Source organism: Narcine bancroftii, chromosome 2, assembly GCF_036971445.1.
Source record: "Narcine bancroftii isolate sNarBan1 chromosome 2, sNarBan1.hap1, whole genome shotgun sequence".
NCBI lineage: Eukaryota > Metazoa > Chordata > Chondrichthyes > Torpediniformes > Narcinidae > Narcine > Narcine bancroftii.
Window position 1 is genome coordinate 163,539,241 of NC_091470.1, and position 60,948 is coordinate 163,600,188.

The 60,948-nt window shown below is 41.3% G+C and overlaps 1 protein-coding gene and 1 long non-coding RNA gene across 2 annotated transcripts; both read right to left on the minus strand.

Moving 5' to 3' along the window:
* Positions 1 to 3,297: 3,297 nt before the first annotated feature.
* Positions 3,298 to 38,084, minus strand: LOC138752975 (mucin-5AC; the record flags this gene model as incomplete). The annotated part of the gene is made up of 19 exons (XM_069915575.1): positions 3,298 to 3,748; positions 10,121 to 10,218; positions 10,309 to 10,483; positions 13,168 to 13,265; positions 14,962 to 15,136; positions 18,486 to 18,583; positions 18,676 to 18,850; positions 23,088 to 23,185; positions 23,293 to 23,467; positions 26,210 to 26,307; positions 26,595 to 26,769; positions 28,727 to 28,824; positions 29,081 to 29,255; positions 31,046 to 31,143; positions 32,374 to 32,548; positions 35,702 to 35,799; positions 35,904 to 36,081; positions 37,588 to 37,608; positions 37,973 to 38,084. Coding segments are annotated over 18 exons (2,313 nt in total), but the record flags the coding sequence as incomplete, so codon positions are not given.
* A 117-nt stretch (positions 38,085 to 38,201) lies between these two features.
* LOC138752504 (uncharacterized) lies at positions 38,202 to 40,338 on the minus strand. The gene is made up of 3 exons (XR_011350707.1): positions 40,261 to 40,338; positions 39,876 to 39,896; positions 38,202 to 38,352 (listed from the first exon to the last, which is right to left on the minus strand). It is a non-coding gene; the product is annotated as an uncharacterized lncRNA (long non-coding RNA).
* Positions 40,339 to 60,948: the final 20,610 nt, after the last annotated feature.

Genomic DNA, 60,948 nt, shown 5'->3' on the forward strand with positions numbered 1-60,948 from the left:
TAACCTTATTTATTTTAACTTTAAAAATGTATTTCCTCGAATTTTTTTGCAGGTTTACTAAGAGTTATTGAGAGACTAGTCTATGAATGCCTTTACTCCGAGGCCCGTGCAAAGCTGGTAATAGGCCAAATGGGAAATGTAGGCCCCATTTCAAACTGCTCATTAAGTATTTTATTTAATCAGTGCTAAATACATGATTTATGTCTAAGTATCTACATGTACATGTAGTGCACATGATGTACTTACAAGTAAGAGAACTGAATAAAAGAACTAGAACAATTTATGTAAAGGTAATGGCAAGCAATTTTATTCAAAATGTATATAAGACAATAGAGTACAGTAGTGTAATAAGAAGCAGTAAATACAATCGTACATTCATATTTAATCTATATTGGGAATTTCAGATTGGAAATGGTCGTCACTACACATTCAGAAATGCTTTATGTGCTTTTCTTTGGGCAAATTCATCAATTACCACCAGAAAATACAATCAACTTTGCCTTGTCACTGTTGATATTCAAAATTGCTAATCCATTCAACTGCTCTTGGACCATTGTGGACCGAAAGTATGACTTAATTCGTTTTAGGGCACTGAAGTGCCTCTCATTAGAGTCCACTGTTGCTGGAAATGACATAAAAATGCGCAACGTGATGAGGACTTCTGGGACATTCACTCTGAATATCACTTGAAATATGACTTGGGTATCGCAGCTGAAGCTGATTAGCTTTTTGTTATCAACTCATTCTCATCTAACTGCTTAAAGAAAAAAATCAGGAAGACCACAAATGTCCCTGACTGTAGAAAATCGACGTGAAAGGCCATCGATAACAAAGTTAATTATGTTGAAGAACAGATTCACCCTGAAGTGATTTTTGGCATCCTTTTGAGTTGGGTAGCAAAAGTATCTGACACATTGTGGTGATACACCACTAGCCGACTGCAGGGGGCGATCTCTGTACCTGCAGGAAGATCACCGGAAGACACATCACACTTGGCTGGCTGTCAATCAGCTGACCTGAATAGACCAAGCCCTATCTGGCCGGCTGCCAATCAACCGCCCGGGATATAAGCCTGAGCCAGACCCTCCTGAGGTAGTCACTCAGAGCCACCATCACAGCTACCACTGTAGCAGAGACTTTGAGTTGATTAAAGCCTATTGTACAGTGTTGGTGAGTTTGTGTCTGCTTTCTCCTGTAACACAGAGTTTCAATTTTGATCGGCACATGCCATGCTTATTTAAGTACCCAGTATATCATTCCATTTCTCTCAGTTTCAGGATATCTGACCGTAGTTGATTAATGTTGTCCCTTTCCACATTTCACGTGGCATCACTGAGATTTTATTACCAAGTTGACCTCATTGTGAGAACTTTAGTCTAAATGGCTGACATCAGTACACATTCAAAGGTATCCAAGAAGGTTTCAGTTATCTGCATTTATTTATCTATATTTTATCTGTATTAATATTTTATGAATCACCTTTAAAATTTTGTGATAAAGGATCCCCTCTTTGACATTATCAGGGATGGGGTGTAAGAGTAGGCCCACTCAAAATCATAGGCCCATGCCTACTGGCCCACCTGTTTCCCAGCCCCCACCTCTGATCTGGCCTGCCTATACTTTGGGGAACACAGATGGCCTGGGAAATATGTTTTGCGCAGCCCTGTCATTCATGAAATGTTACTGTTATGTCACCGTTATTCAATTGTCATTGAAAGCCATCTTCGGTTGCAACAAAGCGTTTGAAGGTGGTAAAACGGCTCTGTTTTCAGTGTGTAGGATGAGTGTGGGAGACAGTAATGTGCAGACCTTGTCAATGAACCAAATGTGTAATCCGTCCTTAAAGCTTTTGAGAAGCTAGTTCTGAGAGGCAACATAATTGTCATTTTAAGACCAATGTTTATAAAATCTAATTGGTGGAAAATTTTGGATCTCGACATCATTTAGGTAACTTTTTTTTTCCTATGGAGAAAAACAGTAATCGTCAACAGGAAAATCTTGCCCCGAGATGAGTAATGAAAGTGACTGGAACCAAGTCACCACTGTTTCAACTTGCTGCACTTTTTTTTAACCACAGACATCAAAATTTCTAAGCCACTGATTCATAGAAATTGGAACATGAAATGAGCCCTTCCAAGAGAATATGTCAGTCCAAAATGTGGACGATTATAAATTCTCCAGCTAGTAATCGAAGTAATTGGTTGCAAGACCAAATGTCTGTAAGAGCATGATGCTGGTATTTGATACATGTAAAACTACATGGAATTAGGTGAGCAAATTTAGAATTGAAAAAGAATGCTGAAAAATATTTTCAATACATAAAAATTTAAGGAAATGCATGGTCAGATTTGTATAACTTCAGAGGTTATATCGACCACTAAGGGTATACAACAATAGATACCTCAGTGTGCAGAGGTGGACAAACCTTGGTTCCATAAAAATGGTTATCAGTTTGAGGTATTTTTAGTCTACACCATTGTATATGCTAATATATTTGTTAACTTCAGTTTTTACATCAAAGACAGATCCAGTCTTTTCTTCTTTTTGGATCTAGTTGCCTGAATTCAGAAGACAGAAACTCTGTATGACTAGAATTCCAATGATGCTATTTATACCCGGAACCTGTCGTGTATGCCAGCATATAACGAGTGGTGCAAAAGACGATCCCAGAATTTCCACTTAAAATATAGGTTTTGAACCACATTCGCTGCATAAGGACTATCCCAATTCTGGCACTTACCACTAAAAGATTGTTGAGGTTTATGAAGGAGTGAAAACATGAGTCTTTCTAAGAAACCCTGTTTTTTAAGTTTAAAAGCTGTGGTGACTGGCCTCTGCGAGATTTATTGCAATGGTCCTGATGAGGGAGTGGAAACGTAATGCACCCTGATTGTTTCCTGTTTGTCAGCTGTTGCAAATGGCGACTAGTGTATGTTGTTAGCTTTGCTTTCTGGGCTGTTATTTTAAGGTATGTTAGACAGATTTATAATACTTAAATCATTATAATTGCTTTAATATAAACTTTACTATTGATCCAGGTTCCCAAATGTAAATTTCAGTAGAAAAATATTTAGTGGTAGGACCTTAGGAGTTATGTGAGTGTTTTATGCTGTTCTCCATCACAATGGGGACATTAAACCACAGGATATTAAAGTTTAGATTTAATACTTGATATATAAGATAACCCCTGGTTTTGGTGTGACATTTTTAAGGTTCAAACACCATTCTGACATATACAGTATTTATCCTTGATACTAAAACTTTTCTATATTTAGCAAATTATTCCATTAAAATTCATTCTCATACTTCAAAGCTTTAATGTTATGCATTTGGATACTAAAATGATCGTACGTTCCATTCTCATAGCAATTAGACAACAGAAGGTTCTAAGTTCATATCATTATCTCGGATTATTTTTCATTATGTATGCAACTTGATTAACATTTAATTGCAAAATACACATTCCCTAAGTACAGTTTTCTAATAATCAAATACTCCAAATTTTATGTGGTTGAAATATATTTTAGTGAAAAATGTTCAATTTTTATTCAATTAATTTTGATTGGTCTGGATGTTTAACTCTCTGATTTATTTTCCTCTGAGCAGTTGTGTAATATTTTAACGCAAATCGAAATAAACAAATGTAAATAAGTGTCTTCATAAACCTAACAGCCATTTGCAAAATTGGATGTGCTGAGTTCCCAGTACTGGTCCCATGATTCCTCTTCTATTTGCAATTTGCTCATTGCTGGAAAAAATACAATTGACAATTGATTAGTATCCTTCTATATATTTCTTTTCCTTGGTAGCAGCTATAATCTAACCCAATGGTTCTCAACCTTTTTCTTTCCACTCACATACCATTTAAAGTAATGTGATTAGTAAGGGATTGCTTAAGGGTGGAAAAAAAAGTTTGAAAACCACTGTTTTAATCGTCCCTAATTGACGTGTTATGTGCATGGTTTCATAACTCCAAAGGGAATGGACCAATGACAAGCAAAATATTTCAGTAATAATTGCATCTTGAGCAGTGGTTCTCAACCTTCCCTTCCCACCCTCCTACCACCTTAAGCAATCCCTTACTAATGACAGAGCACTGATGGCCTAGGGATTACGTGAGTGGAAAGAGAAAGGTTGAGAACAACTGCAACAAATATTGAAATGTCAGGGATTGTAACCCTAGTCCTATATATCATGCGTAAGAAATACGAATATTGACAGCAGCAAAAACACATCAAGGGAGGGTGCCAGTCATTCATAATCTTTGCTACCAAGAATAGGCAGCACGGTTAGGTGCCAGCGACCGAGACTGGGGTTTGAACCCGGTGCTGGCTGCAAGTAGTTTGTACGTTCTCCCTGTGTCCATCTGGGAGGGAGGGGTGAAGGTCATTTGGGTGTAATTAGACATCACAGACTTGTGGGCTGAAATGGCCTGTACCTGAGCTGTATGTCTAAATTTTTTCTAAATTAAATTTAAAAATGCCTGTTTATAGATTCTGAATGATCAAATCATTGATCTTTAACATAGAAATAAACGTTTAGGCTTGGAGTTTTTAAAATAATGAATGATTTACATTTGGAAGGTACCAGGACTGTGATGTAAAAATCAGCTTCACACTCCATTGACATTGAAGTGAGTTTGTGTTTATATAAAAAGAGAATGATTGTGAGATGGGGAGGTTGAGATTAGAGAGTGGAAGGCAAGGTGCTCCGAGGGGGTGAGATTGGAATGGGTGAGGGGAAAAGTGTAGTTGATAGCGAGGTTGGGGTTAATGCAGAGAAAATGGAGGGCAAGATGTTCAGAGGGGATAAAATGATGGTGAGGTTGGGATTGGTGGAGGACAAGGGATTCCGAAGGGGAACTTAGAAGTGAGAAATACGTTGTATCAGTTTGAATATTTTCCACTTTATGTTAATTTTCATGGGATACTAAAAATATTTTGCTTCATGGATGAGTTTTTTGGGCTGATTTTGCAGAAAAATTCCTGATAATTCTGTGTGGAACCAAAGTACAGTCTTGGATTTCAACACACAATATGTAGAAATGTCAATCATGAACAACCCAGCACTGAATTTCCAATATGCTGAATTATTAAAAAAGTATAAAATTCCAACAGACAGATGTGTGAAGGATTAAATTGTGTTGCTATTCTTAGATTTTTTGAGATTTTCATCTTTTAACTTTTTTTGATTGTTTATTACATTTTGCATATTTTACTGGTGTGGTCAACATTAACTTTAGTCGAGTAGTTCTCAACCTTTTTCTTTCCACTCACATCCCACTTTAAGTAATCCCATTGCCATAGGTGCTCTGTGATTAGTAAGGGATTGCTTAAGGTGGGATGTGGGTGAGAAGAAAAAGTATGAAAACCACTGTTTTAATTGTACCTAATTGACTCGTTATGTGTAGGGTTTCATAACTTCAAAGAAAATTTTTTCTCAAGCAAAAATGTCAGTAACAATTGGGTCTAGAGCAGTAATTCTCAACCTTCCTTTCCCACTTACATACGACCATTAGCAATCCTTTACTAATCACAGAACTCCTATGGCATAAGGATTATTTAAAATGGGATGTGAGTGGAGAAAGGTTGAGAACCACTGCTCGAGACCACACAAAATCACATTATATAAGATCGAACATGGACAAGGAAGGCCACTGCCAGCGATCCTTTCTGAGTTAATGAGTCATCACTTCTCCATGTTAAACAGAACTTGGTAAAAGAAGTAAGAGGTTCAAGAGACATAAAATAAATGCTGGGTTGGATGTTTCAATGCCCATTACTGGAAGGAACTAAGTGGGTCCTGAAGTTCAAACTAGTTCAGTAGTAAATGAAATAGTATGAATGTTGAACCCATTTGATCCAATCGTCACAGATCTACATGCTGCACCTGGCCATAGGTAAGGACGATCATCTCATAGTCCTTGTTAAGATGAAGTTCCATCTTCATACAAAATAATGTTTTCATTGTGGAGCCAATCCAGCAGTTCATATGTCAGCAATCAAGCATCGGGCAACCCAACCAATCGGCAAAAAAAATTGAGGAAATAAATAAGACAAATAAATGATAAAAAAAATAAAAGTTTAAAATTGTAAAAGTAAATGCTCTCCCAAGTAACACATAACCCCTTGGTGAAGAAGGGAGCAAACATTTAGCCAGCGGAGCACCCTGCTCGTGCCCTGCCCGCTACAGCTGTTTGAATAAAGTTTTCAAACTTTTTCTTCTCACCCACATTTATTTTTAATATTAGTAAGATTTATCTTTAAACTTGGGGACGGGGGTTAATTATGAGGGTGGCATGGTCAGCGCAGCAGTTAGCGCAATGCTATTACTGAGCCGGCAATCGGGATTTGAATTTAAATTTTGTATGTTACACAAATTACCTGATTAAAGTGAACTTTACGTAATTATGTACTACAATACTGATTTTTTTTCAAATTACATTGCATTTTGAACTGTGCATTCTTAATGCTGGAGTATTAATTAGGCATCTAATTTGCATATCCGCTATTTGCGATCCCTGTAGGTGCTGGATATTGGAATTTTTACTGTATTGTGGTCCATCTACACCAGCAGATCCCACCACCATCTGCAACCTCATGGCCAACAATTAACTCACTGCATGGATGTCAATTGCAAGAGTTTCTCAGGACAGTGGCCTGGGGTCTAACATCATCTACAGCTTCGACAGTCGCATTTCTTCTATTATGAGAGCAGAAGTAGGAGATGTTTGATGATTATCACCTGCCTACACATGTGCAAAGCAGTGACTAACTCCAGGTGGGGAGAATCTGACCACTCACCTTCGACATTCAATGGCATTACATTCACCAAGTTTCCATAGGCCAACATCAGCCCAAGAGCATAGGGAAGGTAGAATTTGGAGCATAGATCACTTCATAATTATCAAACACATACATGTGTTCATGATGTAAATTCCATTTAAAGTTTCACTTCAAAACATTCAACCTTAGATCCTCATGCAAACTCCTGGACTTCCCTACAAGACCATGGCAGTGGACCAGTGAGGAGCTCAGCTGCTGAAGCATGTGGGGTGTTGGAGAGTGGGAACCAGATATCGGGACTGGGTTTTGAGGGCAAGAAATGTTCCTGCGTGGGTTTCAGACAGTGAAAGCTTCCTGAGTATATAATTTCGGATCTGGGAGCTCGGGTTTGCCAATACATGATAATAAAGGAACCTTAAATCTTAAATGCACCCCAAACTAGCACAAACTAGCACAAATTGGTGGTAGTGTATACCATCTATAAATGCACTGTAATTTCTTGTTGGGCCAGGCTAATAGCCATTCCTAAACCTAGCGCTTCACTCATTGAGGAAGACAAGGAAAGCAGGTGCATTTGTACAACACCACTCCATAACCCCATAATCAAAAATTAAAAGACAAGACCTCTAGGGTGTAATCTCCATGGGTGCAAGGTGAGGAATATTGAGATAGAACTATGTGGCTAAGGAAATGGATATGAGGGCTCCCGTTCCATGGATCATTGGTTTCTCTTGCAGGGAAGATGGGGCACTTACAAGAGGGATGAATTGTACCGGTACTTGACGGACATGTATATACTGGTGGGGAAATTTAGCCTGTGTTTCTTAGGAGAGTTTAAACTAACCCAGCAAGGGAGTGTGGCCAAAGTAGTAGTGTGGCCTAAAGTAGTAGTGTGGCAAAACAGTGGACAGGACAGGCAGCAGTAAGTCAGAGACCAAAATGCATTTACTTTAATTCAAGAACCCTAACAGGTAAGACACCCTCCACATAGCACCTTTCAGGTGCTCTCACTGGGGAGGAGATACATGATTAATTAACAACAACTTAACAAGTGGCAGGCTTGCCAGCACCACCAGAGTGATAAAAAACTTCTCCTGGGCAGCGAGAATGTGACCAACCAAATGAACTGCTCACACTCAACCATCTGAGACTCGCACAATTTAATTTTTTTTATTTGTAATTATGAATAATATCTATTGTTTGTATATACGTGCTAGGTCTGGTTGTGTGTATGCGTGTTGTGCACTGAGGACTGTTTTATTGGGTGGTACTCAGATGGCAATAAATTAGACTTGATGGGACTGTGACATTATAGCAATAACAGAAACATGAGGGAGTGAGGGGAAAGTTTGACAGCTCAATATTTCAGGTAACAGACGCTACAGGTGTGATCGAGGTAGGAGAGGAAAATGTGTTTTTGATTAGGGAGAATATCGCAGGTGTTTCTTGGGGGATTATCCAACGAGGCTCTATCCCCTTATTTCATCCTTCTACCCATAGAGACTCGTTGGATTGTGATTGTAGAATAAACCCCCACAATAGTTAGGAGCTAAAAGAGCAAATACATACGGAGATTGCAGACAGCTGTAATAATAAGAGGTCAGATAAAAGGAAATTTCAACTTCCCTCACGTTGGGAGGAACTGCCATAATGCAAACGGGTTGGGTGGGAAGGAACTTGTTAAATGTTTCCTGGAAAGTTTTCTCAAACGTTATGCGAAGATACTCAAGAAGGGGACAATACTCAAACTCTCATTGGGAAATGAGAAAAGGAGTGTCTGAAGTTGCAGTGGGGGAGTATTTTTGGACCAGTGGCCATAATTCTATTAGTTTTTAAATAATTTATGAGAAAAGATTAAACTTGAAGTCCTAAATTGGGGCTCATTTTGAAGGCAACAGATGGGCAAAGATTAATTGGAGAGACTGATGGCAATTAAGGGACGTCTGATGAGTGGGAGGCCATGTTCCTGTCAGAGTGAAAGATGAAGCTGACAGGATTTGGAAACCCTAGATCATGAGGGACATAGAGACTCCAGATCGGGAAAAGGCAGCACATCAGTGAAGGCAGCTGGAATCAAGCAAATCCCTGGAGTATAAGAGATGAAGGAATATACTTTAGAGAGAATCAAGAAGTCAAAAAGAGGACATGAGATGGCTTTGGCAGATAAGGTAAAGGTAAATCCTAAATATTGTACAAGAACAGAACAGCAACTATGGAGAGAATAGATCAAATTCAGAATCAATGTGGTGTTTTGTGTGTGGAGCCACTGGGGATGGATGAGGTCTTAAATAAATATTTCTTATCCATATTTACTGCAGAGAACAACATAGAAACAAGGGAATTTAAGGAAAAGAATCTTAGACCATATGCATTTTGCAAACTCGTGAAACTAGGTACATTTCTAGTGTATCCTAGGACATTGTGGGAAGGTAGAGAAAAATTGTTGGGGCTTGGTAGTGACGTTTGTATCATCTTTAATCACAGGTGAAGTTCCAGAAGACTCGTGTGGATATAACCAGCAGTGGTGGGTGGAGGTCTTGAGTTATACAGACACTGGATCAGTTGGGACATTGTCCCATGAAGCAAAGCAGGCTGAATGGAGACACAAAATTATAAAGGTCATAGATAGGGTAAATAGTCATGATCTTTTTCCCCAGGGTAGGGGAGCCTAAAGCTAGAGGGCATAGTTTTAAGGTGAGAGGGGCAAGATTTAAAAAGCTGAGAGACAACTTTTTCCAGAGTGTATTGGATTTATGGAATGAAAATTGGTGGAGACAGGTACAACTGCAACTTTTGAAAAGCAAGTATATGGATGTGAAAGGAGAATGTGGGCAAAGGCAAGCAAATGGGACAAGTTCAAGTAGACAATTTGGTCAGCATGGATAAGTTGAGTTGAATGGCAGGTTTCTGAGCTACAATATTGACTGTACAATAGTTCCTTTCCAACCTTATCTCTTTTAAAACATTCATCCGTGCCTCTCTCATCTCCTATAAGCCATGCATAGTTTTTAATCTCTTTTGTCTTAGTGCTACACTATTACAGAACCAGCAACCTGGATTCAAATCTGCCACTGTCTGTAAGAGATTGTATGTTCTCAGAGTGTCTGTGTGGGTTTCCTCCCAGGTTCTCCAGTTTCTTTCCACATTCCGAAGATGCGCAGGGTTAGGATTGGTCATATGGGTATAATTGGGCAGTGCAGGTTTGAGGACCGGAAGGGCCTGTTAGCATACTGCATCTCAAAAACAATTCCCTTTTTACTCCCATTTTCACCATGTCGTCATTGGTTCCAAAGTGGAATGTCCACATTTGACTTTCATGAATATCTAATACTTACAAGAAGATTAAGGGCAGGTAAATCGTATTTTGTAATCTTCACAGCTTCCATTTATTTGATCATTATTTAAACAAACAAATCCAGTTAAAATGTTGCACCTATAAATGCAAGATGAAAGGGTGTGAACATATGGCTGACAATACTTATTGAAGCGAGTTACAATATTATATAATGATAGAATGATTTACTCAGGAATGATGTCATCAGTGCTTGAAGCTGGCTTCCCAGATATTGTCTGTACTTCACAAGCAGTTGGTTTGCTGCAGATTTGATTGGGATACGCTTTCCGAAGATTTTGGAGGTCTTCAAAATCTCCTTGTCCTGATGGGTCATCATGATCAAACCATTGAGTATTCTTGTCACCTAGTTAAAAAAAATGAACAGGAAGTTGATGACAGCAATGTTTTCAAAGATAAAATTGAAGACTCTGGGTTTAAAATTGAAAGGGAAACCGATAATAAATAGTCCCTTCTGATGGATATTGGATGGGTAGGTGATCTAATAAAAAAGACTGCAGATAATCTATAAGGGAAAGCACTTGTGGAGTCACCACCCTGTCTGTTTGTGTTCGTTAAACTAACTTAACAGCAGTGCTGCCGCTCTTGTGAACCCAGGAACAGCGAGGAGCGGAGATACAGTGCTCCTCCGTAGGGTCCTACTGCCTAGTCCAACTGCTGATGGCACCATGCAGGCTTTAAGCTGCATGTTAAAGGGGCCAATGGTATTTTATTTAAAATCCTGAGACCGCGTTGGGCCTAAGATGACAACAAGGGGCTGAAGACTCTGGGAGAGCAGCAGACTGGTTCAGGACACAAGTAATGGGGAGACCATGTTACTGGGAAAGAGAAGCAGAGGAGACAACCTCAACAATGGTGACCACAGTTGCAGGCCTGGAAGGAGCTCTATAGCTGAAGGATGCACCTTATCAGACTCTGGGGATTTGTCCACTGAGGTCAAAGGACTTGCTCCTAGCTGTGAGCAACTGGAGACTTGCTCATGAGAATAAGGTATCGACACTGGGATTACAGAGGATGCTGAGGGCAAGGAGGGCTCCCAAAGGGCTTTGGAGTTGAAGCCTTCCTCATCGTGTTGAAGGTTTGGATTTGGGCTCGGGCTGCCGATTAATTGAACTGAAGTGGAGTCTTGCGTGACTGGAGAGGCTGCAGGAGAGCTGGACGTGAATCCATGACTCTCGTTTGCTTCTCTTTCTCTGACTGTAAGGGGCACCAAGCAAGGCTAATGACAAATACTTGTCTGCCTTATGGCCCTAGTCAGTCCCCATCTATCCAAATTCTTGTATAACCGATCCCTCAGACACCTTCTAATAACTTGCTTACTACTGACATCATGATCACTGGCCTATAATTTCCTGAAATACTTTTAGAGCCTTTCTTAAACAAATGAACAACATGAGCTACCCTTGTAGAGCTCGTCGAAAGAATCAAAGACTTGTTGATCCAAACCAAGGCTTTTATTAGCAAAAGACAGGAGCTCTTCACAGGTGGCCGACCAGTCCGGAATGATCCGACCTGGCTAGGGACACAACCCTTTAAGGCCCAGACAATAGGCGTGGCTTAGCTCTCAGCCAATCGCTGTAAGCACAGTCTAGATACAGTAACTATTTACACTATGTACATTGGTGATAGATCTGTACTATCACAACCCTCCAATCCTCCAGCCCCTCACCTGTGGCTAAGGACACGTTAAATATATCTGCCAGGGCTTTTACGATTTTTATACTTGCCTCCCTCCTGGTCTGGAGAATTCTTTGTCAGGCCCTGGGGAATTAGCCACACATATTTGCTTTAAGCCAACAAGCATCTCCTCCTCTTTAATCTTTTAGGCCCTGGAGAGTGTGGTCGAATAGAGAGACCTTGAGGTACAGGGTGCATAGTGTGATGGATACCTATCATTTCGTCACTTGGTCACAGGGTGTCACCTGTGGCCACTCACTATGTAAAGGTGAGACAATTGTCAATTGAACACTTCTGACCTTCTCGGCTAGAAAGGCTGTATTAGGTTTCTTGGTTGATTAAAGTTGCACTTCAATCTCACGAGCTACTTGGTTGATGTGTCGCTACACATAGTTCTTTGGGTGGGGCATTGAACACAAAAGTTGGGACCTAATATTTCAGCTGGATAAGGCATTAGTGAGATGACATTTATTACTCTGTGTAGTTCCATTTTCCTAGTTTTAGGAATGACATCAATAAGTTGGTAGGCTGCAGAGGAAATTCATCAGGACTGTTGGGACTGGAGGGGCCAGGTTGGGACTGGAGGGTGGACAAATTGGGTCTAGAACAAACAAGGCTGAGAGGTAATCTCACAGAGATTTACAAAATCATAAGGGGCATGGATAAAGTGAATGTGTTTTCCCTCAGAGGATGGCTTGCATGAGCTGATGAACAATCTAGAAGTGGGTATAATTATAACTTTCAAAAGAATTTAGATATATTTGTGGATAGGAGGAGCCGAGAAAGATATAGACAAATGAGATTAGCTAGAATCTCAACTTGGTCAGTACTGAGCTGTTGGGCTGAAGGGCCTATTCCATGCAGTATAACTCTGACTCTATTTCAGATGTCCTGAATGGAAGGCCTTGTCTTGAGATAAGCTGTGACAGAGTGAAAGGGATAGCATCCTTACAGGAGACAGTGAATTTGTAGTAAATCTTTATCTGAGATGGAATCAGAGATCAAGAAAGGGGGGAGAAGTGTCAGAATATGTCCAAGTAAATTTGATAGCATTAATGGAGGTGAGCCTCAAAGTTTATAAACCTGGTGAGTTCTGCATTGCTGTCGGAAGCAGCCTCTATGCAGTCATCAGTGACATGGAGTAAAAGTTGGGGAGTGTTACCAGAGTAGGTTTGTTCCACGTTGCCAACAAAATGGCAGGCATAGCTAAGGTATTCAGGGTGAGATCGAGTTCTGCTGGGTTGGATGAAAGTGCGGGCAGAGGGAAACTGATTGAATAGTTGTTCTGGAAAAAAAGTGGAGGGCTCTCCTGATGGGGGAAGAGAAGACGATAAATAAAGTGCTCATACTTACAAAACGTTCGGGGGCAGGTAAATCGTATTCTATAATCGCGGCAACTATTATTGCCCTGCTCTGCATTCACACAGATAAATCCATTTGAAAGGTCACATCTGTTTTAAATAAAGTATCATAATGTAATGAAATAAAGTCAATCAGAGAAAAAAATTGAGGGTTTCTACTCAGCCACCATTCAGTAAAACAGTAAAACCTACTTTGCTAGGTTCCATATCATTTAATTTTCTAACCTAAGAGAAACTTGTCAAACTAATACTTAAATTACTGCCTCTCATCTTTTTGGAGATAGGATTCCAGATTTACACTATATACATAACTGTTTCTAGATGACACCCCAGAATCGACTAGCTTTAAATTTATAGCCCCTTATTCTGGGTTCTCCACCAGAGGAAACAGTTGCTCTCCATTTCTCCAATTATCCTTTTAAGTGTCTCACATTTTTCAGAACACAGCTTTCAACGCAAGACCAATCCATGAAAGTGCCTTTGTAATTAACCTAAACTCCTCCCAGGTCAGCATGTCCTTTTCAAACTAACAGCAGCATCTGAGGCATGTTCCATCCCACTCCTATGCATTAGTTATTATTGGTCTGCTCATCGAGTAATATTCAGTCAAGCTCTTGCTGTATACCTAGGTTCAGTTTATGGCAGAATTTGCATCTCAAGTTGGATAAAGTTGCATCTCAATATTGGAAAACCAGGCAAATTTCTACAGATGTGTGGTGGAGGGTGTGCTGACCAGCTGCATTATGGGCTGGTGTGGGGGGAGTCGGCAAAACTTCTGAGTCAAAAACCCTGCAAAATGTAGTGGATACAGCCCATGGCATCACAGGCAAAACCTCCCCACTACTGAGAATGTCTTCAGGGAACGCTACCACCAGAAAGCAGCAGCAATCATCAAGGATCCACATCTGCCAACACACGCTCTGATCTCGCTGATACCATCATAGGCTCACACCACCAGGTTCGGGAACAATTGCTCCACCGTCAGACTCCTCGACAATAAACTCAATCGGGGAATCACTTAAGGACTCTTACTTTTGCACTTGATTGTTTTTTTTTCCATCTCTGTAAACAGTTCGTTTACATTTATTTATTTGTTTACATGTGTATGTTGTGTATAGTTTTTTTGCACTACCAATAAGTGCCCGCAGGAAAAAGAATCTCAGGGTTGTATGTGATCTCATGTATGTACTCTGACAATAAAACTGAAGTGTATTCTAGATCTCATCCATGCTCATCCATCAGAACCTTTGAATATGTAAAGGCATGCACACAATCAAATAACTGATTCCTTATACATTTTATAAAGTTATTAAATTTATAAATCTAAATTTGCACATACAGTAACAGGCCCTTCTCAGCCATGAGCTCATGCCACCCAATTAACCTACAATCCCCAGTACGTTTTGAACGGGAGGAGGAAACTGGAGCCCTGGGGAAAACCTATGCAGGCACAGGGAGAACGTACAAACTCTTTACAGACAGGATGGGATTCGAACATAGTTTAACAGTGTTGCGTTAACCTGTAACAATTTTCTATGATTTTATGATCCCTAAAGCTCTCTGCTACAGATTACCCTCTTCAATCATAACTTATTATCAGATGAAGTCAGTACTCCTGCACATTATTACCAATTACATCCTGCAAATTGGAGACCATACTATCTGTCTCCTATCTTCTTCTCAGTTTCCTACCTCAAATTGCACAGATCATTATACAGTCTATCATGGGGCACCTTATAAAATGTCTTCTGAAGATACATAATCGCTAGCAGTAAGTATTACTTACTCAGGAATGACATCTCCAGTGCTTGAGGCTGGTAATCCATCTGTTGTCTCCACTTCACAGGCAGTGGGATGACTGCAGATTTTATTAGGATTTTCTTTTCTGAGATTCACAAGGATCTCATAATCCCCATTTCCAGATGGACCATCACGATCAAACCATTGGGTTTTACAGTCGCCTGATTAAAGGAAAGCCAAAAAATGCACTGCTAGCAATATTTTGAAATGCTTCCAAAATAAAAGTGCAACTTATTGAATTCAAAACAAGTTTTGTTTTACAAACTTAGCACCCAGAATCAGTCTTGTTAGCCATGGGTAGGATTGGTTAGAACCAGGTGTTACTGGCCTGTGATGGAATATTCTGCAGAATCAGTGACTATTATTTCCCCCACTCTTGATACCTTTCAAGACATTTATGTCATCATTTTGAAAACAAAAGCATGGATTGCATTTAAAAAAATGATCCTAAAATGCTGTGTGCATTGAACTTCTTGTAGCAGCTTTACATCAAGAAAAACTTCAGCTGGGGGGGGGGGTGATGGTGGAGACAGGCACGTCCATGTAACGTAAATAGAGGGTTATGGGTATGTGGTTGGGAAGGGTTAGATTGTTGTGGAAGGGTTTACATAGGTTGTCTCCACATGATGGACTGAATAGCCTGGGCTGTGCTGTAACATCCTATGTTCCATACAAACAGTGGGCCCAATAGTTTCTCAGCAATATCCTCTCTCATGTTATTGCAGTCGATGCGATCACCTTGCCCTAATCTACCCTCACCCCACACTACACAAATAATACACCGTAACAGCAAAACAAAACAATGAACAGGATAAATATTTTGAATTACATATATGGTTAAGATATTGGATTAGAATCACTTCATAGAACTCACATACAAAGTTGTATTTAAAATTTGAGAAATACCCAGTGCTTTTGGACAGATTAGATTACAAGGCGACTAAATGTAAACAGTTCTTCTTCTTTCTCCATTGTTTTCTGTTTATTCCCTTTTGCTATTGACAAAGGGTGTTCAGATCATGTAACTTCACACAAGAAGGTTCTCAAACAATTGTAATTCAAGGAATCAAATCATCTTTAAGCAGACATTTCCACATTGTTTTCCTAGTCAGCTTCTGTTAGTTAAGAAGCTCTTTGAAAATATGCAATTATTGATTAAACTGGGAAATGTCTGGCACACTAATAAACATTAAGGCTATTTTTCTCAGTCCTCCATCGCAATGGTTTCCAGTTTTATAGAATCATACAATATCAACGCAGGCCCATTGGTCAAGCAAGTCTGCACTCTTCATCTCTTAATACCCATTCACATTAATGCAATTTACTCCTGTCACGCACCCCTCAACTCTTTAGCTGCTTTCAGGTGGCCAGAATACCCCGATGTAAAGCCGCCTATTCCACATGTCGGGTGGCCACCTGAAAGCGCAAAACCCGGCCCCAAGGAGTACTGACCCATCCCTCCTTGGGGAGGTGTAATCTCTGCATCCGAGCAGTCCCCCGAGGCACCTGAAAGCAGCAGCGGCTGCTAGGGGCGGGGCGGGCTGATGACGTTGTGGTGAGTCGTCAGCTTGAGACGCTTTGGCGCTATTTTTGAAAACCTGAGTGTGTGCAGGCTCGGCATTACCGGTACAGTCACATTTTTCGGTACATTAGACGCTTATTTCGACCCTGTGGCTTCAAACGCCATGATCCTGTGTTCCATTTTGCTTCAGCATCGACACCCTGCAAATGACGTCACGACAGTGGGTGGGACTATGGCCACAGTCGACAGGAGCCGGCGTTCGCTCCGAGGCCCTTCTCCTGCAGCCAGTCCTTTCAGGTGCCAGAACAGCACCTTCAGCACTGCCACCTGAACGATGATTCCCACACACCCACAGCCGCTTCTGCAGGCACATTCTCGGAGTGATTGCACCTGAAAGCATCTTTTCTCACGCACATCCCCATCCTTTTCTGCCTTTCATTCACATACGAGCAATTTACAGTAGTCAATGAATTTGCTAATCTGCTCTCCTTGGAATGTGGGAGGAACCCAGAGCAAATGCATTGGGTCATCAAGAATATGCAAAATCTACACAGACAACACCAGAGATCGGTGCCTTGCTGCACCATTGTGCCACTCAAGGCAACTTAAACACTGAGTTGGGGAAATTAAACTGGACAATCAGTCTTTCCTGGATACCTGTCCATCTTTAGATCCAACTGACATTTTCTCTGAGAAATGAGTCAGGAGATTGGGAACAATCACTTCTGGAATAAACATCATTTAAGGCACAATTAAAAATCACTAGAAAGATGATGTGCTGTTCATTGCAAATGAATAGCAAATTGGTTCTCTATTCAGCAAGTTAAAACTATGCAAATCTTAGAACCAAATTTAGACTGTAGTTCAATGGTTCTCAACCTTTTTCTTTCCACTCACATCCCACTTTAAGTAATCCCAATGCCATCGGTGCTCTGTGGGATGTGAGTGGGAAGGGAAGGTTGAGAATCACTTCTCGAGATCCGATTGTTACTGAAATATTTTGCCTGAGAAAAATTTCCTTCGGAGCTATGAAACCGTGCACATAACGAGTCAATGAGGTATGATTAAAACAGTGGTTTTCAAACTTTTTCTTTCCACCCACCTACCACCTTAAGCAATCCGTTACTAATCACAGAGCACCTATGGCATACTTAAAGTGGTATGTCAGTGGAAAGAAAAAGGTTGAGAATGACTGATTTAGTTTGAAAGCCTACAGGTAGCAGAATCACCCATCTCCCTGCTGTAATGTAGCCTTCTTACGCAGAGTTTGGTAGAACCATCCAGACAATGAAAGGGTCTTTCTCTCTTCCTGTGTTGTTAGATGCATCTTAATTTTTGGTATGGTACAATAATGACCAATCAGGAGAAACAATTCATAGGGTGTCAATCTTTTGGAACATCCTGAGAGGTTATAATATGAAAGCAGTTCTTTTAATTTCCTTCAGTTTTCCCCAAAAAACTGGCCAAACTGGAGATTCCTATCGGGGATCATGCCGTGCTTCTCATTTCAACAAAGAATAAAAACCATGAGCCCCTTGATTAATGCCAATTTGCTCCCCTCTGGGAAAGTAATTACAAATTAATTCACAAGGGGGAACTACTCAGTTAAATGCTTCAGCAAGGGGGCAGCACTTTTAAATAGCATTCTCATCTTGATGAGCTGACCCTTTCAATCAAGAACACCTTCCATACTCGTTGGTGAACATCATCCTGAAGGAATATGATACTGAAGTCGTGGTGTTTCGTCCATATGGTGTGATTACACCCATATGCGTTCCTTGAGGTTGCAAATACTTTTAAGGAACACCCTAAAATAAATCGAATAAAGCATGCCAGGTCATAGATGCATTTCATGTTCAGACAAACCTGTGCATGAGGCTTTCTGACTGAAAAAATGTTTTGCTTTGTTCAGCAGCTGAAGTACTTAACCCAGAACTTGTATTTGAAAACAGTAATATTCAATATAAGAGATTTTACAGAAGTCTTACAAAAAGATTCAGGGCAGGTAAACCTTATTCTGTAATCTTCACATTTCCCATTTGCTTGCTCAGCATTGATACAAGAAAATCCAGTGGAAACACTGCATCTGTTGAAAACAGGAAAGAATAATGGAGATTGTAAAATTATCTGTAAGATTCAGAACAAAACCACAAAATCAAAGTAAATATATATATTTACGGTGGAATATTATTGCCAGTGTTTGAGGCTGGAATCCCAGATATAGTCTGCACTTCACATGCACTAGGGTTACTGCAAATCTGAGCAGGATATGCTTTCCTTAAATTCACAAGGTCTTCAAAGTCCCCTTTTCCTGTTGGATCGTCACGATCAAACCAACGGGTAAAGCAACTGCCTGATTAAAGGAAACAAATAAAACAACATTTTAAATTTAGAGTGGCGGACAGCAAAAAACACTATTACAGCGCCAGCAATCCTGGTTTGAATCTGGTGCTGTGTGTAAGGATTTTGTACCTTGTCTTGTGGGTTTCCTTCGGTTGCATCAATTTCCTCACACACTCCAAAAACCGTTAGGGCGGCATGGTTAACATAGCTGCTAGCGCAACACGGCCAGCGATCGGGACCGGGGTTTGAATCCCACACTGGAGTTTGTACGCTCTCCCCGTGTCTGCGGGCATTTTTCCCAGGGGACCCCCACTGGGGCTTGTAGATCAATTGGGTGGCACAGGCTTGTGGGCAGAAAGGGGCCATGACTGTGCAAAATTAAAGAATTCATTTAAAAAATAATTAAATTAAAATTACATTTAAATAAATAAATTATACACGAGGTTTGTCGGTTAATTGCTGTATTTGGGCTAGAAGGGCCTGTTATCATGCTCTATGCTGAAATATAAAGAGCTTTAAAAGTTGATGCAATGAGATGGGGTGATTAAAATATGAATATGCAGCTGGTAACAGATAAATGATGGCTTTTACTACGTTTTAATGGAATTGAATACAAATTAATTTCCAGAAACGCTAAGGAACTAAAAGTCTAATGAAAAATAAATTAATAAAATAATAGGTACTGCTAAAATGATGGCAGGAATATCTGCACCAGAAAGGGGTAGCTATGGAGTGAGTCAGTCTTCTAAATTTTGCTTACTAATATCCAATTGTACAAGTATAACCCAACGAATCAGTGTTTTCCAGTCTTTGGTTCAAAAACATTTTTTCGGCTTGGCTTCGCGGACGAAGATTTATGGAGGGGGTAAAAAGTCCACGTCAGCTGCAGGCTCGTTTGTGGCTGACAAGTCCAATGCGGGACAGGCAGACACGGTTGCAGGGGAAAATTGGTTGGTTGGGGTTGGGTGTTGGGTTTTTCCTCCTTTGCCTTTTGTCAGTGAGGTGGGCTCTGCGGTCTTCTTCAAAGGAGGTTGCTGCCCGCATAGTTATAAAACATATACAGACAAACGATAAACATGTAGTACACATATAAATAAATATTGCTAAATAAATAGTAGAGTCTCAGAGGGTTTGCATGAGAAATTCATCAGTCGTTCAGCATTGCCCATGGGAAGCAGGAGTTCCTCAGCCTGGTGGTTCTGGCTCTGATCCTTCCAACAGGAATAGCTGGATGATGCCATGTGCAGGGTAATAGGGATGCTTAACAATTTTGCCCAGCCCTCTTCAGACAATAATCCTGGTAGCTCATGTTGATGGAGGGAAGGGAGACCCCAGTGATCCGCTCTGTTGCTCTTATGGTCCTTTGGATTGACCTCCGATCCAATGCTCCATGGTCACCGTACCACACTGTGATGCAGCCAGCCAGGATGCTCTTAATAGAGCTCCTGTAGAAAGTTGACAGGATGGTGGGTGGTAGTCTTCTCAGGAAGTGTAGTCAGTATTATGCCTTCCTGGCAAGTGAGGAGATATTGGGTGACCAGGATATATCATATTTTAAGAGGATTCCAAGGAACTCGGTGCCCTCTTCTCTCTCCACTAACCCAACAATTAATGTGTTGTGGAAGTTGGGTCTATTGCTGATTAGAGTAGGTGAGGATGAAGAGTCTGAATACTGTTGGAAAGAAACTGTTTTAGTACCTTGAGTTGCTGCTTTTCAGGCTTCTGTCCGATGGTCGCAGTGACGAGGGTGGTGAGGGTCGTTTACGATGTTGGCTGCCTTGTTGTCTAAGTGTCTGCAGAGGATGGGAAGTTGAAGCCTATGATGGATCTGGCCACATTTCTGCAGCCCTCTGCATTCTTGGGTACTTGACATTCACACCAGGCTGAGAGGCAACCAGTCAGTATACCTTCCACAGTGCACCTGTGGAAATTTGATAGAGTATCCAATGACATGCCATATAGAGGTGTTGGTGTGCTTTCTTCAGGATTATCTCTGTTCTTGGTCAGGAAAGGTCTTCTGAAATAAGGACTCCCACCAACTTGGAAGTTACGACTCTCTTCACCTAAGAATAAGCGTGTGGTTCCTCAGCCTCTCCTTCTCAAAATCAGATCATTGGTCTTGGTGACAGTAAGAGCAAGATTGTGGTTCTAGCTCATTATTTCCAGTTATTCAGCCAACAATGGTGGTATCATCAGCGAATTTGTTGCAGAGGAACTTAGCTGTGCAGTCAGAAAGGAGCATGTTATTGCCAAGCTGTGCTGATTGGGGTCTACTGATGAGAAAGTCAAAGATCTCTTTCAAGTCAAGCAAGAATTTAGAAATATGGGAATGTGGTTTATCTGCTGGCATGGATTGAAATTTAGTTGACACAGGATTTAAAGACAAAGAATAAATCAATTAGGTATAGTAGTGCGTAATTAATATGGACCAGTACTTGAGACCCAGTTATCCACAATAATTTGGAACTAATGTAATATTTTTGTAAATTTGCTTGGTGGGATTTTGGATTGTGTACTTGATGCTACATAATTCAAGGTGATTTTGAAGCAGTTGAATGGATGGACGGATATACTGCAGATGCATTGTAATGTGAAGCTATTCACTTTGATACGAAAAATACAAAATCAGGCACTGATTGATGTACAAGTGCATCTGGCTGTCCTTATAGAGCAGTCTCTGAAAGCAAACCTGCAGGTCCTCACACAGTTAAGAAGGAAAATGGTTTGTTGGCCTTTATTGCAAGGTTTTGAGTAAGGAAGGAAGGGGATGTCACACCACAATTGTACAGGGCTTTGGTGAGATCACACCTGGAGCAGTCTGTTTGATTTTGTTTCTCGCTATAGAGCCAGTACAATAATGCTCGTTGGAGAAACACAAGAACTGTAGATGCTGGAATCAAGAACAAGTAAAGAGGAGCTAGATATTCAGCAAGCCATTCAGCATCCAAGGAGAGAAATGGACTGTCAGGATAGTCAGAACCCGAAACATTGTCTCCTGTTTGCCAGGCATCACTTTATCTGCAAGCAGCCTCTCCCAATAAACCTTTGCAAGTTCCTATCTAATACTATCAAAATTAGTCTTGCCCCAAATGTGAACTTTGACTTGTGGACCAGTTCTAGCGATCTCCATAACTATTTTAAAGCTTTGATGATCATTCATCTTCCCCACTGACATTTCAGCCACTCGTGCTGCCTCACTTCCTATGGGAAGGTTGTGGAGAAGGAGGAGAATCGATATCTCCAGATGGGCCATTGACAAGTTCCTTGAGATAATATTTCTCAACACTTCTTCACCATCCAAGCCCTTTGCACGATGGCAGTTCGGATCGATGCATGGAAAATTTAAATCCCAGACTCTTAACAACCCTATTATTCTTTCCACGCTTCGACCCGAACTGCCATCGTGCGAAGGGCTCAGATGGCGAAGAATTGACGAAGAGTTGAGGAATGTTATCTCCAGCAACATGTCTGTGATTTTCCAGACTAATTCCAACTGACTATTGTAATGTGATCACTCCCTTCTGATTCCTCAGTTTCTTTCACTTACTGGATGATCCACCTGGAATATTCTAAGTACTGTGCGATTTATGCCCTAAATCCTAATTAATAAAGAATCTTGAACCTCTCTTCAATTTAATCCTGCTGCAAATAATATAAAATATATAGTTTATTTTAAGTTAGAAATAAATTAGGATCTGATAAGACATCCAGAACTTTGGGAGCAACAGATCATCAAATGGTAAATTATTTGTAAAAATTGGGTGTAAAAGATTCTAACTGCATATGCCATATCCAAAATAATATTTATTCTCAAGAAATAACTCCAAAACAGATTATTTGGCAGTTTGCTATATTGCTTTTGTTGACCTTGTTCATGTCACATTTCTTACATTGCAAAAGGCGATTTCATTCCAAAATTAATTTTCCATTTGTTGAGGTGACATGAGAATACAAAAAAAAATACTATCTATTGGTAAACCCTTTGTTAAGAGACAATAGAAATAGGAGCAAAGAACAATTTGGTTGATTTTCGTCCTTACCATCTAGACAGCAATCTGGAGTAGACTAAACTATTGAATGATTTTCTTTTCAGTGGTTTGAAGTTCACTAACAAATAATCTGCACTACATGTGTAGGATAAATTTTATAACAGTTGAATAATCTGTGAATGGGTTAAGTCAACAAATTTTCCATGGTTTATCCCAGGGAACAATAAGCATGTTTTTTTATGAATATGAAATACTTACAAAAAGATTCAGGACAGGTAAATCGTATTCGATAATCTTCACAGACCCCATCAATTTGTTCTTCATTCACACAAGTAAACCCAGTGGTAATGCTGCACCTATTTTAATACAGAATAAAATAGTGTGAGCTATGTTCTTGTACAAAATTGATGTCTTTCGAATAATTTCTCAAACTCAAATAATGTGTCAGTAATTGTTCTTTTACGGAGCAATGTTCTCTCCTGTATCTGAAGCTGGAATTCCTGATAATGTCTCCACTTCACAGGCAGTTGGATTACTGCAAATCTGATCTGGATATTCCTTTTGGAGATTTACAAGAGTTTCAAAGTCCCCTTTTCCTGATACATCATCTCTGTCAAACCACTGAGTTTTGCAATTACCTGGTGGAAGGAACAAACAGAAGGCAGATTAGTGGAATTAAGATGAGTGGCTTTGTTGAAGGATAGAAGGGATAGAAAGAATGTGATGCCATGAGGAATGACATGCAACGGCACGACTTCATGGGATTAGTTAAAAAGTACCTATTTAGAAAAGATCTTTTAAAAGAAAACTATTTTAAAGACAGTATAAAATATCTAACTAAATTTTTAGGATGTCGCCTAAAAAAGAAAAAAAATGCCTAAACTAACTCCTACTAAGAAGTTGGAAGAGAAGAAGAAAAAAGAAACTGGGCCTACCTTAGCGTCGAAGCATTTTCTGGATCTGCCGGTGAGACCTGGGAGAGGGACCTTCCTCTGGAGCCTTCTTCACGTCGACTCGTAAAGGTGGCGCCGGAGGAAAAATTAAACTGCATCAAGAAGGCGCAAGAAGTCGGGCATGCGCAGTGTAGTAGAAAAGAAGGTTGATGAAAAAAAACTCAAGGTCTCTTAAAGGGGCAGCCCAGCGTGTCAACTTCAGAACATGGAGACACAAGCCCAGTGGAAGAAGCTTCAGAAGAGTTTGATACGTCAAGTTCAGAAGATGAACGAGTAAGATTAAATCAATTATTGATGAACTTCGAATTAAAATTAATTAGTCTCTGGAAAATAATTTTAAATTGTCAGAAGAATTGAAGCAAGCTAAAACAGATTTGACCGTTAAACTGGATCAAACATTGAAGGTGATGAATAATGTTTCAGAAAGAATGGATAAGTTGGAAAATAAGGTTCAAGATATTCGAGAGGAAGTGCAACGTATTGAAGATAGATCTAATATGTCTGAAGATTCAATGATTAGTTTAATTTCGATGAATGAAACACTGTTGGAGAAAGTTGATATTTTGGAAAATTATAGCAGAAGAAATAATGTTAAATAGTGGAATTATCCGAAGGTAAAGAAGGAGAAGATGTGATTCATTTTTTTCAAGAATGGATACCGAAGATATTTGGAAAAGAACATTTTGAAGACAAGATTTTAATCTAAAGAGCCCATAAAGCTTTAAGAACAAAGCCAGAGATCCCAATCTATTCTGGTTAGATTTTTGAATTACCAGGATAGAGAGGGGCTCCTCGGTTTGGCGATGAAAAGGGCTAAGGAATATGAACCTTTGAACTATGAAGGGGATAAGATTTTTTTAAAATCCAGATTTGAGCCAAGAAAAGGAAAGAATTTAATCCAGTTAAGAACGTTTTGTATGATAAAGCTTACAGATTTGTGTTGCGTTATCCTGCTACTTTGAAAAATTTTGAACCAGATCCACAGAGTATTTTTTTCACAAATTTTGTTCAAGCTAATGAATATGCTCAGAGTTTGCCTAAAGTTCAAGTTAGAGAAGGCACTGGTTTGTTGCATTGAATTTAATATTCAGGGAGGGTTTTCCCCCTCACCCCTTTTTTGATGGATAAAGAACTGATATGATATTATCTATTCTTGTGTGAGATGGAATTGGTTGACTAAATGAACATTTTTTTCGTGGGGGTCGGGGAATTTGGTTTCTGACAGTTGCGTGTATTTTTGGGGCTGAGCCATGACCCGTAAAATGGAGGGAGGTAGCGCTGGTTCTTCCTGTGCTTATTGGGTGGAGATTTTTGTTTCTTTTTTTTCTTTTTAATAATTAAACATGTTGTATTTAATCTGGACTATTTTAATGTTTTTGATTGCAGATAGTGACGCTCAGGACCAAATTATTTTATGGGAATTCTTCCTGGATGGGGGTGATGAAAAGGGATTTTAAAAATAGGAAAAATGAATACAAAATTAAGATTATAAATTTTAATATTAATGAGATTAACAGGACAATAAAAAGAAAAAAAAAAAATTGCCTTATCTTATGAAATTAAGATTTGATATTGATTTTTCACAAGAAACTCATTTAACCGAAAAAGAACACCTAAAATTGAAAAGAGATTGGGTAGATCAAGTAGTCCTTTCTTCATTTAATTCTAAAGCCAGGGCAATGGTGATTTTATTTAAGAAAAATTTACCAATTAAAGTTCAGAGTATGACTACAGATCTTTGCAAATAAATATATAATTGTCAATTATTTTCTGAGGAATGGACTTTATTAGATATATATGCACTGAAAATTTTATACAAGACAATTTGTTAAATTTGGTGGATGTCTATGGAACTATTTTAGTAGGATTTCAATTTTTGTTTGGATCCATTCTTAGATAGATCATCAAGAACAATCAAATTAAATCTAAAGCAGGTAAAGCTATGTTATATTTAATGAAGGATTTAAATTTAGCTGATATATGGAGAAAGAAACATCCCAGGGATAGAGATTATTCATTTTATACTAACTGATTTGATTCATACTCTAGAATTGAATTATTTTTACTTTCAGCTCAAAATCAATCAAGAGTTTTGAATACTGATTATAAAACAAGAATAATATCTGATCATTCTCTATAATTTCTCTATTATGGATGAAATTGGAATTTACTGAAAAACAGCAGATGGAGATTAAAGTCTTTGTTATTAAAAAGGGAAGATTTTTGTGCTTTTATATTGAATTATTTTGTGATACCAGCATACTCAAGTTAATTTCTAAATTACAGAAAATGTAACCCCGGAAATCCTCGGTATGTCAAAGTGGACAGGCGACTGGAATCATCTTCGTTAAAGAGAACAACCCTAGAGCTCCAGCAAATGAGGGAGCACAGATAAGAAACTAATTTATGTAGATACATCATACTTACAGAATGAATCTGGGCAGGTAAATCGTATTCTATAATCTTCACATTTTCCATCACTTTGCTCTGCATTGACACAAACAAATCCTGACATAACGTTGCAGCTGTTGAATAGAAAAGAGGAGATTGTTTAAAAAGAAGTCATCATTAAAACAAAGCCATGGATAAAATAATATACGAATAAAGAAGCAGAGATGGAAGTTCGTCTTTGGTCACCAGTGTTAAACAGCTGTTGAAATGTGGGGAGCTGTGGTATTCCCTCTTCATATGTGGTTGTAAAAGCTCACATGCACAGCAAGGGCATCCAGTCCTCCAGCATCCATTTACCAGTGATTAAAGATGAACTTCTATCCCATAGCTTGAAAATATAATGGAAGGAATTATCTGATACCTTGAAACAGCATCACCAGTGCTTGAGACTGGAATTCCAGATAATGTTTCAACTTCACAGGCAACTGGATTCGAGCAGATACGACCTGGATATTCATTTCGGAGATGTGTAAGATGTTCATAATCACCAAATCCTGTTGGGTCATCACGATCGAACCACTGAGTTTTGCAATTGCCTGATGTGTGGAAAATGTGAACAAGATATTCAGGTAGAATTATCAAATGAGCACTAAGTTAATGACAGTGGGGGGAGGGGGGGGGGGTGGGGGCGGGGGGGGGGTGGGAAACTATATTTTGTGAATGAGTAGATCATCTCAGATGTCCAGGAGTGGAACTCCTCATTTTGGAAGCAGATGTGGCAGAAACTGAGAAATTTAAAGAAAGGAATAAAATCATTACAGAAGAAGTTAGTGGAGACCCCACACTTCACTTGGGAATCCGTTGATGAAATTTACTACATCTGATGCTCACTATGAGGCCTCTTCTACATTGGGGGGATGGGACGCAGACTGAGAGATCACCTCATCGAGTGCCTTCACTCTCAACGCAATAACAGTAATTGCAAACCCCATTGCCATTGATATTTTTGACCATGGCCTCATGTACTGCCAAGTTGAGGCCACCCGCAAATTGAAGACACAACACCTTATATTCCATCTCAACAATCTCCAACCTGACAGCATTGATAATGAATTTTCCAATTACTGTTAACATCCTCTCTTGCCATAACCCTCTGTCTCTCTTTCTCTTGAGCCCCACACTTTACCTTCCTTCATCATATAGTTGTTATCTTAGCCCTCGGCCCACTCTCCCTTCACAGCTTTCGATTCTATCTCCCACCAGTAGCCTCCTATCTGTAGCCTGTACTACTCTCCCTTCCATCCACCTTTTTATTCATGCATCTGCTTGATTTTCAAAACTCCTTAGGATTGGGCTAATTTAAGTTCTCAGGAGTCACTATCTTGGAGGATCTTTCCAGGACTTAACACACTAATGGCATCGTGAAAAAAGCATGTCAGCACTTCTATTTCCTCAGGAGTTTGTGGAGTTTTGGTAAGACATTGGAAACCCTGGCGAATTTCTAAGTTGTGGGGTGGAAGGTGTGCTGATTGGCTACATCACAGTCTGGAATAAGGACAACAATATCCATGCAAAAGGTAGTGGACACAGCCCAAGATAAATCCCTCCCCATCATCATTTACAGGGAACGGTGCCATTGAAGAGCAGCAGGAGAGATCAAGGATCCACATCACCCAACACACGCTCTGTTCTCGCTGCTCCCATCAGGAAAAAAGTTTTGATGCCACAAGACTTAAATCACCAGGTTCAGTTACAGCTGCTACCCTCCACCATCAGACTCCTCCACAACAAACTCAATCAGGGACTCATTTAAGTATCCTTACGTTTGTACTTTTTTGATTTTATATCTCTCTATATTGCAGTCAGTTTTATTAAATTTCTTCATATCTTTACATGTATAAATTGAGTCCATTTTTTTTGCACCGCCAATAAGTGGTAATTTCCCATGCCCAATGGAAAAAGAATCTCAGGCTTATATGTGATGTCATGTATGTGCTATGACAATAAATCTGAAATCTGATCTGAATGGTACAGGCCAGAAATGTTGATTGCTTTTTACTTCCTATGGATGCTAGGTTTCTCCAGCAATTTTGTGTAAAGTGGTGGGCTGGTGGAAAGAGTTGGATGAGGGCTAGAGTAAAGAGATGGTGCTAATTTCAGATAACAATGCATAGAATCCCTAAGGATGCTTAACTTTCATCCTTGACCTGTGACATTTCACATCCACCACTACCCATACCTGTGCCTGTTCTGTGGTGTATGTACAAACTGAACTGCAACAGTTTATTAAGCTTTTTAGATAGAAAGTCACAGCCCCCACCACAAGTAAGTGGAACAATTATATCATCTATGTGGGATCACCAGCATACTCAAGTTAATTTACAAGTTACGCAAAATGTAACCCAGGAGGACCTCAGTGTGCAGCAGTGGACAGGCAGCTTGGACCATCTTCATCAACAAGAACAGCCAGGAGTTCCAATTGGAGGTTTTGCCAACCTCGCAAATGGAGGAACGCAGACGAGAAATTAATTTGAGCAGATGAGTGATACTTACAGAATGAGTCTGGGCAGATAAATCGTATTCTATAATCTTCACATTTTCCATCACTTTGCTCTGCATTGACGCAAGCAAATCCTGAATTAACGTTGCACCTGTTGAAGACAAAAGAGGAGATTGTAGAAAAAAGGTAATCGTTAAAGCGATGCAATGGATAAAACAATAAATCTGTTGGATAAGAGGACAAAAGAGATGGAAGTACGTCTTTGGTCACCACTGTTGAGCAGATGCTGAGATACAGGGAGCTGGGATACAGCGGACACATCCAGTCCTCCAGCATCCGTTCACCAATGATCAATGTTGAACTTCTATCCCACAGTTTCAAATATGATGGAAAGAATCATCTGGTACCTTGAAACAACATCTCCAGTGCTTGCGACTGGAATTCCGGATAATGTCTCCACTTCACATGCAATTGGATTCAAGCAGATGTGACCTGGATATTCATTTTGGAGATTTGTAAGATCTTCATAATCACCAAATCCTGTTGGATCATCACGATCGAACCATTGAGTTTTGCAATTGCCTGATGTGTGGAAGAAAGAGACTGTGAACAATATATTAATAAAGAATTGGTAATACTGTACTCTAAACATGGAATTGAGAGGTTTACTTTATTTAGATAAAACAATAATCTATATTGATAACTTGATGAAGTATTATTCTCATCCCTTCTTTCCTTTATGGTGACATAGAGCTACAGAGAGGTACTTCAATAAAACAAGGTCTTTTGCTCCCTGAATCTGCACTGACCACTTGCACTGATCCAATAATAATCCCATGTATTGCTCTCCTGTCACTTCACTTATGATTGATCAGTTCAATATTAATACCATTGGATTCGCATCTGCCAAGCTGCAGGAGCGCTGGAGGTCAATTCATGGACACTTGGAGACTCTGGGGGAACTCTCTTTTGCTTCTCTTTTTCGGACTCTAAGAGATGCTTCAGCCAATTTCTGCCGTTAGCAAATCTGTCTGCTTTATGGCAGACAAAAGGAAATTTTGTGTGATGTTACACTACTTTTATTGAACAATAAAGGAATCTTGCAACTTGATTTGTATATCTGGGTAGTGTGATATTGGTGAGGAAGGAAAGATGTGATTGTTGGTGGCATCATGTGGTAGCTGAAGCACATAGGAGGTAGTGAGTGAAAGGTGAGGACCAAGGGGCCTATCTCTGCACTGATGTATAGTGTGCACATTCCTATCAAGGAGCTAAAGGGCGATACAATTGGATAGAACGGAGAAGGCAATGTTGTCATTCGTTGATGAAGGGGTCTTGCCCGAAGCACTGGTTATGTATTTTTATCTTTATATAAAATGCATTGCTGAGTTTCTCTATTTTTACTGGGATAGCATTTGCAGATTTTGATTGATATTAATAATGGAAACTGGTTTGCATCAATAATCTCTGGATCAAATATCCAGCTTAATCTGTTCAATGGAGAACCTGCTGAAACCTGAAGATTAGATTTAGATTTCAGATTGACTGTCAGAGTAAAAAAAAATGTACATCATGTACACGTAAACAAACTGACTGCAATCCAGAGAAAAAAATCAATGAAGTGAAAAAGAATCCTTAAATGAGTCTCTGATTGAGTTTATTGTTGAGAAGTGTTATGATAGAGGGATAGCAGCTATTTCTGAACCTGGTGGTGCGAGAACAGAATATGTGCTGGATGACGTGGACTCTTGATGATTGCTGCTGCTCTCCAACGGCATCGTTCCTCATAGATGTTCTTGATGGTGGGGATGGATTTGCCTCTGATGTCCTGGGCTGTGTCCACTTCCTTTTGCAGGGCTTTATGCTCAGGGGTATTGGTGTCCCCGTACCAGACAGTGATGTAGCTAGTCAGCACACCTTCCACTGCACATCTGTAGTAATTTGTCAAGGATCCCGATGTCATACTAAACCTCCGCAAACTCCTGAGGAAGTAGAGGCACTGACGTGCTTTTTCATGATAACATTAGTGTATTGAGCTGCCATTTCAGATCCTGATCTGTTATGATATTCACCAGTACAGTATTTCACTGGTACCTGAGGATAAGATATAATTACTAAATACAAATATTTGCCTTCTATTTTCCCTCTTCTGAAATGGCCTGACTGGTATGCCCTGTATTGTAATCACTTAGTGAGGCTGTTAGAATTTAATTCTTCAGTTGTAACCCAAGAGGTCCTGTGTGTGTCACAGTGGACAGGCAGCTGACACTATCTTCCTCAAACAGAGAGCACACCTGGAGCTCCGATTGAAGATTCCAGCAAATGGAAGAACACAGACCATAAATCAATTAGCACAGATGCTTAATACTTACAGAATGATTCTGGGCAGATAAATCGTATTCTATAATCTTCACATGTTCCATCATTTTGCTCTGCATTGACGCAAGTAAATCCTGAAATAACGTTGCAGCTATTGAACGCAAGAAATTTTAACAAGTTAAAAAGAAGTGTGCCATGGATAAAGTAATTAATCTTCTGTGCAATAAAAGGGCAGAGTTGGGAATGGGCCTTTCTTTGCCAGTGTTGAGCAGATGTTGGAGCACAAGGACACCTTTGTACACATGTACAGTTTTGTGCGCCTTATTCAAGGAAAGATTTGCTGGAAATAGGAGGGGGTTCAGAGAAGATTTATTAGGATGATACCAGGAAATGAAATGATTAGCATATGAATAATGATTATTGGCTCTTGGATTGTATTCGTTAGAGTTCAAAGGGAAGAGGGAACCTCATAGAGGCACTTTGAATATTGAAAGGCCTGGACAGAGTAGATGTGGCAAGGATGTTTCTCATGGAATTCTATGATAATAGGGCATACTTCAGGATAAAAGCCCATCAATTTAAAACAGATGCGGAGAAATGTCTTTAGTCAGAGGGTTGTGAGTCTGTGGAACTCGTTTCCACTGGTGACTATGGAAGCAAGATCAATGGGTATATTTAAGGTAGAAATTGACAGGTTTTTGATTGGGCTTATGGGGAGAAAGCCGGGGAGTGGGGCTGAATGGGTAGATGGATCAGCTCATGACTAGAATAGAAGAGCAGACTTAATGAGTCACTGGACCCAGTTCTGCTTCTAAATTTTGTGATCTCATTGAAACATTTTGTGAACAAGAGTAGATTTAGAAAGGTACTTTTCCCATGGTGGGAGAGTCTTGGATAAGACGAAACAACTTCAGATTTGAAGGGTTTTGGCTTAGAACAGAGATGTGGAGGAATTTCTTCAGAAGAGGCTGGTAAATCTGCGGAATTTGTTGCCACAGACAGTTGTAGGTATATTTAAGACAGAGATTGACAGTTTCTTAATTTGCCAGGGCATCAAAATCTTTGGGCAGAAGGCTCGGCTGTGTAGCTGAGTGGGGAAATGGATCAGTTCATGATTAAATGGTTGGGCAGACTCGATGAGCCGAGTAGCCTATTTCTGCTGCTATGTCTTAAGGATGCGTAGTACCTCCTCGCGGTTGCAATGGCCTCATACATCAGTGCAGGCATCCAGTCCTCCAGCATCCATTTACCAGTGTTCAATGATGAACTTTTACCCACGCATCAGTGCAGGCATCCAGTCCTCCAGCATCCATTTACCAGTGATCAATGTTGAACTTCTACCCCACAGTTTTAAAATATAATGGAAGGAATCATCTGTTACCTTGAAACAGCATCTCCAGTGCTTGAGACTGGAATTCCAGATAATGTTTCCACTTCACAGGCAATTGGATTTGAGCAGATGAGACCTGGATATTCATTTCGGAGATTTGTAAGATCTTCATAATCACCATGTCCTGTTGGGTCATCACGATCGAACCACTGAGTTTTGCAATTGCCTGATGTGTGGAAGTAAAAGATTGTGAGCAACACATTAAGAAAGAATTAGAGTATTCCAAGCAGTGGTTTATTTTATTTTGATAAAAAACTGTTATCTGTATCTGTAAGATGATGAAATATCATTCCCATGCTGACCTGCACTTGAGGAGACCTAGCACTACAGAGAAGTGCAAAATGGAAACATTTCAGCTCACCAAGTCTCTACTGACCAAGTGACCTCTTCCACGGATGTTTATTAATCTCATTTTTATTCTCCTGACTTTCCTATGAACTCCCCCTATCACTCAACCTTTGCAGTGAAGTAACTATTTCTTACAGTCACAGAAAAATGAGACAATGAAAAAAAGGAAACAACATCCTGCATACAGGGTGGAGTCCACTCACAGTGTGGGAGTGATGGATGAATGGGTGTCCTGCATGCCAAATGAGCTGTGGATGAGTACCTTGTAGCACATGAAGGAGGCTGTCCAACAAAACTCCTGACGTGTGCCTTGGCAGCGGTAAATTTATAGGAGAGTATAACATAACATAACATAACAATTACAGCACGGAAACAGGCCATTAGGCCCTTCTAATCCGCACCGAACCAAACACCCCTTTCTAGTCCCACCTCCCTGCACAATGCCCATAACCCTCCAGCTTCTTCTCATCCATAAACCTGTCCAACCTTTTCTTAAATAATACAATTGACTCCGCCGCCACTATTTCTCCCGGAAGATCATTCCACACGGCTACCACTCTCTGAGTAAAGAAGTTCCCCCTCATGTTACCTCTAAACCTCTGCCCCTTAATTCTTAACTCATGTCCTCTTGTTTTAATCTTTCCTCCTCTTAACGGAAATAGTCTCTCCACATCCACTCTGTCTATCCCTTTCATAATCTTAAATACTTCTATCAAATCCCCTCTCAACTTTCTACGCTCCAAAGAATAAAGACCTAATCTGTCCAATCTCTCCCTATACTCTAGATGCTTAAACCCAGGTAACATTCTGGTAAACCTTCTCTGCACTCTCTCCACTCTGTTTATATCCTTCCTATAATTAGGCGACCAGAACTGCACACAGAACTCCAAATTAGGCCGCACCAACGTCTTATACAATCTCAACATCACCTCCCAACTCCTATATTCCATGCAATGATTGATAAAGGCCAGCATACTAAAAGCCTTCTTCACCACCCTATTCACGTGAGTTTCTACCTTCAGGGAACGATGTACCGTCACTCCTAAATCTTTCTGCTCTTCTGTATTCCTCAATGCTCTCCCATTTACCACGTATGTCCTATTCTGATTCTTCTTACCAAAATGAAGCACCTCACACTTATCAGCATTAAATTCCATCTGCCATTTTTCAGCCCACTTTTCTAAGCAGCCCAAATCCCTCTGCAATCCTTGAAAACCTTCTTCATTATCCCTAACCCTAACCCTAACCTTCATTATCCACTATTCCACCTATCTTAGTATCGTCTGCATATTTACTAATCCAATTCACCTCCTCATGTTATTTTTAATGCTTTATTACCATCCTTTCTGAAATTTTACTGGCTCCTTTTATTCTGTGGCTACACCATTCTACACCTAAAAGTTGAACTAGGTTAGTTCAACTCTTCCTAAAATGAGTTTCTTAACGTATGACTTCCACACTGAGATGTGAAGAGGTGCAAGTTCTTCACCTGAAAGACTGCATGAATCTTTGGGTGGTGGGCAAGTGTTGCATTGCCTGAGGTTAAAAAGCATGTATTATAGGAAAGGGGGAATAGCTTTTGAGAACCAAAAGTGGACCAGAAAAATTGAAAAGGCTCTGTCCCTACAAAACGCTGAAAGGTGGGAATGGAGTTGGTGTGCCTGGAAGTGCAAATTTCTTTCAAAAAGACAGAATTGTGTTGAATGATCTCTTGCATTAGTTGGGTTGGAAGGTGAAGACCAAGGCAAACCTTTTCTTGTTGGTTTGTCATGGCAATTGTCTGCTGACTCAGTTGAGCAAAACTTACGCGTGGAAAAATTTTGTGGCAGAATCAAACACATAAAAGTGCACGAGACCTGCCTTCAGCTCCCTCCACCTTATTAAATGTCCACCGGAGGCTTTACTTTTTTCTTTCTCCACATGAATCATTGATGCTGATTTTCATTTCCTCTAACCTCTGGGACGAGCCCCAATGCTTCACAATTCAATTACTGTCTTCCCTTCTCTCCTTAACAACTTTCTCTTTTGAATTTTGCCAGCTCATTGAAGGCCCCACAACATACGCCTGGAAGCTCATTGGACAGTGTGAAATTTTGGACATGACAGATCCAAGACGAGTTAATGACCAGAATTCTTGGGAAGTGCTTCAGAAGGAAAATAATATGGATTGTGCTGTTACTCCATTTTAAAATGATTAGCATAATGTATATTTCAGATACATTTTTAGTGTACCTGTAAAGAGTTTTAATAGTGCAGTAAAAGTTCAGAGAATTTTGAAAGAGTGGGATATAGTCTGATTATGACATCTTGTCACAGAATCTAAATGCAAAATATTAAGGTAACTTTAATTTGAAAAGATGCCATCACCATCAAATACACTGTTTTCTGGCTAAATTTAGTTTTCCAGGAATGCTGACGGTGGTTTCTGTTCTGACCTCCACAGCTGGACCTGTCTCAGACACATCAGCTATAACAGGTTCTCTCCTCCAGCTTTGAAAAATATCAGCTCATGCCAATCAGTGAATTTGGTTCCTATCTCCCAAATCCAATTTCCTGAAACCTGAGCAGGGTCCTGGAAACTGCAGTCAGTGTGGTATATTTATAAAGGAGATAGGGGAAGTGAGCAGTCTAGGATCCAAGATTGACCCAGAAAATGAAACACCAGGAAATTATATAAACATTTTACATTTCTTTAGAAGGAAAGTACTGTTAAACATATTATTATTCAAATAGAGATACGCAGAGTGGAAGCATCATGTTGGTCCTGAGGGATTTAAAAGAATGAGACGTGTTCAAGGAGGGGAAGAGGAGATTATTGGAGAGGGAAGGAATCAGTAAAAGCATGGATAGAATGAGGATGGCAGTGAAGGATCACCTCTGATCGGCAAAAATGTCGGCAGGGAAAGATTACCTGGCTCGACTTATAGAGCTCAGGGAGATAAGATAACTTATACAAATGGCTAACACTTACAGAATGATACAGGGCAGACAAATCGTATTCTATAATCTTCACAACGTCTATCAGATTGATCAGCATTGACGCAAAAGAATCCAGTCGAAACGTTACACCTGTTGAGAACAATTAGCCAGATGTAATGAAGAGCTAAAAATATTCTTGAAGCTCTTTCCAATGAATTGGCTGCAGTGAAATAAATGAATGGCTTCCGATGTACCTGCGAATGTTTTCTCCGGTCTGTAAGGCTGGAATCCCTGAAGTTGTCTCCACCTCACAGGCGATTGGTTCAGCGCAGATGCTACCAGGAAATTCTTTTCGCAGATGGGAAATAGTTTCATAATCTCCCTTTCCTGATGGGTTATCACGGTCAAACCACTCGGTCAAGCAGCTGGACACTGAAGAGAAGCAAAATCTCCAATACTGAACATGGATTCCGAGAGATGTGCACGGATTGTCCTTGAAAGCATCTACAGACTTGATTCAGAATCAATAGGTGCGGAAATATTTCCTGAAGTAAATCTGTACACAAGAACTGCCTCCTGCTGCCTCCACCTTATTCAAAGCCCACCAATGGCTTTACGCTTCTCACCCTATTCCTAAATCACTTATACCAGTTCAACATCATACCCATCCTCGATATTAAAACCATACAACGATTCGTGACTCTTCAAAGCAAACACACTTGAACCTCATGTAGGAGGGGTGCATTGGTTGTCAGAAAAAGACCTATTCTTACTGAGGACTCAAAATGAAATCTGTCCTTGTAGCAAGTGCTAATTTAGCTGTTCTGGATGTACTGAATGACAGCCATGTGATTTGATGCCAGTTGAAGATGCTTGCATTAATTTTCATGAAATACAGTTAGTAACTAACAAAGATATAGTGCAAGATTAAACTGACATGAGCCAAATTATTTTTAATGTTTCCTTGTTTTGCTCCTTGGCTTCATGCTTGCAGGAATTTGTGAGAAAGACTCAACCACGTCAGTGCGGATTTCATAATTGAGAGAGAGCCATGAATGAACAAGAGGACAGGTGAAGAACCATTGCAGAGTGAATCCCACAGAGACCTGAGGCCACAATGGCAGGGCCCATGCTCAGTAGTGTGGACTCCATACGCAGGATATTCGAGCAGAATAGCACCACACCAAGGAATGGAAAAGAAGCTGAGAAACGAACCATAGATCGAGAAACCACAGATACGGACTGGAGTGGTGCTCAGTATTCAAATGACCCACACAAGTTGGAGACAGATGAAACCAGGATCTGAGACCCCAGATTTGGGACGGGGTTTTGTGAGGATTCATATTGTTGGGTGAACCTCAGTAAGGTCATAGGCAATGACAGATTCTGCATCACATCATGTGTTTGGGACCAGAGGCCAAGGTGGGTGACTTGGTTGCCTCAATTCTGTAGATATAGAGGTCACCAGAGTGCCGGTGATAAAGGCATCAGAAGAGGTGGTGGGAGTCGGACTCCCAAAATTCCCAACCACTCTTTTGCTTCTCACTCCGATCTTGACTCTGCGGCTGGACCACTGACACCTCTACGCATTTCTTCACAAGACAAACAAAGGAAAACAGGTTTTGTGTTTTTATGTGTACATGATAACAAAGGAATTAGGAACCTTGAAACTGCAATCAATCTAGGTTGCCCACTTGCAATGGTAACAGGGGAAGTGAGCAGCATGTACAAGTTCAATTCCTGCCAAAGATGGATCAAAAGTTGAAAGATCAGTAAAGGATATGAATGGAGAAAAATTACTTCAGAATGAAAGGACTGGCAACAATAATTTTACGTGATTTACTGCTAACCGTTGAAAAATACTGAATGAAGGTTTAACGAGTATTGATGTTGCATTCATCAAAGTTTACAAGATTTACACTGGGAAGATCTACTCACCAAGGGGTACAGTCCCGCCACCTAGATGCAGAAACAAACAAATCAGTTAATTTTCATTTCAAATCTATTCAGAATTAATAATTGTCAGCTGTCACCAATCCCCTCTATGAACGAGTATCTACTTCTCGACTCAGACCCACAGGTCTGGAGTGGAGGGTTCATCCTCTTTTCTGAGGGTTGTTAAAGACCGCGATGTGTTCAAGGTGGGGAAGAGGAGATTATTGGAGAGGGAAGGAATCAGAAAAAGCATGGATAGAATGATGATGGCAGTGAAAGATCACCTCTGATCACGAGGGTGGCAGAAATGTCGGCAGGGAAAGATTACCTGGCTCCACTTCTAGAGCTCAGGAAGATAACATAACTTATACAATTGGTTCACACTTACAGAATGATTCAGGGCATACAAATCGTATTCTGTAATCTTGACAGCTACTATCAGTTTGCTCAGCATTGACGCAAAAGAATCCAGTCGTAACGTTGCACCTGTTGAGAACAATTAGCCAGATGTGATGAATAGCTAATAAGATTCTTGAAGTTCTTTACAATGTAACGGCTGCAGTGAAATAAATGACCGGCTTACTATGTACCTGCGAAGGCTTTCTCCGGTCTGTGAGGCTGGAGTACCCGATGTTGTCTCCACCTCACAGGCGATTGGTTCAGCGCAGATGGCACCGGGAAATTCTTTTCGCAGATTGGAAATTGTTTCATAATCTCCCTGTCCTGATGGGTTATCACGATCAAACCACCCGGTCAAGCAGCTGGACACTGAAGAGAAGCAAAATCTCCAATATTGTACATGCATTCAGAGAGATGTGCACGGATTGTCCTTGAAAGCATCTACAGACTTGATTCAGTATCAATAGGTGCGGAAATATTTCCTGACGTAAATATGTACACAAGGGCTGCCTCCTGCTGCTTCCACCTTATTCAACGACCACCACTGGCTTTATGCTTCTCACCCTATTACTTAATCACTTATACCAGTTCAACTTTATAACCATCCTCGATATTGAAACCATACAATGATTCGTGACTCTTTACACCAAACTGGCTTCAACCTCATGTAGGAGGGTTGCATTGGTTGTCAGAAGAAGACCTGTTCTAACTGAGGACTCAACCTGAATTATGTCTTTGTAGCAAGTGCTACTTTAGCTGTTCTGGATGTACTGAATGACAGCCGTGTGATTTGATGCCAGTTGAAGATGCTTGCATTAATTTTCATTAAATACAGTCAGTAACTAACAAAGATATAGTGCAAGATTAAACTGACATGAGCCAAATTATTTTTAATGTTTCCTTGTTTTGCTCCTTGGCTTCATGCTTGCAGGAATTAGTGAGAAAGACTCAACCACGTCAGTGCTGATTTCATAATTGAGAGAGAGCCATGAATGAACAAGAGGACAGGTGAAGAACCATTGGAGAGTGAATCCCACAGAGACCTGAGGCCACAATGGCAGGGCCAATGCTCAGTAGTGTGGACACCATACGCAGGATATTCGAGCAGAATAGCACCACACCATGGAATGGAATAGAACCTGAGAGACGAACCATAGATCGAGAAACCACAGATACAGACTGGAGTGGTGCTAAGTATTCAAACGACCCACACGAGTTGCAGATAGATGAAACCAGGTTCTGAGACCCCAGATTTGGGACAGAGTTTTGTGAGAATTCATATTGTTAGGTGAACCTCAGTAAGGTCATAGGCAATGACATTTTCTGCATCACATCATGTGTTAGGGACCAGGGGCCAATGAGGGTGACTTAGTTGCCTCAATCTGAGTCTGAGATAGAGCACACCAGATTGCAGGTGATAAAGGTATCAGAAGAGGTGGTGGGAGTCGGACTCCCAAAATTCCCACATCCTCTTTTGCATCTCACAACAATCTTGAATATGCAGCTCGACCACTGGCACTTCCATGCATTCATTTTAAAGGCAAACAAAGGAAAACAGCTTCTGTCTTTTATGTGTACATGATAGCAAAGGAATTAGGATCCGTGAAACTGTAATCAATCTAGGTTGTCCACTTGCAATGGTGTCAGGGGAAGTGAGCAGCATGTAATCCCAATGGACAAGTTCAATCCCTGCCAAAGATGGATACAGAATTGAAAGATCAGTAAATGATATGAAAGCATAAAAATTTCTTCAGAAGGAAAGGACTGGCAATAATAATTTTACATGATTTGCTGCTAAAATGAAGCATCCTGAATGAAGTTGTAACATTCATAAGGCGAACATGTTGCATACATCAAAGTTTACAAGATTTACACTGGAAAGATCTACTCACCAGGGAGTACAGTCCCCCCACCTAGATGCAGAAACAAACAAATCAGTTAATTTTCATTTCAAATCTATTCAGAATTAATAATTGTCAGCTGTCACCAATCCCCTCTATGAATGAGTATCTACTTCTCGACTCAGGCACACAGATCTGGAGTGGAGGGTTCATCCTCTTTTCTGAGGGTTGTTAAAGACCGCGATGTGTTCAAGGTGGGGAAGAGGAAATTATTGGAGAGAGGAGGAATCAGAAAAAGCATGGATAGAATGTGGATGGCAGTGAAGGATCACCTCTGATCCCGAGAGTGGCAGAAAAGTCGGTAGGGAAAGATTACCTGGCTCCAATTCTAGTGCTCAGGGAGATAACATAACTTATACAATTGGCTCATACTTACAGAATGATTCAGGGCAGACAAATCGTATTCTGTAATCTTGACAGCAACTATCAGTTTGCTCAGCATTGACACAAAAGAATCCAGTCGTAACGTTGCACCTGTTGAGTACAATTAGCCAGATGTGATGAATAGCTAATAAGATTCTTGAAGTTCTTTACAATGAAACGGCTGCAGTGAAATAAATGACCGGCTTACTATGTACCTGCGAAGGATTTCTCCGGTCTGTGAGGCTGGAGTCCCCGATGTTGTCTCCACCTCACAGGCGATTGGTTCAGCGCAGATGGCACCGGGAAATTCTTTTCGCAGATTGGAAATTGTTTCATAATCTCCCTTTCCTGATGGGTTATCACGGTCAAACCACTCGGTCAAGCAGCTGGACACTGAAGAGAAGCAAAATCTCCAATATTGTACATGAATTCAGAGAGATGTGCACGGATTGTCCTTGAAAGCATCTACAGACTTGATTCAGTATCAATAGGTGTGGAAATATTTCCTGACGTAAATCTGTACACAAGGGCTGCCTCCTGCTGCCTCCACCTTATTCAACGCCCACCACTGGCTTTATGCTTCTCACCCTATTCCTTAATCACTTATACCAGTTCAACTTTATAACCATCCTCGATATTGAAACCATACAATGATTCGTGACTCTTTACACCAAACTGGCTTCAACCTCCTGTACGAGGGTTGCATTGGTTGTCTGAAGACCTGTTCTAACTGAGGACTCAACCTGAATTTTGTCTTTGTAGCAAGTGCTACTTTAACTGTTCTGGATGAACTGAATGACAGCCGTGTGATTTGATTCCAGTTGAAGATGCTTGCATTAATTTTCATTAAATACAGTCAGTAACTAACAAAGATTTTTTTGGCTTGGCTTCGCGGACGAAGATTTATGGAGGGGGTAAAAAGTCCACGTCAGCTGCAGGCTCGTTTGTGGCTGACAAGTCCGATGCGGGACAGGCAGACACGATTGCAGCGGTTGCAAGGGAAAATTGGTTGGTTGGGGTTGGGTGTTGGGTTTTTCCTCCTTTGCCTTTTGTCAGTGAGGTGGGCTCTGCGGTCTTCTTCAAAGGAGGTTGCTGCCCGCCAAACTGTGAGGCGCCAAGATGCACGGTTTGAGGCGTTATCAGCCCACTGGCGGTGGTCAATGTGGCAGGCACCAAGAGATTTCTTTAGGCAGTCCTTGTACATTTTCTTTGGTGCACCTCTGTCACGGTGGCCAGTGGAGAGCTCGCCATATAACACGATCTTGGGAAGGCGATGGTCCTCCATTCTGGAGACGTGACCCACCCAGCGCAGCTGGATCTTCAGCAGCGTGGACTCGATGCTGTCGACCTCTGCCATCTCGAGTACTTCGACGTTAGGGGTGTAAGCGCTCCAATGGATGTTGAGGATGGAGCGGAGACAACGCTGGTGGAAGCGTTCTAGGAGCCGTAGGTGATGCCGGTAGAGGACCCATGATTCGGAGCCGAACAGGAGTGTGGGTATGACAACAGCTCTGTATACGCTTATCTTTGTGAGGTTTTTCAGTTGGTTGTTTTTCCAGACTCTTTTGTGTAGTCTTCCAAAGGCGCTATTTGCCTTGGCGAGTCTGTTGTCTATCTCATTGTCGATCCTTGCATCTGATGAAATGGTGCAGCCGAGATAGGTAAACTGGTTGAGCGTTTTGAGTTTTGTGTGCCCGATGGAGATGTGGGGGGGCTGGTAGTCATGGTGGGGAGCTGGCTGATGGAGGACCTCCGTTTTCTTCAGGCTGACTTCCAGGCCAAACATTTTGGCAGTTTCCGCAAAGCAGGACGTCAAGCGCTGAAGAGCTGGCTCTGAATAGGCAACTAAAGCAGCATCATCTGCAAAGAGTAGTTCACGGACAAGTTTCTCTTGTGTCTTGGTGTGAGCTTGCAGGCGCCTCAGATTGAAGAGACTGCCATCCGTGCGGTACCGGATGTAAACAGCGTCTTCATTGCTGGGGTCTTTCATGGCTTGGTTCAGCATCATGCTGAAGAAGATTGAAAAGAGGGTTGGTGCGAGAACACAGCCTTGCTTCACGCCATTGTTAATGGAGAAGGGTTCAGAGAGCTCATTGCTGTATCTGACCCGACCTTGTTGGTTTTCGTGCAGTTGGATAATCATGTTGAGGAACTTTGGGGGACATCCGATGCGCTCTAGTATTTGCCAAAGCCCTTTCCTGCTCACAGTGTCGAAGGCTTTGGTGAGGTCACCAACAAAGATATAGTGCAAGATTAAACTGACATGAGCCAAATTATTTTTAATGTTTCCTTGTTTTGCTCCTTGGCTTCATGCTTGCAGGAATTAGTGAGAAAGACTCAAACACATCAGTGCTGATTTCATAATTGAGAGAGAGCCATGAATGAATAAGAGGACAGGTGAAGAACCATTGCAGAGTGAATCCCACAGAGACCTGAGGCCACAATGGCAGGGCCCATGCTCAGTAGTGTGGACTCCATACGCAGGATATTCGAGCAGAATAGCACCACACCATGGAATGGAAAAGAACCTGAGAGACGAACCATAGATCGAGAAACCACAGATACAGACTGGAGTGGTGCTCAGTATTCAAACGACCCACATGAGTTGCAGATAGATGAAACCAGGATCTGAGACCCCAGATTTGGGATAGAGTTTTGTGAGAATTCATATTGTTAGGTGAACCTCAGTAAGGTCATAGGCAATGACAGTTTCTGCATCACATCATGTGTTAGGGACCAGGGGCCAATGAGGGTGACTTAGTTGCCTCAATCTGAGTCTGAGATAGAGCACACCAGATTGCAGGTGATAAAGGTATCAGAAGAGGTGGTGGGAGTCGGAATCCCAAAATTCCCACATCCTCTTTTGCATCTCACAACAATCTTGAATATGCCACTCGATCACTGGCACTTCCATGCATTCATTCTACAGGCAAACAAAGGAAAACAGCTTCTGTCTTTTATGTGTACATGATAGCAAAGGAATTAGGATCCGTGAAACTGTAATCAATCTAGGTTGTCCACTTGCAATGGTGTCAGGGGAAGTGAGCAGCATGTAATCCCACTGGACAAGTTCAATCCCTGCCAAAGATGGATGCAGAATTGAAAGATCAGTAAATGATATGAAAGCATAAAAATTTCTTCAGAAGGAAAGGACTGGCAATAATAATTTTACGTGATTTGCTGCTAAAATGAAGCATCCTGAATGAAGGTGTAACATTCATAAGGTGAACATGTTGCATACATCAAAGTTTACAAGATTTACACTGGGAAGATCTACTCACCAGGGGGTACAGTCCCGCCACCTAGATGCAGAAACAAACAAATCAGTTAATTTTCATTTCAAATCTATTCAGAATTAATAATTGTCAGCTGTCACCAATCCCCACTATGAACGAGTATCTACTTCTCGACTCAGACCCACAGATCTGGAGTGGAGGGTTCATCCTCTTTTCTGAGGGTTGTTAAAGACCGCGATGTGTTCAAGGTGGGGAAGAGGAGATTATTGGACAGGGAAGGAATTGGAAAAAGCATGGATAGAATGAGGATGACAGTGAAGGATCACCTCTGATCACGAGGGTGGCAGAAATGTCGGCAGGGAAAGATTACCTGGCTCCACTTCTAGAGCTCAGGGAGATAACATAACTTATACAATTGGCTCACACTTACAGAATGATTCAGGGCATACAAATCGTATTCTGTAATCTTGACAGCTACTATCAGTTTGCTCAGCATTGACGCAAAAGAATCCAGTCGTAACGTTGCACCTGTTGAGAACAATTAGCCAGATGTGATGAATAGCTAATAAGATTCTTGAAGTTCTTTACAATGAAACGGCTGCAGTGAAATAAATGACCGGCTTACTATGTACCTGCGAAGGCTTTCTCCGGTCTGTGAGGCTGGAGTCCCCAATGTTGTCTCCACCTCACAGGCGATTGGTTCAGCGCAGATGGCACCGGGAAATTCTTTTCGCAGATTGGATATTGTTTCATAATCTCCCTGTCCTGATGGGTTATCACGGTCAAACCACTCGGTCAAGCAGCTGGACACTGAAGAGAAGCAAAAATCTCCAATATTGTACATGCATTCAGAGAGATGTGCACGGATTGTCCTTGAAAGCATCTACAGACTTGATTCAGTATCAATAGGTGCGGAAATAGTTCCTGACGTAAATCTGTACACAAGGGCTGCCTCCTGCTGCCTCCACCTTATTCAACGCCCACCACTGGCTTTATGCTTCTCACCCTATTCCTTAATCACTTATACCAGTTCAACTTTATAACCATCCTCGATATTGAAACCATACAATGATTTGTGACTCTTTACACCAAACTGGCTTCAACCTCCTGTACGAGGGTTGCATTGGTTGTCTGAAGACCTGTTCTAACTGAGGACTCAACCTGAATTTTGTCTTTGTAGCAAGTGCTACTTTAGCTGTTCTGGATGAACTGAATGACAGCCGTGTGATTTGATTCCAGTTGAAGATGCTTGCATTAATTTTCATTAAATACAGTCAGTAACTAACAAAGATATAGTGCAAGATTAAACTGACATGAGCCAAATTATTTTTAATGTTTCCTTGTTTTGCTCCTTGGCTTCATGCTTGCAGGAATTAGTGAGAAAGAGTCAAACACGTCAGTGCTGATTTCATAATTGAGAGAGAGCCATGAATGAACAAGAGGACAGGTGAAGAACCATTGCAGAGTGAATCCCACAGAGACCTGAGGCCACTATGGCAGGGCCCATGCTCAGGAGTGTGGACTCCATGCGCAGGATATTCGAGCAGAATAGCACCACACCAAGAAATGGAATAGAAGCTGAGAAACGAACCATAGATCGAGAAACCACAGATACAGACTGGAGTGGTGCTCAGTATTCAAATGACCCACACGATTTGGAGACAGATGAAACCAGGATCTGAGACCCCAGATTTGGGACGGGGTTTTGTGAGGATTCATATTGTTTGGTGAACCTCAGTAAGGTCATAGGCAATGACAGATTCTGCATCACATCATGTGTTTGGGACCAGAGGCCAAGGCGGGTGACTTGGTTGCCTCAATTCTGTAGATATAGAGGTCACCAGAGTGCAGGTGATAAAGGCATCTGAAGAGGTGGTGGGAGTCGGACTCCCAAAATTCCCAACCACTCTTTTGCTTCTCACTCCGATCTTGACTCTGCAGCTGGACCACTGACACCTCTACGCATTTCTTCACAAGACAAACAAAGGAAAACAGGTTTTGTGTTTTTATGTGTACATGATAACAAAGGAATTAGGAACCTTGAAACTGCAATCAATCTAGGTTGCCCACTTGCAATGGTAACAGGGGAAGTGAGCAGCATGTACAAGTTCAATTCCTGCCAAAGATGGATCAAAAGTTGAAAGATCAGTAAAGGATATGAATGGAGAAAAATTACTTCAGAATGAAAGGACTGGCAACAATAATTTTACGTGATTTACTGCTAACCGTTGAAAAATAATGAATGAAGGTTTAACGAGTATTGATGTTGCATTCATCAAAGTTTACAAGATTTACACTGGGAAGATCTACTCACCAGGGGGTACAGTCCCGCCACCTAGATGCAGAAACAAACAAATCAGTTAATTTTTATTTCAAATCTTTTCAGAATTAATAATTGTCAGCTGTCACCAATCCCCTCTATGAACGAGTATCTACTTCTCGACTCAGACCCACAGATCTGGAGTAGAGGGTTCATCCTCTTTTCTGAGGGTTGTTAAAGACCGCGATGTGTTCAAGGTGGGGAAGAGGAGATTATTGGAGAGGGAAGGAATCAGAAAAATCATGGATAGAATGAGGATGGCAGTGAAAGATAACCTCTGATCCCAAGAGTGGCAGAAAAGTCAGCAGGGAAAGATTACCTGGCTCCACTTCTAGACCTCAGGGAGATAACATAACTTATACAATTGGCTCACACTTACAGAATGATTCAGGGCAGACAAATCGTATTCTGTAATCTTGACAGCTACTATCAGTTTGCTCAGCATTGACGCAAAAGAATCCAGTCGTAACGTTGCACCTGTTGAGAACAATTAGCCAGATGTGATGAATAGCTAATAAGATTATTGAAGTTCTTTACAATGAAACGGCTGCAGTGAAATAAATGACCGGCTTACTATGTACCTGCGAAGGCTTTCTCCGGTCTGTGAGGCTGGAGTCCCCGATGTTGTCTCCACCTCACAGGCGATTGGTTCAGCGCAGATGGCACCGGGAAATTCTTTTTGCAGATTGGAAATTGTTTCATAATCTCCCTGTCCTGATGGGTTATCACGGTCAAACCACTCGGTCAAGCAGCTGGACACTGAAGAGAAGCAAAAATCTCCAATATTGTACATGCATTCAGAGAGATGTGCACGGATTGTCCTTGAAAGCATCTAGACTTGATTCAGTATCAATAGGTGCGGAAATAGTTCCTGACGTAAATCTGTACACAAGGGCTGCCTCCTGCTGCCTCCACCTTATTCAACGCCCACCACTGGCTTTATGCTTCTCACCCTATTCCTTAATCACTTATACCAGTTCAACTTTATAACCATCCTCGATATTGAAACCATACAATGATTCGTGACTCTTTACACCAAACTGGCTTCAACCTCATGTAGAAGGGTTGCATTGGTTGTCAGAAGACCTGTTCTAACTGAGGACTCAACCTGAATTTTGTCTTTGTAGCAAGTGCTACTTTAGCTGTTCTGGATGAACTGAATGACAGCCGTGTGATTTGATGCCAGTTGAAGATGTTTGCATTATTTTTCATTAAATACAGTCAGTAACTAACAAAGATATAGTGCAAGATTAAAATGACATGAGCCAAATTATTTTTAATGTTTCCTTGTTTTGCTCCTTGGCTTCATGCTTGCAGGAATTAGTGAGAAAGACTCAAACACATCAGTGCTGATTTCATAATTGAGAGAGAGCCATGAATGAACAAGAGGACAGGTGAAGAACCATTGCAGAGTGAATCCCACAGAGACCTGAGGCCACAATGGCAGGGCCCATGCTCAGTAGTGTGGACTCCATACGCAGGATATTCGAGCAGAATAGCACCACACCATGGAATGGAAAAGAACCTGAGAGACGAACCATAGATCGAGAAACCACAGATACAGACTGGAGTGGTGCTCAGTATTCAAACGACCCACATGAGTTGCAGATAGATGAAACCAGGATCTGAGACCCCAGATTTGGGACAGAGTTTTGTGAGAATTCATATTGTTAGGTGAACCTCAGTAAGGTCATAGGCAATGACAGTTTCTGCATCACATCATGTGTTAGGGACCAGGGGCCAATGAGGGTGACTTAGTTGCCTCAATCTGAGTCTGAGATAGAGCACACCAGATTGCAGGTGATAAAGGTATCAGAAGAGGTGGTGGGAGTCGGAATCCCAAAATTCCCACATCCTCTTTTGCATCTCACAACAATCTTGAATATGCCACTCGATCACTGGCACTTCCATGCATTCATTCTACAGGCAAACAAAGGAAAACAGCTTCTGTCTTTTATGTGTACATGATAGCAAAGGAATTAGGATCCGTGAAACTGTAATCAATCTAGGTTGTCCACTTGCAATGGTGTCAGGGGAAGTGAGCAGCATGTAATCCCACTGGACAAGTTCAATCCCTGCCAAAGATGGATGCAGAATTGAAAGATCAGTAAATGATATGAAAGCATAAAAATTTCTTCAGAAGGAAAGGACTGGCAATAATAATTTTACGTGATTTGCTGCTAAAATGAGGCATCCTGAATGAAGGTGTAACATTCATAAGGTGAACATGTTGCATACATCAAAGTTTACAAGATTTACACTGGGAAGATCTACTCACCAGGGGGTACAGTCCCGCCACCTAGATGCAGAAACAAACAAATCAGTTAATTTTCATTTCAAATCTATTCAGAATTAATAATTGTCAGCTGTCACCAATCCCCACTATGAACGAGTATCTACTTCTCGACTCAGACCCACAGATCTGGAGTGGAGGGTTCATCCTCTTTTCTGAGGGTTGTTAAAGACCGCGATGTGTTCAAGGTGGGGAAGAGGAGATTATTGGACAGGGAAGGAATTGGAAAAAGCATGGATAGAATGAGGATGACAGTGAAGGATCACCTCTGATCACGAGGGTGGCAGAAATGTCGGCAGGGAAAGATTACCTGGCTCCACTTCTAGAGCTCAGGGAGATAACATAACTTATACAATTGGCTCACACTTACAGAATGATTCAGGGCATACAAATCGTATTCTGTAATCTTGACAGCTACTATCAGTTTGCTCAGCATTGACGCAAAAGAATCCAGTCGTAACGTTGCACCTGTTGAGAACAATTAGCCAGATGTGATGAATAGCTAATAAGATTCTTGAAGTTCTTTACAATGAAACGGCTGCAGTGAAATAAATGACCGGCTTACTATGTACCTGCGAAGGCTTTCTCCGGTCTGTGAGGCTGGAGTCCCCAATGTTGTCTCCACCTCACAGGCGATTGGTTCAGCGCAGATGGCACCGGGAAATTCTTTTCGCAGATTGGATATTGTTTCATAATCTCCCTGTCCTGATGGGTTATCACGGTCAAACCACTCGGTCAAGCAGCTGGACACTGAAGAGAAGCAAAAATCTCCAATATTGTACATGCATTCAGAGAGATGTGCACGGATTGTCCTTGAAAGCATCTACAGACTTGATTCAGTATCAATAGGTGCGGAAATAGTTCCTGACGTAAATCTGTACACAAGGGCTGCCTCCTGCTGCCTCCACCTTATTCAACGCCCACCACTGGCTTTATGCTTCTCACCCTATTCCTTAATCACTTATACCAGTTCAACTTTATAACCATCCTCGATATTGAAACCATACAATGATTTGTGACTCTTTACACCAAACTGGCTTCAACCTCCTGTACGAGGGTTGCATTGGTTGTCTGAAGACCTGTTCTAACTGAGGACTCAACCTGAATTTTGTCTTTGTAGCAAGTGCTACTTTAGCTGTTCTGGATGAACTGAATGACAGCCGTGTGATTTGATTCCAGTTGAAGATGCTTGCATTAATTTTCATTAAATACAGTCAGTAACTAACAAAGATATAGTGCAAGATTAAACTGACATGAGCCAAATTATTTTTAATGTTTCCTTGTTTTGCTCCTTGGCTTCATGCTTGCAGGAATTAGTGAGAAAGAGTCAAACACGTCAGTGCTGATTTCATAATTGAGAGAGAGCCATGAATGAACAAGAGGACAGGCGAAGAACCATTGCAGAGTGAATCCCACAGAGACCTGAGGCCACTATGGCAGGGCCCATGCTCAGGAGTGTGGACTCCATACGCAGGATATTCGAGCAGAATAGCACCACACCAAGAAATGGAATAGAAGCTGAGAAACGAACCATAGATCGAGAAACCACAGATACAGACTGGAGTGGTGCTCAGTATTCAAATGACCCACACGATTTGGAGACAGATGAAACCAGGATCTGAGACCCCAGATTTGGGACGGGGTTTTGTGAGGATTCATATTGTTTGGTGAACCTCAGTAAGGTCATAGGCAATGACAGATTCTGCATCACATCATGTGTTTGGGACCAGAGGCCAAGGCGGGTGACTTGGTTGCCTCAATTCTGTAGATATAGAGGTCACCAGAGTGCAGGTGATAAAGGCATCTGAAGAGGTGGTGGGAGTCGGACTCCCAAAATTCCCAACCACTCTTTTGCTTCTCACTCCGATCTTGACTCTGCGGCTGGACCACTGACACCTCTACGCATTTCTTCACAAGACAAACAAAGGAAAACAGGTTTTCTGTTTTTATGTGTACATGATAACAAAGGAATTAGGAACCTTGAAACTGCAATCAATCTAGGTTGCCCACTTGCAATGGTAACAGGGGAAGTGAGCAGCATGTACAAGTTCAATTCCTGCCAAAGATGGATCAAAAGTTGAAAGATCAGTAAAGGATATGAATGGAGAAAAATTACTTCAGAATGAAAGGACTGGCAACAATAATTTTACGTGATTTACTGCTAACCGTTGAAAAATAATGAATGAAGGTTTAACGAGTATTGATGTTGCATTCATCAAAGTTTACAAGATTTACACTGGGAAGATCTACTCACCAGGGGGTACAGTCTTGCCACCTAGATGCAGAAACAAACAAATCAGTTAATTTTTATTTCAAATCTTTTCAGAATTAATAATTGTCAGCTGTCACCAATCCCCTCTATGAACGAGTATCTACTTCTCGACTCAGACCCACAGATCTGGAGTAGAGGGTTCATCCTCTTTTCTGAGGGTTGTTAAAGACCGCGATGTGTTCAAGGTGGGGAAGAGGAGATTATTGGAGAGGGAAGGAATCAGAAAAATCATGGATAGAATGAGGATGGCAGTGAAAGATAACCTCTGATCCCAAGAGTGGCAGAAAAGTCAGCAGGGAAAGATTACCTGGCTCCACTTCTAGACCTCAGGGAGATAACATAACTTATACAATTGGCTCACACTTACAGAATGATTCAGGGCAGACAAATCGTATTCTGTAATCTTGACAGCTACTATCAGTTTGCTCAGCATTGACGCAAAAGAATCCAGTCGTAACGTTGCACCTGTTGAGAACAATTAGCCAGATGTGATGAATAGCTAATAAGATTATTGAAGTTCTTTACAATGAAACGGCTGCAGTGACATAAATGACCGGCTTACTATGTACCTGCGAAGGCTTTCTCCGGTCTGTGAGGCTGGAGTCCCCGATGTTGTCTCCACCTCACAGGCGATTGGTTCAGCGCAGATGGCACCGGGAAATTCTTTTTGCAGATTGGAAATTGTTTCATAATCTCCCTGTCCTGATGGGTTATCACGGTCAAACCACTCGGTCAAGCAGCTGGACACTGAAGAGAAGCAAAAATCTCCAATATTGTACATGCATTCAGAGAGATGTGCACGGATTGTCCTTGAAAGCATCTAGACTTGATTCAGTATCAATAGGTGCGGAAATAGTTCCTGACGTAAATCTGTACACAAGGGCTGCCTCCTGCTGCCTCCACCTTATTCAACGCCCACCACTGGCTTTATGCTTCTCACCCTATTCCTTAATCACTTATACCAGTTCAACTTTATAACCATCCTCGATATTGAAACCATACAATGATTCGTGACTCTTTACACCAAACTGGCTTCAACCTCATGTAGAAGGGTTGCATTGGTTGTCAGAAGACCTGTTCTAACTGAGGACTCAACCTGAATTTTGTCTTTGTAGCAAGTGCTACTTTAGCTGTTCTGGATGAACTGAATGACAGCCGTGTGATTTGATGCCAGTTGAAGATGTTTGCATTATTTTTCATTAAATACAGTCAGTAACTAACAAAGATATAGTGCAAGATTAAAATGACATGAGCCAAATTATTTTTAATGTTTCCTTGTTTTGCTCCTTGGCTTCATGCTTGCAGGAATTAGTGAGAAAGACTCAAACACATCAGTGCTGATTTCATAATTGAGAGAGAGCCATGAATGAACAAGAGGACAGGTGAAGAACCATTGCAGAGTGAATCCCACAGAGACCTGAGGCCACAATGGCAGGGCCCATGCTCAGTAGTGTGGACTCCATACGCAGGATATTCGAGCAGAATAGCACCACACCATGGAATGGAAAAGAACCTGAGAGACGAACCATAGATCGAGAAACCACAGATACAGACTGGAGTGGTGCTCAGTATTCAAACGACCCACATGAGTTGCAGAGAACCTCAGTAAGGTCATAGGCAATGACAGTTTCTGCATCACATCATGTGTTAGGGACCAGTGGCCAATGAGGGTGACTTAGTTGCCTCAATCTGAGTCTGAGATAGAGCACACCAGATTGCAGGTGATAAAGGTATCAGAAGAGGTGGTGGGAGTCGGAATCCCAAAATTCCCACATCCTCTTTTGCATCTCACAACAATCTTGAATATGCCACTCGATCACTGGCACTTTCATGCATTCATTCTACAGGCAAACAAAGGAAAACAGCTTCTATCTTTTATGTGTACATGATAGCAAAGGAATTAGGATCCATGAAACTGTAATCAATCTAGGTTGTCCACTTGCAATGGTGTCAGGGGAAGTGAGCAGCATGTAATCCCACTGGACAAGTTCAATCCCTGCCAAAGATGGATAAAGAATTGAAAGATCAGTAAATGATATGAAAGCATAAAAATTTCTTCAGAAGGAAAGGACTGGCAATAATAATTTTACATGATTTGCTGCTAAAATGAAGCATCCTGAATGAAGGTGTAACATTCATAAGGTGAAGATGTTGCATACATCAAAGTTTACAAGATTTACACTGGGAAGATCTACTCACCAGGGGGTACAGTCCCGCCACCTAGATGCAGAAACAAACAAATCAGTTAATTTTCATTTCAAATCTATTCAGAATTAATAATTGTCAGCTGTCACCAATCCCCACTATGAACGAGTATCTACTTCTCGACTCAGACCCACAGATCTGGAGTGGAGGGTTCATCCTCTTTTCTGAGGGTTGTTAAAGACCGCGATGTGTTCAAGGTGGGGAAGAGGAGATTATTGGACAGGGAAGGAATTGGAAAAAGCATGGATAGAATGAGGATGACAGTGAAGGATCACCTCTGATCACGAGGGTGGCAGAAATGTCGGCAGGGAAAGATTACCTGGCTCCACTTCTAGAGCTCAGGGAGATAACATAACTTATACAATTGGCTCACACTTACAGAATGATTCAGGGCATACAAATCGTATTCTGTAATCTTGACAGCTACTATCAGTTTGCTCAGCATTGACGCAAAAGAATCCAGTCGTAACGTTGCACCTGTTGAGAACAATTAGCCAGATGTGATGAATAGCTAATAAGATTCTTGAAGTTCTTTACAATGAAACGGCTGCAGTGAAATAAATGACCGGCTTACTATGTACCTGCGAAGGCTTTCTCCGGTCTGTGAGGCTGGAGTCCCCAATGTTGTCTCCACCTCACAGGCGATTGGTTCAGCGCAGATGGCACCGGGAAATTCTTTTCGCAGATTGGATATTGTTTCATAATCTCCCTGTCCTGATGGGTTATCACGGTCAAACCACTCGGTCAAGCAGCTGGACACTGAAGAGAAGCAAAAATCTCCAATATTGTACATGCATTCAGAGAGATGTGCACGGATTGTCCTTGAAAGCATCTACAGACTTGATTCAGTATCAATAGGTGCGGAAATAGATCCTGACGTAAATCTGTACACAAGGGCTGCCTCCTGCTGCCTCCACCTTATTCAACGCCCACCACTGGTTTTATGCTTCTCACCCTATTCCTTAATCACTTATACCAGTTCAACTTTATAACCATCCTCGATATTGAAACCATACAATGATTCGTGACTCTTTACACCAAACTGGCTTCAACCTCCTGTACGAGGGTTGCATTGGTTGTCTGAAGACCTGTTCTAACTGAGGACTCAACCTGAATTTTGTCTTTGTAGCAAGTGCTACTTTAGCTGTTCTGGATGAACTGAATGACAGCCGTGTGATTTGATTCCAGTTGAAGATGCTTGCATTAATTTTCATTAAATACAGTCAGTAACTAACAAAGATATAGTGCAAGATTAAACTGACATGAGCCAAATTATTTTTAATGTTTCCTTGTTTTGCTCCTTGGCTTCATGCTTGCAGGAATTAGTGAGAAAGACTCAAACACATCAGTGATGATTTCATAATTGAGAGAGAGCCATGAATGAACAAGAGGACAGGTGAAGAACCATTGCAGAGTGAATCCCACAGAGACCTGAGGCCACTATGGCAGGGCCCATGCTCAGGAGTGTGGACTCCATACGCAGGATATTCGAGCAGAATAGCACCACACCAAGGAATGGAATAGAAGCTGAGAAACGAACCATAGATCGAGAAACCACAGATACAGACTGGAGTGGTGCTCAGTATTCAAATGACCCACACGATTTGGAGACAGATGAAACCAGGATCTGAGACCCCAGATTTGGGACGGGGTTTTGTGAGGATTCATATTGTTTGGTGAACCTCAGTAAGGTCCTTGGCAATGACAGATTCTGCATCACATCATGTGTTTGGGACCAGAGGCCAAGGCGGGTGACTTGGTTGCCTCAATTCTGTAGATATAGAGGTCACCAGAGTGCAGGTGATAAAGGCATCTGAAGAGGTGGTGGGAGTCGGACTCCCAAATTCCCAACCACTCTTTTGCTTCTCACTCCGATCTTGACTCTGCGGCTGGACCACTGACACCTCTACGCATTTCTTCACAAGACAAACAAAGGAAAACAGGTTTTGTGTTTTTATGTGTACATGATAACAAAGGAATTAGGAACCTTGAAACTGCAATCAATCTAGGTTGCCCACTTGCAATGGTAACAGGGGAAGTGAGCAGCATGTACAAGTTCAATTCCTGCCAAAGATGGATCAAAAGTTGAAAGATCAGTAAAGAATATGAATGGAGAAAAATTACTTCAGAATGAAAGGACTGGCAACAATAATTTTACGTGATTTACTGCTAACCGTTGAAAAATAATGAATGAAGGTTTAACGAGTATTGATGTTGCATTCATCAAAGTTTACAAGATTTACACTGGGAAGATCTACTCACCAGGGGGTACAGTCCCGCCACCTAGATGCAGAAACAAACAAATCAGTTAATTTTTATTTCAAATCTTTTCAGAATTAATAATTGTCAGCTGTCACCAATCCCCTCTATGAACGAGTATCTACTTCTCGACTCAGACCCACAGATCTGGAGTGGAGGGTTCATCCTCTTTTCTGAGGGTTGTTAAAGACCGCGATGTGTTCAAGGTGGAGAAGAGGAGATTATTGGAGAGGGAAGGAATTAGAAAAAGCATGGATAGAATGAGGATGACAGTGAAGGATCACCTCTGATCACGAGGGTGGCAGAAATGTCGGCAGGGAAAGATTACCTGGCTCCACTTCTAGAGCTCAGGGAGATAACATAACTTATACAATTGGCTCACACTTACAGAATGATTCAGGGCATACAAATCGTATTCTGTAATCTTGACAGCTACTATCAGTTTGCTCAGCATTGACGCAAAAGAATCCAGTCGTAACGTTGCACCTGTTGAGAACAATTAGCCAGATGTGATGAATAGCTAATAAGATTCTTGAAGTTCTTTACAATGAAACGGCTGCAGTGAAATAAATGACCGGCTTACTATGTACCTGCGAAGGCTTTCTCCTGTCTGTGAGGCTGGAGTCCCCAATGTTGTCTCCACCTCACAGGCGATTGGTTCAGCGCAGATGGCACCGGGAAATTCTTTTCGCAGATTGGATATTGTTTCATAATCTCCCTGTCCTGATGGGTTATCACGGTCAAACCACTCGGTCAAGCAGCTGGACACTGAAGAGAAGCAAAAATCTCCAATATTGTACATGCATTCAGAGAGATGTGCACGGATTGTCCTTGAAAGCATCTACAGACTTGATTCAGTATCAATAGGTGCGGAAATAGTTCCTGACGAAAATATGTACACAAGGGCTGCCTCCTGCTGCCTCCACCTTATTCAACGCCCACTACTGGCTTTATGCTTCTCACCCTATTCCTTAATCACTTATACCAGTTCAACTTTATAACCATCCTCGATATTGAAACCATACAATGATTCGTGACTCTTTACACCAAACTGGCTTCAACCTCCTGTACGAGGGTTGCATTGGTTGTCAGAAGACCTGTTCTAACTGAGGACTCAACCTGAATTTTGTCTTTGTAGCAAGTGCTACTTTAGCTGTTCTGGATGTACTGAATGACAGCCGTGTAATTTGATTCCAGTTGAAGATGCTTGCATTAATTTTCATTAAATACAGTCAGTAACTAACAAAGATATAGTGCAAGATTAAACTGACATGAGCCAAATTATTTTTAATGTTTCCTTGTTTTGCTCCTTGGCTTCATGCTTGCAGGAATTAGTGAGAAAGACTCAAACACATCAGTGATGATTTCATAATTGAGAGAGAGCCATGAATGAACAAGAGGACAGGTGAAGAACCATTGCAGAGTGAATCCCACAGAGACCTGAGGCCACTATGGCAGGGCCCATGCTCAGGAGTGTGGACTCCATACGCAGGATATTCGAGCAGAATAGCACCACACCAAGGAATGGAATAGAAGCTGAGAAACGAACCATAGATCGAGAAACCACAGATACAGACTGGAGTGGTGCTCAGTATTCAAATGACCCACACGATTTGGAGACAGATGAAACCAGGATCTGAGACCCCAGATTTGGGACGGGGTTTTGTGAGGATTCATATTGTTTGGTGAACCTCAGTAAGGTCATAGGCAATGACAGATTCTGCATCACATCATGTGTTTGTGACCAGAGGCCTAGTCGGGTGACTTGGTTGCCTCAATTCTGTAGATATAGAGGTCACCAGAGTGCAGGTGATAAAGGCATCTGAAGAGGTGGTTTGAGTCGGACTCCCAAAATTCCCAACCACTCTTTTGCTTCTCACTCCGATCTTGACTCTGCGGCTGGTCCACTGACACCTCTACGCATTTCTTCACAAGACAAACAAAGGAAAACAGGTTTTGTGTTTTTATGTGTACATGATAACAAAGGAATTAGGAACCTTGAAACTGCAATCAATCTAGGTTGCCCACTTGCAATGGTAACAGGGGAAGTGAGCAGCATGTACAAGTTCAATTCCTGCCAAAGATGGATCAAAAGTTGAAAGATCAGTAAAGGATATGAATGGAGAAAAATTACTTCAGAATGAAAGGACTGGCAACAATAATTTTACGTGATTTACTGCTAACCGTTGAAAAATAATGAATGAAGGTTTAACGAGTATTGATGTTGCATTCATCAAAGTTTACAAGATTTACACTGGGAAGATCTACTCACCAGGGGGTACAGTCCCGCCACCTAGATGCAGAAACAAACAAATCAGTTAATTTTTATTTCAAATCTTTTCAGAATTAATAATTGTCAGCTGTCACCAATCCCCTCTATGAACGAGTATCTACTTCTCGACTCAGACCCACAGATCTGGAGTAGAGGGTTCATCCTCTTTTCTGAGGGTTGTTAAAGACCGCGATGTGTTCAAGGTGGGGAAGAGGAGATTATTGGAGAGGGAAGGAATCAGAAAAATCATGGATAGAATGAGGATGGCAGTGAAAGATAACCTCTGATCCCAAGAGTGGCAGAAAAGTCAGCAGGGAAAGATTACCTGGCTCCACTTCTAGAGCTCAGGGAGATAACATAACTTATACAATTGGCTCACACTTACAGAATGATTCAGGGCAGACAAATCGTATTCTGTAATCTTGACAGCTACTATCAGTTTGCTCAGCATTGACGCAAAAGAATCCAGTCGTAACGTTGCACCTGTTGAGAACAATTAGCCAGATGTGATGAATAGCTAATAAGATTCTTGAAGTTCTTTACAATGAAACGGATGCAGTGAAATAAATGACTGGCTTACTATGTACCTGCGAAGGCTTTCTCCGGTCTGTGAGGCTGGAGTCCCCGATGTTGTCTCCACCTCACAGGCGATTGGTTCAGCGCAGATGGCACCGGGAAATTCTTTTTGCAGATTGGAAATTGTTTCATAATCTCCCTGTCCTGATGGGTTATCACGGTCAAACCACTCGGTCAAGCAGCTGGACACTGAAGAGAAGCAAAAATCTCCAATATTGTACATGCATTCAGAGAGATGTGCACGGATTGTCCTTGAAAGCATCTACAGGCTTGATTCAGTATCAATAGGTGCGGAAATAGTTCCTGACGTAAATCTGTACACAAGGGCTGCCTCCTGCTGCCTCCACCTTATTCAACGCCCACCACTGGCTTTATGCTTCTCACCCTATTCCTTAATCACTTATACCAGTTCAACTTTATAACCATCCTCGATATTGAAACCATACAATGATTCGTGACTCTTTACACCAAACTGGCTTCAACCTCATGTAGGAGGGTTGCATTGGTTGTCAGAAGACCTGTTCTAACTGAGGACTCAACCTGAATTTTGTCTTTGTAGCAAGTGCTACTTTAGCTGTTATGGATGAACTGAATGACAGCCGTGTGATTTGATGCCAGTTGAAGATGTTTGCATTATTTTTCATTAAATACAGTCAGTAACTAACAAAGATATAGTGCAAGATTAAACTGACATGAGCCAAATTATTTTTAATGTTTCCTTGTTTTGCTCCTTGGCTTCATGCTTGCAGGAATTAGTGAGAAAGACTCAAACACATCAGTGATGATTTCATAATTGAGAGAGAGCCATGAATGAACAAGAGGACAGGTGAAGAACCATTGGAGAGTGAATCCCACAGAGACCTGAGGCCACTATGGCAGGGCCCATGATCGGTAGTGTGGACTCCATGAGCAGTATATTCAAGCACAAAAGCACCACATCATGGAATGGAATAGAGGCTGAGAGAGGAACCATAGATTGAGAAACCACAGATGCAGACTGGAGTGGTGCTCAGTATTCAAATGACCCACACGAGTTGGAGACAGATGAAACCAGGATCTGAGACCCCAGATTTGGGACTGGGTTTTGTGAGGATTCATATTGTTTGGTGAACCTCAGTAAAGTCATAGGCAATGACAGATTCTGCATCACATCATGTGTTTGGGACCAGAGGCCAAGGTGGGTGACTTGGTTGCCTCAATTCTGTAGATATAGAGGTCACCAGAGTGCCGGTGATAAAGGCATCAGAAGAGGTGGTGGGAGTCGGACTCCCAAAATTCCCAACCACTCTTTTGCTTCTCACTCCGATCTTGACTCTGCGGCTGGACCACTGACACCTCTACGCATTTCTTCACAAGACAAACAAAGGAAAACAGGTTTTGTGTTTTTATGTGTACATGATAACAAAGGAATTAGGAACCTTGAAACTGCAATGAATCTAGGTTGCCCACTTGCAATGGTAACAGGGGAAGTGAGCAGCATGTACAAGTTCAATTCCTGCCAAAGATGGATCAAAAGTTGAAAGATCAGTAAAGGATATGAATGGAGAAAAATTACTTCAGAATGAAAGGACTGGCAACAATAATTTTACGTGATTTACTGCTAACCGTTGAAAAATAATGAATGAAGGTTTAACGAGTATTGATGTTGCATTCATCAAAGTTTACAAGATTTACACTGGGAAGATCTACTCACCAGGTGGTACAGTCCCGCCACCTAGATGCAGAAACAAACATATCAGTTAATTTTTATTTCAAATCTTTTCAGAATTAATAATTGTCAGCTGTCACCAATCCCCTCTATGAACGAGTATCTACTTCTCGACTCAGACCCACAGATCTGGAGTAGAGGGTTCATCCTCTTTTCTGAGGGTTGTTAAAGACCGCGATGTGTTCAAGGTGGGGAAGAGGAGATTATTGGAGAGGGAAGGAATCAGAAAAATCATGGATAGAATGAGGATGGCAGTGAAAGATAACCTCTGATCCCAAGAGTGGCAGAAAAGTCAGCAGGGAAAGATTACCTGGCTCCACTTCTAGACCTCAGGGAGATAACATAACTTATACAATTGGCTCACACTTACAGAATGATTCAGGGCAGACAAATCGTATTCTGTAATCTTGACAGCTACTATCAGTTTGCTCAGCATTGACGCAAAAGAATCCAGTCGTAACGTTGCACCTGTTGAGAACAATTAGCCAGATGTGATGAATAGCTAATAAGATTATTGAAGTTCTTTACAATGAAATGGCTGCAGTGAAATTAATGACCGGCTTACTATGTACCTGCGAAGGCTTTCTCCGGTCTGTGAGGCTGGAGTCCCCGATGTTGTCTCCACCTCACAGGCGATTGGTTCAGCGCAGATGGCACCGGGAAATTCTTTTTGCAGATTGGAAATTGTTTCATAATCTCCCTGTCCTGATGGGTTATCACGGTCAAACCACTCGGTCAAGCAGCTGGACACTGAAGAGAAGCAAAATCTCCAATATTGTACATGCATTCAGAGAGATGTGCACGGATTGTCCTTGAAAGCATCTGCAGACTTGATTTAGTATCAATAGGTGCGGAAATAGTTCCTGACGTAAATCTGTACACAAGGCCTGCCTCCTGCTGCCTCCACCTTATTCAACGCCCACCACTGGTTTTATGCTTCCCACCCTATTCCTTAATCACTTATACCAGTTCAACTTTATAACCATCCTCGATATTGAAAGCATACAATGATTCGTGACTCTTTACACCAAACTGGCTTCAACCTCATGTAGGAGGGTTTTATTGGTTGTCAGAAGACCTGTCCTAACTGAGGACTCAACCTGAATTTTGAATTTTGTCTTTGTAGCAACTGCTACTTTATCTGTTCTGGATGAACTGAATGACAGCCGTGTGATTTGATGCCAGTTGAAGATGTTTGCATTATTTTTCATTAAATACAGTCAGTAACTAACAAAGATATAGTGCAAGATTAAACTGACATGAGCCAAATTATTTTTAATGTTTCCTTGTTTTGCTCCTTGGCTTCATGCTTGCAGGAATTAGTGAGAAAGACTCAAACACATCAGTGCTGATTTCATAATTGAGAGAGAGCCATGAATGAACAAGAGGACAGGTGAAGAACCATTGCAGAGCGAATCCCACAGAGACCTGAGGCCACAATGGCAGGGCCCATGCTCAGTAGTGTGGACTCCATACGCAGGATATTCGAGCAGAATAGCACCACACCATGGAATGGAAAAGAACCTGAGAGACGAACCATAGATCGAGAAACCACAGATA